This window comes from Semicossyphus pulcher, unplaced genomic scaffold (assembly GCF_022749685.1).
Source record: "Semicossyphus pulcher isolate SPU_LCO1_2020_fin unplaced genomic scaffold, fSemPul1.0.p SCAF_15, whole genome shotgun sequence".
NCBI classification, from domain to species: domain Eukaryota; kingdom Metazoa; phylum Chordata; class Actinopteri; order Labriformes; family Labridae; genus Semicossyphus; species Semicossyphus pulcher.
Window position 1 is genome coordinate 27735096 of NW_027211659.1, and position 63001 is coordinate 27798096.

The window sequence follows — 63001 nt, forward strand, 5'->3', positions numbered from 1 at the left end:
CCTCTGGTAGGACGGATAGAAATAGCTCGCCCTGTGGCCGATTTGTTCCACTTCAATGACTGATTGCAGCCAGGGACTTTTTTCTTTGCTGTCAACTTGAAAGTGTAATTAAAACAGGCAATGCATCTTGTTATGGGGCCTGGGGGGGGCACAGGATCACACATTACCCCCCCTAAAGATCCCCAGGCCAAGCTCTCATGTTCATATATCACAATCGCTGTGAACACACTTGTAAAAGATACATAAGATATTTATAACGTTTCATAGCTTCGTTTACATATTGACTGACCGATAACAGAGTATGGCAACGTGCCATCACACATCAGCGTCAATGAAAAAGCAATCCAAGTGATCTTTGCTCGGAATAATATGCTGAATAATATACATTCAATTACATTATATAAGGCTTTTTACTAACGGGCATCAAGAAGCTGGTTATTACCTATCTCTGTGTTAACACTGAGGTTTCCAGCTACGAGAGGAAGAAGCACTTTGTTCATTACTACCTCGAACAATAACGTAAGATCATATACTGCAGAAATAAACAGAAAGCCACGCCACGTAACCACCATGATTTCACACGTTGGACGATACCCTTTTGAAGCCTCAACTCTGACATTTATTTGGCCTTACTCATGTTGTTTTTTTGGAGGCAGAAGAGGCCAGATTTGGATGAGAGATGGAGCTGGAGAGGAGTGAGAGGACGGCAAATGTTATCAATATTACAGTTTTTTTCCCCCAATAATCAAATATGTTTCCAAAATATCAAAACTGTCTTTTGTAGGCTGTAAACATGTTTACTTGTACTACTTTGTAGCTATATCACTTGTGGAATTGATTTTAAAACATGCTTTAGACATTTATTTAAAAGACTTATTTAGTAAATTCAACAACACAACAAAGCAAAAAGAAAAGGTCAGAGGACTCTGTGAGATCAACAGAGCCACAGAAATACAGGAACACATTGGAGGTTTAGCCCACTGCGAGATCATTTTAAGAATTTGATGCAGTGGTTGGTGCTGTCGCCTAAAAGCTAGAAGGTTCCTGGTTCAAATCCCAGTTCAGATGTAGGCGGCCTTTCTGTGTGGAGTTTGCATGTTCTCCCGTGGGTACCCTTCTGGTACTCCGGCTTCCTCCCACAGTCCAAAGACATGCTCGTTAGGTTCATTGTTGACTCTAAAATTGCCCGTAGGTGTGAATACGGCCTTTGAAGGCCGCAGCCCCTGGATTGGGACACAGCTTCTGTGGCACCCTGTCCAGGTGTAACCCCGCCTCTTGCCCAATGACAGCGGGGATAGGCTCCAGCCTCCCTCCAGGATTTAAAAAAAAAGATGCCAAAAAAAGAACTCATTGGGTGTGAACTCATAAGCTCTTGTTGAGTGTTGAATTGTCTGGGCCCCGTTAATATGTGCACCTTATTTAGGATGAAAATGAAATGTGTTGGTGGTCGTACAGGTAAGTGAAGGGTCAGAGTCAGTCCTCCTTTGGGTGACGGACATTTCTTAACAAATTGTTCAAATCCGATCCATCCAATAGCTGTTAAGATACTTCAATGTGGTGGTAAACCAAACAGCTGACCTTGATATCCGACAAATAAACACGTCGTTAGCACGGCTAAAAAGCACCAACCTGTCTTTGTCCTTTGCCCTCCTTCTGTAGGAGGAACCAGAACCATCCTCCCCTCCCAGCCCGGCCCCGGCCCCCAGTGTACGGAAGTGGCTCCTGGCTCTTGTTAGCGGGTCTGGAGCCACTTTGTTTCGCTCGGTTTGGGACACGGCAGGCTTTTCATGCTCCGGGGGGCTGCGGCAGATCGTCTTGCAGTGGCTGAGAGTGGTCCCGGCTCACAAAGGGCGCCTTTGTCTGAAGAGACCCTTATCTGTCCACCAGCATCAACTTACTCCTACGGCACAGAACCACTCATATAAACCCCCCACTTTACACTTCAACCGCACACACACACAAACACAGACCATGTACACAGAGGGTGCGCATACTCAGACAGTAAGAGTCAAGTACCAGGGCAACAACACACACACCTTTGCCTTCATACCTGCACCTTCAGGTCATTCTCTATATGAGCCTGAACACTCTGATGACAGTCTGTTGTTGTTATCCAGGAGGGTAAAGGTCACTACAGCTGCATTTGGCAACGTCCGTACCCTCCTTCTCTGGTTTCGAACTCTGCTGCACTTTGTGGCACAGATCCATTTTAGCTTCCCTTTAAATATGACATCGGTTCTTGATGTAAACAACACTGACAACAGAAATTTGACTTTAAAGTGGAGCCTCAAACAATGAGGCTTACGTCTAATATAGCCTCAGTAGCAAGAGCAGCTGAGACGACGAGAAAACCACAATGAAAACAACCACAAACCTGAGGGGAAGACATCCTTGTTATGCACGTACAGGTGACAAGTTGTCCTGTAGCAGGGCTGCTGGGAGAGCATCCTTTAGGTCTCTGAATTCGGCTGTCAGTCCGCTGAGCCAGATCAGGAGCAGAGTCCAGTGTGGCAGCACAGAGGACAGAAATATAATGTCTGCATTAATTGGAGGAAATGCATCCCTGCTCTGTGCGGAGGAGGCCTCCCTGACTCCAGCTTCACTCTGAGAGGAGAAGAAGTCCATCCTCTGTAATATTCCTACAAACAGGAGGCTTTAGGAGGAGAAAATTGTCGGGCGATGCTCCGTGACCTCGTTCAGCCGAACGTGTAAAGAGAAGAACGGAGTCTGTTTACAGGCTTCCTCGGGAGCAACAAGGTCATCAGGGTGTGTTGGTACTGCTGCAGCGTGTGTTGTAGGTGAGTCAGAAGTAATACTGTCAGGATGGGATGGAGTTTAAAAGAGCGCTGAACACAAATCCACCACAGTACGGATGCTTCGTGGTAAAATGCCTTTTGTTTAGGAACAAAGAGAGCAGAGCCAGGTAAAGACATAAAAACAAAGCAACCTCAATGTTTCTAAACTTCTCCTGATTGGTTCACACGACCTGAGTTCCTCCTCACTGTTTTACATTCTCTGACTCCTTGTTAACTGTGCTCTAACGTCGGGCTCTGTGCCGTGGTTTTGCTTGATTTACAGTGGTAATTGTGAGTTAAACATGAAACCATGTTTGTTCAAATTGAGTAACTGTTTTTACAATATTTTGGCAGCATGGTTTTTAAGTTAACTACAGGATAATGGGGCTGATTTATCAGACAAAAGAACGCAAAGTCCTGATTGCTCGATGGTTCTAAAGATGATCTCTCCGGATGTTCCTGCGGTGTGAGGGATGTTAGGAGTGATTTGCTTCCTCCGATTTGCTCGGAAGAACATCGGGCCACACAGTATTTACGATCTGATATCCTGTTGTGTGGGGGGAACCCCGAGGACAGCCGAGCACTCTCTCTGGATCGTCACGTGGAACCAAACAATAGCCAGTTGGGAAGCAAGCTGACTGAAGGTCACGTACAGCCCACGTTCACGCCGTCTCCACCACGTCACCCACAGTTTGTTATTTTTTCTTCCTGAATCGTCCGCCCTGTTTGTTGATGAATTAATCTGTTAGTGTGTGGTGTGCTGTCCGGGTCATATCGCTGCTCTCCAAAATAAAGCTTTGTAGCTTATGGAAAATCCTACTGTGATGCCGGGACACTGAACACAACTTTAACTACACACGGTGCGATATTCAACCACGATGGCGTCTCACTGCTAGAACAAGACACACTTTTTTTCTGTAACAATTAACCCTTTCTGTAATAGAAGACGCTTATTAATGCATTACAATAAACAATGTGCAGCTCTTATGTACAGAGTCTGAATCCTCATGTACCTGCAGCATAACTTTGCATAGGGGAGAAACATGCATCATTTAAAGGCCTTTAAGTGCTTGTTGCAAATTATATTGTTTTATTTGCTGCAACACATTAAATGAGGGTTTAAAGTCACTCTTTGTAGTGGAGTAAAAGTCAAACATGCACAGTTATGCATTCATGAATCTCTGTATGTTTTGTGCAGGTGTGTATACTGCATATCTCTCTGTGGGTGTGTCTGTGCACTGACATAAGGTGCATCTGATTAGTAGAGATGTATAAATAAGCCGCTGCAGCTACACAGAAAAAGCCATTAACCGTGGGGAAGCATATGGTCATACTGTGCAAACAATAAATCGTCTCTGAGGTTCATCTGCCGGCACACATTTACATACTCCCACACAGCCGTACCTCTTCAGATGCATGCAGATCATCTCCCAGCAATTAACATCTATACTGATGGCTGCTTATTGTTATTCCTCGGCTTTATTTGTTTGTTGAAGACGGCGTTTCACCGACAGAGCGTGAAGGAAGTCGTCTATTCATTTACAGCGAGTTCGTACCGACCTGATCTGTTTTCATACAAATAAATGTCATCTTGATTATCTTTATTGCTTATGGACATGGCACGGTGGAGACTAAGATTTTACTTAATAAAGGCTTCTACCTCTGCAAAGTTTAGTGTCTGCTTTAATTCTCTAAATCCTCTCTTGCAGTAAACGATGTGTTTTCTGTCTCTGATAGCAGCAACCAGCGGAACGTTTGAAACAAGGAGAGGCTCATTATTTTCTCCTCACAAAAAAATCAATAAAAGCAAAACTAGTATTTCAAAAATATAACTTGCAGCAGCTTTTTATTGTATGTAAAGCTCTTATTTAAATATGTACAGCAGCTGCTTTAACTTTGGGGACATTTTAAAGAATGCAAAACGCTGTTTTTTGGGTCTTTTCAGATTTCTTGGAAAACAAATTCCTGTCGAATTTAAATGTGATTTTCTCCTCACAAAAAGATAAAATATAAAGAAGTGGTTCGTCAGCATGAGCGCAAACACTTACTACAGCTGAACAGACAGAGGAAGATAGACATCTACAGAAGCTCCCCGCACACACACACACAAAGTAACAGGGTGGGGTTTGTGATATCTGGCGGTAATCCTTGGTATATGTGAGCACACATGCGTGAGACCCAGCTTTGCACGCCACTGATGAGGGTACACGCACACTTTTTTCTCTGCTCACAAAACTGTGTGTGACTGTTTGATGGAATGACACAGAGACATGGGGACCTCTTTACTGGAGTTCCACTCAGCTTAAAGTTAATTACAAGAATTATTCTTCACCTTTTTGTCCCTCAGAGCCCCGTGGAGCCAGGTCAGAGTACAGACGGTATATCAGGGCTAACACTGTGGCTAAAAGGGATCAGGCCGTGTCCTGTTGGAAGGAAATGTGCCAATAACTGCATCATGAACAGAAACTGGGCTTCTTTATCAACCAGGACTTTAGTTCTTAAATCATATCCTGTTTTACCAAAAGGCAGCCCCTTCCTTTCTGCAGAGTCTTCATGAACCGCAGCTCGGTCAGTGGACCAATACATGAGAATTTAACACTGTATCCCTCTTGTGTCATTTCCAAACTCCGTCCTCTTATTTTCATGGTGTGTTGAATTCAGGTTAAGAAGTAAAAACAGTGTGAATGTCCTCTTGTGCTCGTGGCCAGGGACGATGGACGGGTCAAACATACACAGGACTTTCAGCCAGGAGAAGTTGGCGTCCTTTGTCCTTAAGTTTCATAACACGTTAGTTATGTACCTGAATAACTTCCAAACCCTGATACATTTTCTTTTTTAAGTTAATGGCAACCTTTCACACATGCACAAGTTTTTTACTTCAACTTTGTGCAGACTTTTTTCCTGCAGCCTCCAAGTGAAATATCTGCAAGAAGTCTGGGTGATGATGTTTACGTCATGTGACCGGTGAGAAACCAGACGAGCGGCACATAACAGGATGAAAGCATCCGAGGTTGAAGAAGACGACAAGAGCAAAGATGTCTGCAGACTGGAGAGATGAAGAGATTTAGGGGCTTCTGTCTGTGAGGGCCGACGCTGAATAGTTGGGTCATTGTGTCATGTTAATTTTCTGTTGATTTTCAGGAGTGCATGTGTTAAAATGGCTTACGTCCATTAGAAGTTAAGCATTTTTGCACAATAAAACTCATAAAATGTTTCTTAGTGTAACAACTGGTGCTCAGAAGAAGACTCAAATGCAGAGATCACACAGAGGAGCAGGCGTACAATCAAACGTTTACTTAAGTCCAGGCAATCGGTCATACACAGCAGATCAGTCAGAACAGCTACAGTACAGATCAGGGTCAGGCTTTCATTCAGTATCCATGAACAATCCAAGGTCAGAACAGTAAACAGACTTGTGGAGGGGCATAGGCAGAGTCCAAAAGGCAAAGCGGAGGTCAAAAACACACGAAGGCAAAACAGGAGAAAAAGGCTGGAAAGCTTGTTGCAAAAGAACAAAGACGATCTGTCAGAGTACAAGTGAAACGGTGGTGGTATATATACTGAATGACTGATTGGAAACAGGTGTGGCTGATTGCAAGGTGGGAAACTTACAGGAAATGACATCAGAAAATGAGGATGAAACTGGACTTAGCAAAATAGGACAGGAAGTACAAGATCAAAACAGAGCCGAGAATCATGACAGTAAGCTTTGGAAAATCTAACTGGATGATGCTGATTTATTATCACTAGCTGGTGCTTATTTTTGAGCGTCTAACAGGACGTAGCATATTCATCATGGCAAGCTTCACCATGGAGCCCTGCACGTGCCAAACTGGAGCTAGAGTACCGAGATCATCGTATTTGGGCCCTTAGGGCCACTGACCGAGCTTTAGTATTTGTTATTTACTAGTACACAAGTATTTGTTGAGTTGTGCTAATTGTTTGGTAAATTATTGGGTATTTTCTTGCGACGTATGTGAGACTTAATATTTCAAATTTTGACAGTTTCTTACCAAGTTTGGTGGCAGTAAAGGATTGAACTCGGGCGCTTGAGAGAGGATTGGAGCAGATGGTGTGGTGTAGTTTGGGATTCCCCTCGTAAACAGGAATTAATAAACGCTTCCCCAATGTGACTGTGGACAGGAAATGGCCATCATCTGCTTAAGAGAATTAAAGCAAATTGTCTGGAGTGTGTGCGTGCATTATGTGTGGATGTACATTGTTGTAGCAATTGACTAAATGGGCATTTAATTGGTTTTGCAGAGCGCACACATTTTGCGAGGGATAAACAGATTTCTTTGTCTGCGGACGTAAAAGATGACAGCGCAGAGATAGTCAAATGGAGCTGCATTTGTTCGGCAGCACAGTGACTCAAGCTGAAGCAAAACAATTAAGATACCAACGGCTAATTCCTACATCAAAAAGGATTGGTTTGTCTGCAGTTGGAGGGAAAATGCTCACAGTAATTTCTTGGCAGCTCGGTGTGGAGATCTCAGAGAACGCCAGGCCTGAGTCTTACACCAGCAGGGGAGCGGTTTGTAATCGCCCGCCCCATTTCATCCCAAAAACCCTTCACCAAGACAAAGTGTTCAGTGAAAGGCGTCTGTGGTTAACAGAGTTCTCAACTCAGACATCTATGACAACAAAAAATGAACAATGGAAACAAATAAACAAAATCAATACGTAAACAGTCAGCAGTTATTCTCCCTTTTCTTCTTCTGCTTCTTCTAAACAAAACAATTCTGTCAAACAAAAGGAGAGAGTGCTCACAGATCAATATGCAGCTGAATTGCAATTTTATTTTGCTTCAGTAAAGAATCAATTGTGTAAATCCGAACAATCTCTATTGTTTCACCAAAAGCTGATTTTGTTTTCCAATTTTATAAAACCTCCAGTGAACCAAACACGTGTAGATGATAACGGCAGAATACCATTCAGACCGTCCTAGACAAGATTCTGTTTAATTGGTCATGAATAGACGTCCGTTATGAATCAAATCAATTGCTTACAAGAGTACAATTAGTTTTAGAATTGCTCCGCCAGATTGCTTCAGCCGGCAGCAGCAAAACTGACTGTAATGGTTGTAACACGAAAATGTTCCCAGTTAAAGTAGCCACACTAAAAAGTGGTTTGTTGTTTCCGCTGACAGGCTCAGAGTGTTATTCTTAGAGTCTGACAGCGTTACAGAACGGATCCCTACAGGGATAGACCCTTGGTCGCCTTCGAAGCACCGCTCTCACCAGACTCCACTGATAAAAACAGTGATTTTACAGACGGGAGCTGCTGGCCTCGACTGGTTAGTTTTTTTATGGTTATTGTGTTTAATACAAATATTGAGTTGGATTCTGACTTATTATTTAAAACACAAAAGTCACACAACAACAAACATTGGACTAACATTCATTCTAAGGCAGACCACAACTGCTGCTATAAGCTTAACATGTATCCTGTGTAAAAAGATGGCCGACATGACAGCTCCCTAAAAGTGAAGCCAAACCCTCTCTATCGCCCCCTGCTGACTGGCTGCAGTACAGCTCATAAAGCCCGCCTCCTCCATGTTAACAGATGGGACATGAGTCAAACTATAAAATCAAAATACACGTCAAATAAATTTTTCTCCAACATGGTTTCTGTTATTATAGTTAGTTCTTATCATGCTGATTTACGTCCAAGTGTTCATTTTTCTGACAAGTTTATTTTTAATTAGTTATTTGATGCTGTAAAAAGGGGGCGTGGCCTCATGATTGACAGCTCTGGGGCTCCTGCAGCGTTCTGTTCCCGAGTAGCAGAGTAGAGGAGGAACGGCGAGAGGAGACGTAACTAACACTAACACTACAGTCATTGAACTTTACATCAGCGTGAATATCTGCTTCAGACCGACACAAGAAGCTGTTCTGACGTTAAACACGTGAAGGGTCGCTGCCTTTGTTTCCGGTAAGTGTGTTTTGGTTAGCGGAAGGGGCTGGACATCGTTACCATGGCTACTCCTGCCGATCTCAGAAAACAAAACAGCACCTGCCCTGGGGGTATTTTGGCTTCACTTTTGTACAACAAGAGTAGATGGAGACACAAACCCCGGCTTATGGAAGACATTTAGTGTGATAGCCAGTTAGGACATCAGCGTCAGCACCACAGAGTCGATGCCAACAGAAATCAATGAGGACCTTTTCTCGTGATGGAGTCGAGGAATCTTCTGGAAATGTAGCTAATGATAAAGTCCTCCTAGGTGGGCATTTGGGGGGATAGATGGGTACCGCAAACATAAGACTTTCACCTGGTAGACCAGAGTTTAAGTCCTGTATCCTGTAACATCCAGACCTGGGTACTTGTTTTAAATCTGACTTTGTCTCAACCTAATCAGGTAATTTCGATGCACAAACCAAACTGGGTTTGTTTCACAGCATTAGTACTGTTAGTCTCTTTTGTGCCGACACAAACTGAACATATTACATGCCACCATCATGAATGCAGTGTTGAGAGGTCGTGGTCATTCCACGTGTTTTTCTCAGAGGTCGTGTTGACCAGTTTCTAAGGTTTCGTGGCTTACAGTATCTCCTGAGAAAAGTTGCAGCTGTATTCTTCAGAGCAAAGTTGACGACAGCTTGTCAGCTTGGGAGCCAAACAGCTGAGATCACATTCGAATAAAATGATAATTAATGAGGTCCACATTTCATCACCAGCATGTCAGAGGGCAGGATCTGGATTCACTCCGTCTCATCTCTCTGTGCTCTGTTTATTTTCGTCCGTCTCTCTCTCTCTCTGTCTCTCTTCCTCTTCTCTCTCTCTCTCTCCCTCTCTGGCCGGGCTTCTGAGAGTCGAGGGAGACAGACGGGGTCTTTGACTTTGGGCGGTGATGCTATCATTGCGAGCAATACAGGCCTGGCTTTGTTTTCTTCCTCCTCCTCCTCCTCTCTTCTGCTTTCGCTGCGCTCACTCACCAGGTTTCCCCTTGCACATGGAATTTCTGAAACATGAAATAATGAGAGGTGTAAATCAAGACCGAGAAAATCAGCAGTTTGAAAAAACTCTCAGGGGAAGTCGGGGGATATAAAAGACATTATAAAGACGCAAAGAGCAAAATGCATTCTTACCTCACTTACTAAGCACTTGTGGTTAGTTAGGAAAAGTTACAGAGAAGTCAAAGAAATGTATGTCAGGGGCCCTGTGGGAACCCTCACATGAACTCCTGCCCTCTGTTGATGCTGTCACAGCTTACTAACCGAACCAAATCCTCCTCACATGACACGTTTTCACTTATTTCACTCATCTGAAGCCATTTTGGTTCAAATGTCTCCATGGACCAAAAAGCGGCACCAAAAGAGTAAACACACCAGAGTCCAAGTAAACTGTCCCAAAAATAGCTGATGAGCAGACGTATTAAGTGGATGGAAAAATAAGTTTTATATAGACCAATGGGAGATTTATAAGAGAGACTGACCAGTGACAGAGTCCTCGTTGTAACAAGGAGGCAATTCGTACAAAACGTACAAATGTGAAGTCATTTACAATTTAGTGTTACATTTAAATTAATCTGGAAGACTTGCAAGACTCCAACTCCAGCTCCGACAGTGGTCGGGCGTCATCATATCTCAAAGAGCTCATATTACCCCTCTAGAACACTGCGCTCCCAGAATGCAGGCCTGCTCGTGGTACCTGAAGTCTCTAAGTGTGCATTCACACCTGACAGCTTTGGGTCCGGTTCGTTTGGACAGGTGAGAACAGGCATTCGAACTCTGCTGCGGACCAAACGACGGGGCTCGGTCCGTTTCCAAGTGAACCACGAAGGACCTAATACAGGAAGCAAACCAAAACACTGAGCATGCAGAGACAGCCACGCAGCCAGGCAGCAAGATGAGGAGAGGACAGACGTGGGGGAGCGATGAGGTGAGGGAATAGAAATATGGGCTCACCAAACAACTTCACAATTGCTCATGGAAATTCATAAGAACACAGAGGTGTTCAAAGTGTTCGGTGAAAAACTTGAGGAGAATGGAACTGATCGAACTGTGGAACAATGTCGGTTAAAAGTAAAAAAAAAACATTAAAGTCTGTGATCGTGCTGAGTGTGATGGAGGAGTGCGCTCTCTCTCTTGTTTACTTCAGGGAGTTATCCCTTGTGGAAATTCTGACCAATCAGAGAGCAGTGTTCCCTGTGCATTAAAACTCTTGGTCCGCTGGTAAAAGCTGCTGTGTGAACACAAACCAAACTCGAGGCAAAATGTATTATAGTAAGAAATTGGTCTTTGATTTGGATCCAACAAAGGGACTTCAGGTGTGAATGTGCCCTCAGGCAGCTTTGGTCCGGTTTGTTTGGGTTAATAGTCTTCATATTTGTGATAAAGCTCACAGTTAGGCCTGACTCAGGCTTGGACCTGCCACTAGTTATGCTTCTACAGGCTTAAACTGCAGTATAAAGCTCCATCTGTGTTCATTTATTTCCCATTGATGTGCGTTTCAAAACACCCCTTTCCCACCAAAATTAGGTTTTTCAGACCCGGGACGAACCGCTTATAGATGCCGATTGTCTCTTTTCCCATTACCAGTGAAGTATCCTCCTGTCGCTCTCTTTTCTGCTGCGTCACCGTCTGACGTCACAAACTCGCCGCAGACAGGGTTAGTAACCAGTGAAGATGTGACGGTGGTTAGGTCTTTATTGTATATATTACTCATTCAGTCTGTGTATCAAACTCGGCGCGACAAATCCGGAACGATGTTCGAGCGCTGCTCGGACGGAGATGGGAGGAATTTGTAGCTGAGATGACGAGGAGTCGCAGAAGTTACTGACGGAGCGTAGCATCGTGTCGGAAAGGGGGCGGAGATTAGCAGGTTTTCTGTTCCCAACAATGCCGATCAGAGCCGAGGCGATAATTACCCAGGTCTACTGCAGAGTCATCTGACCCGGGTCTGAGTTCAATTTGGATCGTTGTTGTGGACCACCTGCCGCTGGAGGGCCTGCTTGACTCCAACAGCTACTTTTACTACATCTATCAGTCATACTTCTATTTCTATCTTCATGGTTGTTATTGCTAATAAGTTTAATGTCTACTTTTATCCAAGGTGTTTGGTATTATTGTTGCTGTGTGTTTTTCCTTGCAGCTGTCGCCGAGTGTTTCCTTATGGTGCGTCAGGTTGGGCCTTGGGTCTCTGAAGAGATGGGTCTCGCCCTGTTCTGTATGTCAGACGTCATCAGATAACTTCTGTTGTGACTGCATGACCCAAGCTTTAATGAAGGCATTCTGTTATTATGCTATGTTATCAGGCATAAAGAAAACAATGATTTCCTTTAAAGTTAGCAGTAGCATCCTCATGATACCTGTCTGCTCTGACATGTAAAATTGGTGGATTGTTCCTTTAATTGTCGCGTTGCAGGGAGAGAGCTTCACACATAAATCAGCCGCTGATTCGTCTTTATTCCTCCTCTCACAGCTTGCATACATTACAATGAAACAGACAGTTTTGGCCCATAAGCAGCTGTTATAATATGAGTTATGAGCCTCGCAACATTACGTTCCCCCTCTTTCCCTCTGCCTCAGCGTCTCTCCTGCCTCCTCTTTGATGCATATTATCTATATGTATGAGTGTACACAACCAGGGCACGTTGCACCTCCCAGAGAGCCTGTTTAAATCCATCTTTAAACTGGGTTATACCAGCTAATATCTGTGAAAACTGTCACTGTGAGAGATGATCTTACTCATTAGCCCTTACATGCATCTATTAAAGGAAAAAACACAGGAACTCTGGGAGCTGCGTGTCTCTGTTTCCCCCAGCTTGTTACACTTATGTGTATATCAAAATTAGTCCAGGAATGTTCTCGTTCTACTTTCAAGCTTTAACATAATGCAGATGTTGATGCTGGACTGCATTCAGGCTCATGAAATGATCAATATCCTCTCTACTGGAATAAGATCTGTGGGAATGGGAATTAAAACTCTGTGTTTAATGCCAAGATCAGCAAAAGATATAACTGTAATCTTTAAAATCACTTCTTAAGACACATTTTCACAGACTCACTCTAATAAAATAAATAGTTAAAGTGCTCCAGTCTCATTCCATGTGCCTGATTTATTTCATCTATAACTCTGGCTTTAATTCATCTCTGCTTTAAGATGGACATAATCCAGGTTATGGGAGTGAAGGAGGCACATTTTGTTACCAGCGACCTCTGCGTGTCCTTGTCGGAGCACGTTTACATTCATAAAGATGTTAATGCAGACCACATAGCCCCAAAAGCAGAAAAAAGGGATCATGTTAGAATAAAATAATAACCTTTGGCTGAACCGTCGCCAGCGTTAGGAACAATGAAACACCTCACTTTAATCACACAGCAGAATTAAACAGACACACAAACGTTGTGTTTTGTCCACACATCTTGTCCTCATCACTGTCAGATCATCATATGGGTGACATATTAAGGTCCCACCCTAAGGAAATGTCAGTGATCCAAAACCAAAGTCTGAGCATCAGCAGATCTGTGCAGGAACAATTCCAGTCGGTAATCAGTTCAGGAGACGTTTTTCACAACTTTTCCAGGAAGACAGAAACATTTTCAAGTAAGTCAGGACTTCATCCTGTTTCCAGACGACTCCAGGTTTTAATTTATGTTGTATTTGACATCACACAATAGCTCCCTCGTTTATTAGTTGCTGCACAATAAATGTTTTCATATCTGTTTCTGAGCAGATGTTAGTGGACAGTAAGGAGCACTACTCTTTCTTTGAATTATATTGATTCTTTAGGACTCTTAGTGCATAAACATCAGAATGATGCTTCAGACATCCTCCCATTTATCCGGGGTTGTTGTGGCAGCAGGGAGTAAGCCCAAACGTCCCTCTTCCTTGCAACATTTTCCAGCTCCTCCTGGAGGATCCCGAGGCGCCCCCAGGCCAGGTGGGATATATAATCCCTCCAGCGAGCTCTGGGTCTACTCCAGGGTCTTCTTTCAGTTTGACGTGCCTAGAAAACCTCCAAAGGGAGGCGTCCTAATCAGATGCACAACCACCTCAACTGGCTCCTTTTGATGTGAAGGAGCAGTGGCTCTACTCCGAGCTCCCTCCAGATGCCTGAGCTCCTTTCCCTCTCTCGAAGGCTGAGTCCAGACGCCCTTCAGAGGAAACTCATTTCGGCAGCTTGTTCATGATCTCATTCTTTCGGTCACTACCCAAAGCTCGTGACCACAGGTGAGGGTGGGAACGTAGATTCACCTTACGGGTTAGTTCCTTCTTCACCACGACGGTCTGGCACCTGCAGTCCTGCCGGCGCTGCCCCAACCCATCTGTCAATCTCACGATAAATTTTACCCTCCGATGCTTCCTGGGTAAAAGTCATGTGTATGTTTGACCCATCCATCAACCCCACTGCCAACCAAAATGAACACTATCCCTCTTAAGACCACATTATGACTTCCACTTTTTCTACTACGGCCACAAGATATCTATGACGAACTAAACATGGAAATAAAGGTCATAATAAGCTGTCACACAGATTTGGAATGAAACAGCACACAGGCGGGGTGGTGGCGTTTTTATCATGCAACCGTTGCGAAACCAGAAGAGCGACACATAACAGGATATTTAAAAACAGCCGATGTTGAAGAAGAAGGATCAACAACAGCAAAAATGTCTGCAGACTGGAGACATGAAGAGGGCTTCCAGCCGCCCAAATTGTTTGCCAGTTTTTCCGTCATGTCCTGCCTCATGAGAAAGACGTGACGCTCAAACTTGCTTGCCCTTTCCTCAGGGTGTGGCATTGACCAAGCTGAATAACAGCCTGTGTGGGAGGGATGGACAGTGGGCTTCTGCTCCTGCAGGATGATTGGCAGGGGTCTGATGTGATTCCACGAGAAGAAAGTCAAAGTGAAGTCATTAGAGGTGAGGAGGTCCTGTAATCACGCTGGGCTGTCTGTGAGCCCAGACAGACAGATCGCTCTGCAGCACTCCGTCTCACACACACGCACAGAAGATACACTTACACACACCATGAGCATGTCTGTCCCTGTACGTGGTCTCGGTTGGAGAGTGTGTGTCTGTCTAGCACAGATTAAAATATGCCAGAGCTGGTCAAGAGTACAGAGAGGATCAATGGTGCAGCGCAGTCAGCCATGGCCGCAGACTGTCAGACACTCGACTGATAGACTGCTGTTACAGTAGGTGGGGGGGGACTCCTCTGCGCGCACACACAGCGTTTCAGCCTTTTTCAGAGCCCGCCGCGGCCCGAGTGTTGGAGCACCGACTTGAGAACTTGAAATAAGAAGCGTTTCTGTGTTAAACAACCGGTCGTCTCGTGTCTACATTTGTCATCTTAATTTGGATGTTTGTTCTTGTTTAGTTGTGCAGTTTGTTTTCATGTCTTCATTATCCCCTGGGAAAATCTCACCTGAGACGATTTGTTATTTCTTCGCTCCGTCTGCGCGGTGTATTTTTATCCTTATTTGGTTGTCATTTCACTGAAGAAGAAGACTCACTGTGCAAACAAACTCAGAACTGGGCTAAATTAGAATTGACAGTGAACTGCTGTAAAATACAGATTACAGCTTTTCCTTGTTACACAAAAAGAACATAAGAACAGTTAACAGCAGCGCCTCAGGTGGATGCAGAAATGTGCTAAGTGCACATCATATAAAGCATTACACTCGGCACGGTCCACATGGTGGATGCTTTGTAATCCAGTTTTTATGGATATGTGGCCCCAGTATCCACACGAAGGCAGACAGATAAAAGGTACATTCAGATCATTTACACTGTGAGAGACTAAGATACATTTTAAAAACCATTACACTGAGATTAACTAGTAGCTCTCCAAAAGTAGTACAGGAGGCGGAGCATTTAATTATAAGGCTCAATTATCATCCACCTTCTATCACCTGACACAACCAAAGGATGGGTATATACACAGGTAATCAAGGTGAAACAAGACACAGGTGAGTAATTAGGGCGGGGTTGACACATGAGGCAGGTGACGCAGGCAGCAGGGATCTGAAAGACAAAGACAAGGGTGAGTTTCAAAGTAAACAGGAAATAACAACATGAATGAAATGAACACAAAACAAGACGACCCAAGGAGCCAGTCAACGTATTTCTGGACGTGTAACAGTAACAGTAATTACAGCCGTGTTAATGTTGTGAAGCAGCAGGACTTTGTTACGTTACGGCACCAAAACTACTCGGGTTTAAGTAAGAGCCTCACATGTGCAACTTTTCATTTCACTCGAACTGACATGACTACACAAAAACATTAGTACCTCACCACTGAGTCAGATAACTGTGCTCTTCATACCACATCACCTGACGTCAGACTTATCTATCTATGTAAGGCTGTAGCTTAATTTTAGTGTCATATTTTGAAGCCTAGCCGCTGACCAAGCTGCCGATGATGACGAAGTAGGACTGACAACCAGCTGGATAACACAAAGAACCCAGCTGACTGTATAAACCCACATTTTGACAAACAATAGTTTCCCTGAAGGTGTTTCTGTCAGCTTCCATCACAGAGTAAATCCTCGTACTGCTCCACTCCCGGGCAGCAGGACTGCATTGTTTGCGGTTACAGTGAAGTCATCACATTTTTATGACAGAATCTTTACGGTCTAATTTTAGGTAAACAAGTTTGTTTTCATCGGTTTGATCGTCAGTTTCACAGTTTAGATTTAAGAGTCAGCGTTCATACACACAACTCAGACTCTGAGTCACAGTTTGTTTGTGAGAGCGAGTTATAACCTGTCATCCTGCCATCATCTGTCTCTTTCTACCCAGCAGCCACATTCGTCAGCCGTTGTTCCCTCATTAGCTTGGATAAAACTCTCACAGTTTTCCTGGAAGACGACTGGAACCAACATTTGGGTGCGGTTATTTGGAGGCGCTTTGGAGTTTGAATAAATCCCCTGCGTCCTCGGTGTGAACGCGCCATAACTCTGCAGCCTGCCTCTAAATTATCCTCAGTGGAGCAGCTCCGCGTTTCATCTCGTGGGTCACGTCACAAATGAACTTTGGGTCCTGTGGACGGCAGCCTGAGTGAGGACGAGTTGTTTATGTCCTTAATAAAGCAGAGCTAACAGAGTAATGTATGCAGACCCACTTTATTTCCACTTTAATGTAGAGCAGTCGGGGGGAGTGATTCTCGTTGCGTGGGCTCTGGGGATTCTGACATATTAGACATATTACTCTATAGGATTACATTCACTAACAACACTGAGCTACGTGTTATTCCACAGCTTTACCTTTGCTCAGCACACATTGGAGCAGCTGCATGTGAAGTTATTCACACATAATGAAAGCATGAACCCCTGTCCCCTCCTTCATCACCCTCCCCGTCTGCTCCTTTGTGCTCTGCTGAGTTTTATTTCTGTTGTCGTAGCAATCTGTTGTCTCCTTTGTTTCTTACATGTGTCGGATGTTTTTTATTTCTGAAATAAATGAAAAGCTGAAATACAAACCATAAAAAGGGACCGCACAAGCTTCGCTCAGAGGAAACTGGTTGTACGTAATTGGAATAATTGCCAATTTGTTTGGGAATTAAAACTATTGCTGTGAGTTGAGGCTTTATTTTATACTCACAGGTACACCTGCCCGTGAAATGATTTATTTAATACAAAATGATTGAGAGAGCAGGGATAGGCTCTGGCCCTCCCTGTGAGCCTAGGATAAGCAGTATAGATGATGGATGGAAAATCATCAGAACAAAAAGGTCAGCAAGGTCAGACAGCACCAACAATAACACCTTTGATAATAGTAGAGATAAACCATATTATAATGTAAGTATTAATATTAGTAATGGTAGCAGTGAGAGTCAAGGGGCTCAACTGCAACCGACAAGAAAGCACAAAGACTGAAACCCCCTCCAGAACAACACCAGTACACAAGTGCAATCATCGTCGCCCATTGGTTTCCCGACTGCGTAAATAAAGCCTCGAGTTCGGGATTTGGCTGCCGCCATTTTGGTTTTCAGGAGCCAGAAGTGACCATATTTGGACGAGAGGGTGGAGCTGGAGAGGAGCGAAGAGTTGGCTGATCCATTAACTGGTGAATGAGCTAGTTTAACTTCCCACAGAGGAGATTCCTCCTGTGGTGCTGACTGACTGCAGGTGTTCATTTATCAGACTGAAGAAGTAACTGACTCGCCGCTCGCTCGCAGGTACTGGGAATCATAAAATAACCAATCTTCTCATCTCTATGATCCGCTGTAATCTCTGGGGGGGGAAGCCAACAACTCCTGACTTCTATACACAGCCCGACAAATAAATAACATTGCTGTACAGCTGAACAGGGTAACAAGCCAGGTTTGGCGAGCTAAAATACAGGGGCAGGGGTTTGGCTCCATTGGTAGAGTAGGTGTTCCATATACAGAGGCTACAGGTTTGACTCTCGGTCTGCCAATCATTTGGTGCATATCTCTACTCCCAACATTTCCTGTCTATCTTCAGCTGTCCTTTAAAATAAAGGTAAAAAGCCAAATAAAATCATCTTTAAAAAAGAAATATATATATATATATATCAGTACAATAATAGTAGAATTTAAGTCACCGAAAAACTGGAGCTCAGACTTCTTGCACGGCCAGAAAGTTCCATTAATCATGTAATCAAGTAATAATGAAGTTTTATTGAAGTGAGTTCTATAACAGTTCAGTACAGTTGTCTTGAGTAGTAAAAGTAGCTATTTATAACCAAACCGTGTTTTTGTACCAGGCTGTAAACATTTTCTTTCTGCTGTAAAAATGGGCATTTTCCCATCTGCCATAATGTTATGATTCCTGGAGCCTTAAGTGGACACTCGAGGAACTGCAGGTTTTTGCATGTCCGCACTGGCTTCATGGTTGCCGCTTGAGTGCAACATTGACTTTTCTTCAGCTAACTGTTTAATACTTCTTTTGATCTATTTATTCACTGTTAATTTATTCATTCACTTAGTCTGCTACAGTGGACTGCTTCTTTTTAGCTAACACTGTTTAGAATAAATGCGTTCCGCTCAGAGTTTCAGATTTAAATCAGTTGTTCTGTCGTTATGAAACGACGCTGATCCAGTTATGCTGTCGTCATTTTTTAACCTAACAAGATCTCCATCCTCCATGTCATTGCTCTGATTTCTTTTCTCTCCTGCACACTGTCCAACTTACATAATAAATACATTAATCGGCTTGCAACGTTTCGGTGCTCTACCTTCATCAGACAAACAGTTGCAGCAGTGTTCAGGAGTTTACATGCATCTTTTGATGGATGTTTTTCACTCCTACGTATCTGTCCTATGAAATAGACGTGTGAGATTTCTCTACTTTTCCATCACATCTCCCCTCTCTATGGTCCGCCATGAGTCCTCTCATTCATACACCATAATATCCGTCTGTCACCCTGCATGTGATTAAAGCAGCATCCAGGCTTGTCGTGTATGTGTGTACGCGCGAGACACCTCATCATCAGCCAATCATACGGATCAGTGCTGATGATCCGGCTGGAGCGAGAGGAAAGAGAAGCAGGCTATTGTTTTTGGACCCCTCTCCTCCTCTTCCTGTCTCCATCACAATGGACCGAACCTGAAAGTGACGCTCTCACTCTTTCAGCTAATTCATCCATTTATATTTATGTATGCAAAACCTCTTCCACTCCGCCATTAAAACAATGCAAATGAAATTGAGTTGCTTTGTTAATTTGTCTCTTTTTCTACGTCCCTAATACCCTCAGATAGATGTGGATCTAAGCCTTTGTGCTGTAGTTATGCACCAGCGAACATTATGAAATAACAAACCACAGCGAGCTGATAACGCTGACAAAAGAGACCTGTGATCTCAGCATCAGGGACGGAGGAGTCGCAGCTGTAGCCACAGAAAGGTGGGCTCAAAGAAATCACTCACCTTCATTTAACAGCAAATTTGTTTTGGACTGATAGAAAGACTTGTGATCTACAGATGATGCTCCTGAGACTTTCACCCACATGTTTTACTGACATGCTCTTTATATGCCTTCAAGAGTTTGTCATCGCCATCACGATGTTGTTTTCTGTGCGCCAGAAGTGACCAAATTTGTTGTTTATTTATTAGACTAAACAGACGTAGAGAACGAAAGGTACGCACCACTCGCCTGCAAACATACCGGGTGGATGAATGTGTGGCAGGCGAACGAAACAAACCAGGTTGAGTCACAAGGTTACATCAAAGAACTGCTGTCATTTCTATGGGAAACAGACAACAGCAGCAACCCTGACTCCCATGCACGGGTCGCCACAAATCAATGTATGACAAACACGTGAGGTATGGCAACACAGACACAGATAGCTGCTAATTAGAGCTGACATATTAATAAAATAAGACCATATTATCACTCCCCGAACAAACTCGGGCAGACTTCTTGGACCGTCCTTTTGGTGCAGTGGTCAGCGCTGTCGCCTCACAGCTAGAAGGTTCCTAGTTCGAACGTAGTGGGCCTTCCTGTGTGGAGCATGTTCTCCCCGTGCTTGCGTGGGTTCCCTCCAGGTACTCCGGCTTCCTCCCACAGTCCAATGACATGCTCGTTAGGTTCATTGGTAAAAACTGCCCGTAGGTGTGAGTGTGAGCGTGAAAGGTTGTCTGTCTCTGTGTGTCAGACCTGTGATTGACTGGCGACGTGTCCAGGTGTGACCCCGCCTCTCACCCAATGAAAGCTAGGATAGGCTCCAGCCCCCCTGCGACCCTGAACAGGATAAGCGGTCAGTGACTTGTAACCCGTAGTTACGCATCACTTTAAGCCTTAATATAATGTAAACAGGTGAGCTGTATAAAGATTCTCCCCGTACAGTTGTCATGAAGAGAGAAATGAGCTATAGAGACCCAAACTGTTTTTTGTACCAGGCTGTAAACATGTTTATTTCTGCTGTAAAGTTTAACATGGGGCTCTATGGGGACTGACTCACTGCTGGAGGCAGCCTCAAGTGGACACCAGAGGAACTGCAGCTTTTGTCACTTTCCCATTTGCTTTATTTTTCACCCCTGGAGGTTGCAGCTTAGTTTCATTTCTTTGCACCATCAATAAGCTACTCTGCTCATGGTCTCTTTCACTTTATCGTACAGAGAACTTATTGTTATCATGGGTACGTATTCAACAGGACTCAGGCTTTCTACGTGATTGTATATTGTTACTTTAAACTGATGATTACAGAGACAGGTGATGAGGCAAGAATTGGAAAAAGTGGGTGGTAAGCAGGAAAGAAGTGCAGAACAGGTGGGAGGATTCTGTCTTTTGTCACAGGTGGATGATGTAGGTGAGGATGTGATTATGTGTGGAGAGGATAGCATGAGGTACTTTCTGTCGAGATGAGCCTGGGATGAAAGAACGAGCGGCGACTCTGTGAGGCCGACTGCAGTAAGAAGGTCAATCCACGTTTTGAATGAGGGGAAGAAGAGGCCGGGAGGAGCAGGGAGTGAAGGCAGGGCCGCGGCTCCAATAGCATTTCTTACTTCTTTATGCTGCGGCAGATCCTCTCTGAGGTGATGGAGATTAGTTTTGGAATGGTGATGGAGTGAGGAGGTATTTCAGACACTCTACCCTGCAATCCAATTTTTTTCCCCCCACAAAACCGCATTGCAGTGGTCACATTCAATTTCAAATACACGCTCACATTCAATTTCTGTCACATTCAATTTCTCTAAGCTGCTTTCCAAGCAACAGCTTATAGAGCCTCTAAATCATGCCATCACACATACGCCGCCCTCACTCTCCAGATTCTACTCGCCTCCCTGTAGTATGAAGATGTCACATGGATGTTATGGTGCTTCAATGAAAGCCTTTCCCCTTAGACTCAGGTACCTGACAGGTGCTTGAAGAATTAAACTAGCACTGTTAACACACCTTTGTTGTCTAAAGTACATATAATCCGTGCAGGCGGCCCAAACGCCACAGGTTCCAATTCAAGTACATTTATTTTTAAAATCTAAATCTAAATCTAAAGTAAAATATCAACAAAGACTGGTTTTGTGTTAGGACCTAATCTTATGGCCAAATGTAAATATAAAGGTCCAACACTGTGGGAAGTAAGCTTATTTTCTTTCTTGTCGAGAGCTAGTTTACAAGATTGATACAGCTCACAAATATATAATCAATAAAAGGCTTGAAAATGAACTGTCCTACTAAACGTGTTTAAAGCAGATGTTTTCTATGAAGTAATTTCGTCCACAGAGAATGCAAAGACAAAGTTGTCCTTTCACATTCCTGCAAGTTCAAAGTTTTAAACTCAAGTCCATAGAAGTGGAAAAAGAGTCCGCACACTGGATCATGCTCCCAAGTACTTTAGTAGTTAAATAAAAGAACTACTTGGAGCGTGATCCAGAGTGCGGACTCTATTCTGTGCTTCTATGTGCCTTTCCTGCCCAGCACCTGGACTTAATGTCTGGATGTGCGCACCTTGGCAAACTTTTCATTAAACTTCAGTCCAAATTTTGATCAAAAGACTATCGGTGTTGAGATTCTCTTGACACCCTGGCGTTGCATCGGACATTGAGCTGACCTCCATTAAAAATGAAGCATTTTAACAGTTATCAGACCGTCGGACAAATCATGAATTCAGACTTTTTACAAAACTGCATCATGATATAATTATTTCAGCAAAAGCAAAGAACGTTTGACCTTGCATCAATCGTTATTTGTGTTTAATCATGTAGCTTAATCACAACCTGCAGAAATGTCCTTCAGATTCATCGGATAACCAAAGACCGTTGATAATAATATAATATCAACTTCGACCCGTTCATTGCAATTTAAACACAATCTCTGTATTTTGGGTTCAGAGCGCTGCAGTGATCCAGGTCTCAGCCCACATGTTACTTGCTAGATGCAGCTTTAACAGAACGCCGGTAGTTGGCGTCCATCAGAGAAATCCTGGTACTGATCCGAGCTAACAGCTCATCACACTGGGCACTGGTCCGCCTCAAGGAGCTGGAAAGAGCAGTTGAATTATTCCAGACACAGTTCCTCGGGAAGGCGGTCAACAGAGCTGCGTGCACCTCAGCTGATATTATCTTATGAACCCGGATCAATGGCCTTTGGTTTTCCGTCAAATCAGGTTGTTATTAAGCTACACGATTAAACACAAATAACGATTTATCCAGCAAATCCACCGGTTAGTCCTGGTTAAGGTTAATCAAACTTTTGATCAAAGCAGTAACCTCGTCGTGGCAAGAAATGTGCTTACTAGAAAACAATGAAAAAAGGAGCCGCTTTGAAAGTAGATAACTGGTTATATTAAAAAACTGAAAATCTGTTATTACCTCGTCGTCATGGTCCGCCATCCGTGTGAGATGAAACAAAAGTCTTATATTGGTGACGAGTCACCTTTCAAGGACATCTGTGTGGTTTTCAGTTTGGTGACGCTGAGTTCGAAGCTCATCGGTATTCAAAAGGGGTTCAAAATCCTTAAAATGTTCAAGAGGTTTCTCAAATTTGCATAAATCTCACCCCCGCAAAAATATATCCCAAACAGCAACAGCACTGCGAGTGTGTGTTTGTGCTGTTTGTGTGTGTTTCACCTCTGGGACGGCAGCAGCAGAGCGCACTGAACTTCAAACAGTGCAGAGGCTCCTCGGGGGTCCATAATGGTGGGACAGATACGGTTCTAATGATGCTGGTGTGACTCTGGAAACAAAGGTAGCTGTGCAGTTCAAGGCAAGGAGAGTCCCATGACAGCAGGTTGATTGACAGCTCCTGTGTAGTCATGGACAGCAGGAGGGAGGGATTCCTGCACCGATGCACCCCTTGATTTGTTGTCCGTGAGCTTGATTGACATGTGATGGTGACATGGCTTCAGAGCTGCTCACTTCATCGTCCCACACTCAGCTGGGAGAACCGAGAGATCAGAGCGGCTGAACTCATCAAAACCTGAGGGGCTGATTTAAACTGGCTGCTTTTCAATAAAGGGTCAGTTCACCCACATTTAGGAAGAAACACCTTTTCTCTCTCACTGAAGTGATTACCTGGTGTGCATGCAGGTAGTTTTATTTCTAAACCAGTAGTTTGACATTGGGCTTCAATTGGGCATGTGCTCAGTAATGGACCTACCTTTTAACAGCAAACAATGGTTCTGGGTTGGTCCCAAATGGATAACATTCTACCCATTGTGCTCTTTAGGAACCAATCAAGGGCACTGACCAACTCATCTCCAAGGCCTCATCTACACTGTGGAAAAAAAGAAAGACACATAAACAGACACCATTTTAGAGTCACCAGTGAAGCATGTCTTTGGACTGTGGGAGGAAGCCGGAGTACCCAGAGGGAACCCACGCATGCACAGGGAGAACATGCAGACTCGAGCCCACTTCGTCTGTACTAGGACTCCAACTAGGAACCTTCTAGTTGTGAGGCGACAGCACTAACACTGCACCATTAATCCAACTCTGACCTGCAGCCCAGAACAAACGTCTGTGCATGCACACTTTGTAGTACAGGCCTGATATCTTTGGGTAGATTTTATTACATTATTTTGGGTTGCAATTGTTACTGTTGAAAATTAGGTAATGCAGGTTAACTTTACTCATTTCAATAGATTTCACTTGCTAACTTATACTTTTAGTATAATTTACACAATTTGCATGCATTTTATTTCCTACCCTCAAAAATCCTCCAAAGTGTGCAGACGGCACACAGAAAGGCCCACCACGTCTGAACCGGGGTTCACACCAGAAACCTTCTAGCTGTGAGGTGACAGCACTAACGACTGCACGGTGCTGTATTGATGAGGATTATTATTATTATTATAAATATGAAAGTACAGTGAGCAGCCTGACCTGAGCTCAGAGTAGAAGCACAGGGAAACAACTATGATCGCTCTGTCCAAAGGTCCCAAGATCTGTCTAATTAATATATCAATGCTTTATGGTAAATGGACTGTACTTGTATAACACTTTTCTAGTCTTCCAACCACTCAAAGCACTTAATATGTCACATTCACTCTTTCACACTGATGGCAGAGGCTACTGTGCCAGTCTCCAATCAGGATCTCTGCCCATTCATATTCTGAAGTGTCCAGTCTCCAACCCAAGGACACTTCGACATGTGACTCTAGACACACGGTGCCACTGAGCCACAGTTGCTCCAATTATCTAAATTATTAAATTATTATTTATCTTGTTGGTCTTCTTCGCTGGTTTTTGCATCACTTACAAGCTGTTTGACTGTTTTTAGTCGACGTGCTGGCTGAACTTTTGTGATATTAGAGGTATTTAGAGCTTCTCATTAAACTCTCAGCGAGACAGCAGAAAAAGTGCCTTTCCCGAAAGGTCTAAGTATTCCTGTAAGCCTTACGTGGTCTCCTCAACACCTGCATTGCATTGTGGGTCTTCCTGTTATTTTGGCGACTGTAGTTGAGTCCATGACTGTAAAAAGCTGCCTTGTTAGTCCTGGGAGAAGCATTCTGGCTAAAACCTGCAGTTAAAAATATTTAATGGAGCACAAAACCTCCGAGTCGAAAAGCACTCACCATCTTTTTCCTCCTTTTTTCATCATTATCTAACGCAGCGTTCCATTCTTTGGCACATCCGCTGCGAGTATTAAAGATATTAAAGCCACTGGCTATATATTCATCATTTCTAACCACATTGTCTTCACAGGCCTCTGTTTATGAGGCTGCAGCTGAAAATGAAAATGTCTTCATGGCACTGCGGCTCAGCTCTCGACTGTTTATCAGGAAAAAAAAGGAAAAAAAACAGTCTGAGAAGCGGAGATGAAAACGGAAAAGCAGGAAACAAAAAGAGAAAACAAATTGTGAACCTCCCATCGCTCGCGCTCTCACGGTGGTCCGTCATCTCCTCGCATCTCGCTCACACACTTTGATGAAGACGAGGAGAAGGAGGTAGAAGGGGGAGAGAACTTTCTGATGTTTTTCCTATTTAACGTTTCCGTGTTATCTCCCTGGCTTTCATGGCTCGGAAAGCGGAGTGCTGTTGAGAGGCGATGAGGCGTTGCGGGTGTTTAATGGGTTTTTCGTTTTGAGGAGGCTGAAGAGTTTATCATCGGGGAGTAGTCACGTTTTGGGGCCTTTAACCTCCATGCACATGTCTGTAATTTAACATCACATAGAGCACAACAGCCAGTGTCTTAAATGCCCAGGAGGTCCCTGTGTCAGCGCTGATTGTGTGTTTAGCAGGAAGACGATCGCTGAGACTCTGGTTTGAGTCGTTTGAGTAGGATGAGAACTCTCCTGGGGCTGCCTTTAATGCAGACCTGTGCTTGTTGGCGTTCTGCACACATCTTAGTGCAACGGGGGTGTGAATGAAATAAAGAACAACTCTTTTTTTAAAACCGACATAACAACTTCAAAGAACTACAACTGAATAAAACGCGTGTGTGATCTGAGCAGTTCCTCTGCAGAATCTGTGGGCTGAAATCTTTGACGCGTCTGCCGGGATAAGCTCCACTAAGTAAGTTAATTACTCAGTGATGCATACGGTTGTGTCATGTGAATGGGGAACTCCATCCTAGTATCTGATATGTGGAGGGAGTGCGCATATAAGGCGGCACCCAGAGCTCACATTAAGACAATGATCCACATAGAAACTCTTGATTCCTGCTCTCTGACTCATCCAGGAATAACAGATTCCAATCCGCTTGCTCACATGGGAGATATTCATCATATCAATGAAGGTTTTACATAAAGAAATGGAGTGCAGACCTCAGGCTGCTCCTGTTACAGTCTTTCATGTCTCTGCACATGTTTGTTAGTGTACGTCAATGTCAGGTCAATTTATTCATCCACGATCAAATCGGAACAGAAGTTATCTTGGGGCACTTTTCATATAAACCAGCCTGTATTCTTTATAGTCGTGCTACAGTGTTTAGTTAATAATCACGAGTAGCTGTTAGAAGGACCGAGACTGTGGGGGATATCACACAGGTCACACATATATACTTCCAAGACAGCTGAGCTCGATAAAACTGGAAGATATAATGAATCTGCTCGGGGCTATTTTCAGGTGCTGATTGATACACAATTAGTGCTCTTGTGAGTGTTGCAAAGAAGAGACTAAATAAACTACAGTATGTGTGTTTATGGGTATGAGCAGTGTTGGAGGTAACATGTTACAAAGTTATCCGTTAGAGTACACTGATGACTTTTTCGTTGTAACGAGTAACGTCCTACATCTTGGCAGGTACCGTAAAAGTCGGTGTTGGCTGCGCCGCAGTGCTGTTTTGTTGATTAACTTTATTGTTGCTAACGCTTCGTCCAGACATGCACCGTCATGATTGCCACTGCAGCCGCCACCCTCACCATAATCAACGTTACCATAGGCTGCCAGCTACCGCTAGCTATAGCAGCGGTATCTAGCAGGACTGCAAACTCGACATGGCAAAAACAGATGGTGTAATTTGTGTGTGTTTTTAAGGTGTTTTAAATGAAAATAAATTGAAATGGAGTTGAAATAACTTGTATACATGTTTTGATTAATAAATAGGTATAGAAACCTTTTCTTCCTCTGGGATACCGACAAAAACAGACTGCGTCTTATATTCCAGATTTTACCGTAGCTGCGTACCAGCAGAAGGTAAACACAGCTGTGTCAGTGCGCATGTGTAGCTAGCTAATTTAGCTAGCGGGCTGTCAGAGAGGACAGCGTTTACTTTGTGGACACATTATTCTGAATGTTTGGGTGAAAGGGACGAGAACAACATGACGGTGAAATGTAAGCTGTGTCTCGTCAGCTGTGAAGAGCTCGACTTCAAACGTGAAGAAGCATCTGCAGCTAAACACATCAGCTCCACAATACTGGTGGGACTAAGAGCCCTTGTTGTATTGTTGTCATGGAAACAGCTGCACCTAATACTGTATGCCTCTGCCCAGGTCACTGTCAGACTGTTAGCATCATAAAGAGCTGTAAAGGTTATACTGCGTCTGTCAGTCCTGTTATCAGGCTGCAGAGTTACAGATTATGAGCCGTAAGCGAGGATGACGGTGGAGTCGATACATTCAAAGGTAGACGTACAGCAGGCTACACACCGTCCTGACAATGTAACACACGTGTAACGAGTCGCAAAGAGAGTTTAATTTTTGGTAACGCAACAGTAATCTAACACGTTACTTTTCTCAGGAGGTAACGCCGTAACGTAACGAGTTACTTTTAAAAGTAACGTTACCCAGCACTGAATGTGAAGGAACATGTTTTTAGTTCAGCGCCACAGAGGAACAAGAGATTTCAGGCTTTGGAAACATGTAATACTTTATAATTCTTAGAAATAAATTCATCATTTTTTCAGCTCTTTTTATGGATTTGTTAAAAATAACTAAAATATTACATTCTTAATAACAGGTGAGAGAGGAAGTTGGCTCTGTGTTTAGTCGCAATAGATGGAACTCTTTAATCCCTACATACCATCAGAGCGTTTCAGTTTCTGGATACGGAGCTGGACCATCACAAACTCTACTATGCCCACTCCTGAACGCTTGGTTGGCGACTTTGTTGACATGCCACACAGGTATGTAAACACAGCCAACACCTTCAATTAATCAGAGAGCTGCCCTGCCGCACGCACACACAGGTACACACACCTCTCAAAAATGTGTCTCCATTCCCTGCACACAGAGCGCCTCCCTCACCTGCTGCCCCGCTCCGCTATTGTGTGTACAGACAGCCGGCTCCACCCCTCTCCTTTGTGTGGATGAATGGAAGGTGTTAGTATCTGCGGCTCACACTGTTACATGTAGAAAAAGAGACAGAAATAGAACGCTGAAATCACTTAATCCCTTCGCCATGCCTCTTCAACAGGCTGCGCCTCTTCCCAGACTGTGTTTTGATTTTCCCACGATTCTGTAGTGTTGATCACAAGTTACCGGCATCACCTCTCCTCCAGCCACTCTCAGGTTTAGTCACATGTGTCTAACAACTGAAACTCCACAGGTATGTGGTTGGAGCACTCCATTACCTGAATGATTAGACTGTGTCTCCATTTTCTACTGCGACTATTCTACTGCCTTCTCGAATATTGGCAAAGCTCTAACAGACGTTTCATTTCTGCGTTTTGTTTGTTTCTGTCAGATTGTTTTGCTAATTCAGATGTTTGTAACTTCATTCTTTGGAGCGCTATGACAACAGAAAATCTGCATAAGGATGCAAATGATCCACGAGTTTATGGTACAATGGAGGTGAATGTATTAGTTGGTCCTTTGGTTTGTCCTTCCTTTGGAAAACAAGCCATACGATCTTTGTTTGTCAGTGCCTGTTACAATTAACAAATGTTTGCTTATGATATTCCCGTACAGTTAAAGTTCTGCTGGATTGAGCCGCTACTTTAAGCTAAAGTTAGGAAAATATCTTACAATACGAGACGTGTATTCTTATTTGTTGCCATATATGGTTTCTGTATTATTTAGAGCCCACTCCAAATGTTCCTTAAATCAGCGTCTCTCTCTTCGTGTCATGGCCGCCCAATCCAGATCTGAGCCCCATTAAAACCTCCTGAATGTGATCAAGAGGAAGATGGACGGTCACAAGCCATCGAACAAAGCCGAGCTGCACAAAGAGCGGCCTAACGTCACCCAGCAGCTCTGTGACAGACTGGAGGAGAGCATGCAGAGATGCATGAGAGCTGTGATTGAAAACCAGGTTATTCACCAAACACTGATCTGTGAACTCTTCCAGAGTTAAAACATTCTGTTGTTTCAACAACACTTTGCTTTATTCGAGCTCTGAAAAACCAGACGCCATTTTCTGCAAATAAAAGACTCGGTGAGAAGATTTGATTTGGACGTAGGAGAAAAGTTGTTTACAGTAAAACTAAAGTTCATTTTACACAAACACAAACCTTTTAATAGAAGAACCAGAGAAAATGTTTTTGCAGTGGTCTCGTATTTTTTTCCGGAGCTGTACATGTTTCTAAAAAAAACAACGGTTGGTTGAGATTTGAGAAACATCGTGGTCACAGTTTAAAGTAATAAACTCACATGACATCTCCGCCACATGCTTTGTTGACCCAACCACCCACCTCACCCTCCTTCTGTAATGATGTGTTCACAATCTGACAGGAAAACAAGGCTCCTGCAGCTCTGATTACCAGGCTAAATGACTCTTTCAAACACCTACAGGGAAAAGAACAGAGCATGGGACTCTGCAGGACTATAACAAGATAACGCTATCATTCCTTTGCTTCTGCTCACGGCCACAACAGGTCAGACACATGTAGAACACGGGTCATGTCTGGCTTTTGAACAAATGAACCAATGTAGTTCTGTGGGGGGTCGGAGGCGGACCGAGATGTTGTTGTTGGAGCGTATACGGCAGTTTATTTTTGGGCTCTTTGAGCAGCACAGACTGAAATATATTTTAAGGCCGGGGGTCGGGGGGTTGGCTGCAGTTGAGCAAGCCAAAAAAGCATTGTGACCACTGTGACCACTTTACATATCAGATGTGTTTGTGGATGTTTCGGGGGGTTTGGATGGCACATTCTTGGAAGGTCATTAAATTACATTTCTGGTTCATCCGTGACTGATCAGGCCCAATCGGTCGAGTTGTCCAAAGGGCTGAGTTACAAACCACAGATAAAACCAGAACAAGTTCTCACATTCAAAGCACCTCTAGTGATATCCCGATACCTCTAATCTTACTGCAAGGTTTGCATCTCAAATCCAACCTTTTCCAAAAAGCAATTACAGACCGAGTGACCGAGTGTTTATGCAAAAATAAAGCCAAGACTCTGACCGCCCTAATCCAGACTTGGAGGAGAGCGCTGGCTATCTGGATGCTTGGCTGTCACGGCTATAATCTTGCCTGTTGCTTGATACCCTGGCTTACAATGTCTTTGGCTGAACAGAGAGTTAATGGTGGCAAGATGATGGGTTATATGAGCTGATTTGGTGGCTGACTGACTGGCACTATCTAGCTTTAGTAGAAGGAGTATCTGGCTTGTTATGGCTGAGCCTTTGCCTGGCTGTATTTGGCAGGTACTCCTCCTGACGAGCTGGCAGCCGGGCTGGTTTTACAGGCTAGTTGCCTGGAAATGTTGGCCGACAAAACAACAAGACTGACTCACCAGCTTAGTGATAATTTGGCCCTGTGCTGGTTGTGTTTCAGAGAGCAACCTTCATCCCACTGATAGGAAACAGGATCTCTTAATCACTGCCTCCATATTACACCAACAAAGAGAGGGCCACGCCACACACAGCACACACCTTCACCGCCTCCCTGTGCTGCAGGACGACATTCATTTCTACGTAGTCAAACTCTGTGGATACCATCGTCCACTCTCGATGGTCTGAGGCTGCTTAATGGTTTTCAACTGGCCCCTGTGATTCAATTAAGACCAGTATTCAAGGGGAGCAGCATTTTTCCATATCAAGTCAATGTCCTCATTATGCGGTGAATTACACGGCCTGTGAAAACATGTGGTTTTCAAGATGATGTCATACCAAGGGTTATGTTGGAGACTACACATTAATAAAGGAAGCCTTTGTTAGAAACATGTGCTCTGCCTCCACCTCAGACTGAAGTCCAAACCTGAACTTTTATTCTTTCTATCACAGACTTGACGGGCAACAGGAACAGCAAACAAGGCCTCCAGGTGCACTGTAAAACTTTAAAAGGTTGATTATTTACCATATTCACACAGCGCCCATTTTCCTCTGACGCCAGGCTCAGAGTGCTGTTATTGAAAAGATCAATTTTACTGCTGCGTCCGAGCTTTGTAAAAAATGTAAGGAACCTGATCAGCAGCTGAGAAGACAATGGAGAGGGAAACTCTGGCACGTCATTTAGAGTCAGAGCCATATGTTTGATAAGTCATGAGCTACCAGGAGACGACAGCTGACGCTAGCATTCAACGATATCATCAACATTACACAATACAAATGGAAATGTTAGCTAGGAACAAAAACTAAAATCTCTCTGTTTCTGTCGGGATCCTTTCTGTAATGTTGTCGGACACTTTGATCAGTAGCATTAGCTCACCTTAGGCTGCAGGCATTACAGCCTGTTTGGCAGCTGCTGGCTGATGCAACCAGAGCAGTTCCAAAACCTGTTGTTGCTATTCGTCATTTTGACCCCAGAATATGTTACAAAAAAAAAAGGTATACAGGAATTCCTGTAGACCACAAGTTATTACATATAGATGTTATGTTTGGGTTTCTATATTTTTCTGAGCAACAGAAAATTTAACTTCTAGGTTTGTAGTCTCTTATTTCACTTCCTACAAAAGCAAATCAAGTCAGTAATTCCCAGTTGGCATCGACGGGGATTTCAACGTTGAAATTTGGACAGGATGAAATCCGGTCTGGACGTCTGAGACGATTTCAACCTTTTTTCAACCGGCTAAAATACGGTTACGACATCAACGTGTCGGAAACACATTTTTGTTTTATAACTTTGATCATTTTTTCTATTTTAGCTTGAAAGGGTGTCAAAAGTGATGATTGTAGCTGCACTTCTCCAAATTCATTTTGCAGCAGTGGGTTCAATCCGGTCTGCACAAAGACATAATTTTAACATGTTTTATTTTTCATACAAAAAGCTCGTTATTGTCTGTGTGATGTTAACGAGAAGGTTCAGAGACATCGTAAAGGGAGTTTGAAACATTCCCCACAGAGGAAGAAACGAGAAGACTGAGCATGTGCAGCTCTGACGACGGAGGCTGGATGCTGATGTAGGTGATTAATACGGACAGACAGACGTATCTCAGGAGACCTTGGTGGCTGATGGTGATGAGTGCTGGACTTAAATGTGACTGTTGTGAGATCAAATCCCATTCAATCATTTTTTCGTTGGTGACTGTGATGCTTTGCTCACTTGTACGATCATAGCCGCTCTGCGACGTGAAGATTGCCGTGAACGTGTGATGAATCTTGTGACAGAAGCAGATTTCCTGGTGAAATAAATGTTTAATCAACGTCTTCAAACAGTGGGAGAAAAAACGTTCACTTCTGAACGTCTTTGCTAAATTGAAACGCTCACTGGGTTTTATGATGTGATTTCATGTGATCGGAGCCACATTGACCTAAAGCAGTGGACTGCATGAAGAGTGACCTATTAATAATGTGTAAAACAAGTAATCATGTGTTCATGTGAAGTGATGAAACACGTACGTTCCTGAAAGCAGCACAGGCAGACAGCGCGTCCATAGGAAAAACATTTTATTGAAAAACATTTTCAGTTTGTAACAGACTGGTGGAATGTGTGTCATTTATCCTCACTTTGAACTTGTTTTAAATTGTTGAATGTTAAAACCATTTTTCACAGCCTGGCCATCTCATACTGCGAGGGAGGGGAGAAAAGGGCTACAGCCACCCAGTAACCATGACATGACTAAAGAAAACCAGGGGAGACAAACAAACAATGCAAAGATAATACTGTGTTACTTAAAACTGGACTGAAATTAAATCATAAACAGAACAAAAAAAGAAAAAAGAAACTAATTCAATAAATATTTATGGTACACACTTATGGCACAAATATGCAGCAGTCGGTTTGGCAACTTTTCTCTCTTTTTTTTTTTAAACCAAATTACCATGGAAACAGTGCAAAAGGGGAGGGAGTGGGGAGGACACGGACTTTCCATCGAGCGCTAGCTAAAATACATAGCAAAAAATTCAAATTTTATACAAAACATCTTACTTTAAGAGTTTATAAAAAATGTTTTTATTGGGTTCTGGTCGATATTTACATAAGCTATTTACCAAAAAAGTAGTATGCTCTGTTTTTACTGAAGTGTATTCCATTTTTTCTGAACTTTTTTCCATTTACTTTCCTAAAAAGGTGAATAAGGCTATTGTAACAACCCAGGATCCATATACAATACAAACATTAATGTATTTACAGTTTCTTACCTACAGAAGTACGGTGCAAAATTACTGAGTCAAGTGACCAAGGGCTGACCATACGAGCAAGGCATTTTACAGTAGCCTGAGGTGCTTCTCCGAGCGCCTGCGCTAAGACTCTGGCAGCATCGCCGCCACATTTCAAAGAGCTTTGAACGAGCCGGGTCGATGATGGGAGAGCGTTAGTGGAGCGGCGGCTAAGAAAAGGACGTCAGATTAAAAGAAACTAATAAGATTGTCATATTCTGCCGCAGACAGACAGCAACTAAACAGCCATTTCTTTGTCGTATGTGTGTGTGTTTTCCTCTTCTCTTAAATACCTGTTCAGGTGTGATATATATGCTTTGAATGGTTTCATTTTTCACAGTTTACCTTTGTACTACGGCACATCGTTCAAACAGAAAAGGTTCAAATAATACTAGAAATAATGCAGGAAAGAAAGACTGAACAGCAGGCTTGTGTGACGTACTTTGCTAGTTTGTGTCATTAGTTTGTCGTTACATCTTTCAGTGGTTAAGAACACTTTCCATAGGTGTTTTTTTTTTCTCAGAATTGATTAAAAAAATAAATAAGAATTGCATATTTGCAGATTTTGTAGCCTCTTGGAGGCACAAACCTCAGATCATACAAGGCTTGGCTTTTCGGTGAAATTTGATGTTCTTTAAAAACAAATGACAAATGATGCTGACGATGGGCTGAAACATGCTCGGGGACAGCTTAAGTCACCTTTATGACCCGAAGCTTACGATAATAATGAATGTGAAGTCACTGAAACTTGCTCAACACACGCACACACACATGTACACACATGCACAGAGAACATGAAGGGTGTGTATGAGGAGAATCGGGGGCACTGGGTGTTCATGGGAGTTATCCTTTGGGAGATGCTACACTGAGTGAGTGTGGTAGACACAGCTACTCTGCCCTTTTATACACCAATGTGAGCTATTTGGGGTCCGATAACTGGACCCCCCCGGGGGCCGGGGCCCAGGCTACCCTAACCGAGCCCGAGTCTGTGGACGAGAGCTCGTGAAAATACAGGACTCAGCGGGTCGAGAGATATCAAATAATCAAAAACCTAGATTGCATAATGTGCACTTATACCATAATATATTAACATTACTTCTTCTTCCTCTCCGCCCCGCCTGACAACACCTGTGCTCTATGTGTCTATCATAAATAAATTCTGCTTTTTATTTGTATTTTTTCTTCTTGTAATGTCCTTTCTTTAAATGTACATCTATTTAGTAAAAAAAAAAGGAGTAAAATCAAAAACTCACAATATGGAAATGCTAATGGGAAACAGTGACAATGTAAGATGTCCCTGTGCTTTTTTTAAAACTAAGAATAGTCAACACGTTCTCACACACAGCTTGTCTCATATAGCGGCTTGGTCAGCGGCCCTACGCTTCAGCACATGAAGCTGTCGGTGCCTCATGAGCATCAGGTTTACAGGCTGCACGCTCATGCTAGCATTTATAAATGTGCAACGTCCTGTTTCAGACGGAGGTCAGGTCAGGGATAATAAATAAGCAACCTTCAGAATAAAGCTCGCTTAGAAATATTTAAAGTTTAGACTTTCAGACATGCAGCAATAATCACACACGGGTTAACGTGTGAAAGAGTTGCAGACTGGTTAGTTAAGGTGCCAAAACTCCGGTTAGTTGTGTAATTTATGGATTTGATGTAACTAACTTGACTGCCTTATTTTGATAGTCTAACTTTGGCTTATTTATTATTGCTTAATGAACCTCAGAGCTCTGCACATGCAAAGCCAATGCTAGCAGGGAGCCTATAGCTTCATATTTTGAAGCGTTAGGCCACAGACCAAGCTGCTGTGTTTGACAAGTTGGGAGTGGGAACAGGCTGAAACAGGAGAGCACCGATCACGCTGATTCTGGGCCCTCGGGGCACCCTTAATCATCATTGGACCCCTCGGGGTAAACATTACAGTACCTAGAGCTGTTTCAGCCAGCTACGCTAACCTCAACTAGATCTCGGGCCTCGTCTTCACCTGATGCGGCAGTAAGGCGAAAGGGATTTCATATTGCCCCTAAGACTTCCCCGTGTGGAAAGCTCCGGGTTCTAAAGAAGTTGAGGCGAGCCCTCGTGCTGCTAAACGTGACCGCATGCAGCCGCTGTCCCGTCGCTAGCTCTCACTGCGTCTCTCTCTGACCGCTGCAAAGAGTGGAGGTACCAGAATGGGGTTAAAAGTGCTGCTCTATGTATATGAAAGTCCTCCACTCTTCCCAGGAGCCACCTGGGCACACCTGACACGCACTCTGGTCCTTAGCATGAGGGCGCAAAATATAAAAAAATCCCCACTCCTTCCTTCACACTCTCTCGCCATTCCTGTCGAGTCACTCGACATGATGAAACATGTCACTAAAGGAAAAGAAAATCTGCGTTTGAACGACACCGAGATATGAAAATCAGATACGAGAAACAGAGACAAAAGAAAACCTTCAAGTAAAGTCTGAATGAAGTGATTTTCTGAGGATGAGGAGAAATGGTGCAATCCACATTGAAACCCAAACAGTTCACATTGAGACAGTGTGTCTGTGCGCGTGGGTGAATGTGTGTATATGTGATGGTGGGCATGTGGGTGGCAGGGTGAATGGGTGATCTCCGTGAGTCAGTCAGGAAAGTCCCAGAGAGGATCGCTGCGATAATCTCTCTCCTTTTTCCTCCTCCGCCTGCTAAATCCACGGAGTCTCTCAACAGTGGGCAGCCATTTTGTGAGTTCATGGTCAGCCGATATTCTCCTTTACCTGTCCTCCTCTCTCTTTTGTGTCTCTTTTGCTCTCTTTTTTCCAAGCGGTAGTCTCTCTTTCTTCCCCTCCTCTCATGCCAGGAAACCCTCACGTCCATACATCCATCTGTCCGATCCGAGTAAAAGCAAAACCACACTGTGCATCTGTCTAACTTTCCGATCCCACAATCCTTCGCTGGCTGCAGTGCACAAAACAAAACGGGGAGCAACATTTGGGAAAGAAGATCCTCCTCTGTATTCCCCAGAGAGCCCCAGAGCGCAGCGGCAGCAGCAGCAGCATACTCTCCGCCCTCCACCCATCCTATCCGCACCGACTGTAACCGAACCAGAGCGACAAGGTATCAGCAAACTTTGATAAAGAAAAATAGTGACAAACATCAGAGGAGAGGAGGAGGAGGAGTCGACAGAGTGAGAGAGAGAAAGAGCGAGAGTTTGCGGGCGTGCCGGCGGTGCCAGGCCAAATCAAAAACCCGCTCTGCCCGAGGATTGTTCCAGTAAAAGTTCCACGTCAGACTTTGTAGTAGATGTTGGCCGGGCTCTGAGGCGGCATCTCCTGCACTATGTAGACCGGGTGGCCGTAGTCGCCGCTGACCTTCTCGTAGTGCGGGCAGAAGACGCTGTCAGCAGTCCTGAGCGGGATGATGATGTCGCTGGGCTCCGAGCCGTTATTGTTCCCGCCACCGCTCCGTTTGGGCGTGGCCAGGGTGCTTAGAGACAGCGTGGCGGCGTGCTGCGGCGAGTGCTTGCGGTGCCGCCGCCGGTACTTGAGCAGCAGCAGGACCAGCATGATGATGATGATGATGAAGATGACGCTGCCCGAGGCGATGCCGACGAAGATGGCCACCTCCGAGCCGATGACGCTGGACGACTTCCCCCCGTTGTCGTTCTGGTTGCTTTCTCTGTGCGCTTCACCTGAGAGACGGAGGGAAACGCAGGTGAGTCACATGTCACAATGAGCTCTGCTTCACTTACATCTACGAGTCGAGCTCTAATTATACAAGAGGAACCAGTAATTACATCATCAAACGCAGATTTAGCTCCCAACAAACTAATTTGTGTGACATACCATCCAATTACATCTGAAGGCAAATCACTTTATAGCTTTCCCGAAAGGCTACGCTGACAGGTGAAGAACGGGGACGTTGTTTCAGCAAAGTTCTACTATAGTGATGAGCTGTGTGTCTTCAAAACAATATGTGATGTTTGCATGTATCTGCTGCTCAGAGAGCAGAGAGAACAGCTCATTATTTCTTTAATTATGTTTATTTTTTATTCTAAAAACCTGATTCGAAGGTACGATGTGTGCAGACGTCGCCAAACCCAATTGACGCCTACCTCACAGACGGGTGGGACACGATATTCGTCCCAATGGGGACAACATCAACAGTTTTTGGACAATCTTTCTTTGAAGAAATTCATGCCGTTGTACTACTCACTCCTCTGTGTCAGGAATAAAAACGAGTTTGAGAAAATCTCCGATCGCTGCCAATCGTTGTGTGAAGTTGGCGTGAATTTGGTGAATTTTTTTTCAAAGCTGCAGAATGTGATTCTGATGCAGCCCCCGCAAGTCTGACATCAGGAAGGTGTGGGGTCTCAAATCCCAAAAAACACTTTGGTTGAAGCTTTCTGACGCCTTCAAAGAAAGGGAAGGAATGGAAGCAGAAGCAGGGTGTGCTTTTTTTTATTATAGCTTTGTGTCTTTTCCTGCCTTCCACCTTTTTATTCTGCACAATCTTTTCATCATGTCAGCGTGCAGGGAGGAGGCCGGCAGCACAGCAGCTGAGGGTGAAGCCTGCCTATAGAAAGCTTTTGTGTAAAGGTCACATTCGATCGGTTGGCTATTCAAATTCAGCCGGTGAAGACTGCAACCTTGAAAGTAGGGCGAGAGCAGCCTGATAGGAGGTACAATGGCTGGGGCAGATACAGGCGAGCGGCACTTAGATAAATTGCAATTTGAAAGACAAAAAAGTAACTTCATTTTCTGACTAACAGCCCCGCAGGGAGGGGAAACACGAAAGAAATATTTGATGTCATGTGAGACATGAATTATGAAAGGCAAGCTGTGCTATGACTCCCAGCGATAGACGTTCTGGTTCGCGTCCAACACTCAGGGGCCGCTGTGCTGTGTTCTCCCCGGGACAGGATTGCGGGATTATTGTGTCTCCCTGTCTGCCGCTGCTCTCCTGAGGGCCTGAGAGTGCTTTTCTGTGGTCGGGGGAGTGGATGGAGGATGGCAGGCGGCGAAAAGGGAGGACCCTTCCCATGTTCTACACGGGGATTACAGAGCCTCAGACGCTCTGCCCGTAGCTCTCGGCCCATATGCTCCTGCTAGCGGCCGGGATGGAGGGATGAGTGGAGGAAAAGATGCAGATGTCTGCAGAGTATGGATTTAACCCTTTGAAGCTCCCAGAGGAGGTCGTCGCCGTTTTTTTTTAAAAGATCCTGTTTAATTTAATCTACAAAAGTTTCACGATGAGCCAGTGAAGGCAGTCTGGTTTGTTTTGCAGCGTTCAGAGTGGGCGGGGCGGCAGGTTTGCAAACTGAAAGTGTGAGGTGAGGCCACACCTTTAATAAACCATCGGGGTAAGGACGGCGAGGTCGGCTTGTTTTTGTTCCTGGGCTCTTCCTGTTTCTTTTCTTGCTGCGGAAATTGCCGGTCTGACTTTCTTCTGGGGAGTTTTTTTTTAACGGCAATATAATATGAGAGATAAGAGCGGGCTGCGTGTCTGTCTGAGTTGTGATTCTGTGCAGAAACAAGTGTGCGTCTGTGCCGAGAACAGGTCGTTAAAAAAAGATGGCAGACAGCGATCAGATCATTTTCCTGAAAATGTCACTTAAGCGGCGGGTTGAGGCTGGAAGGGGGCCAGCGTGGAGTTACCTTATAAGTCCTTAAGAGGCCGGAGATGCCTATCAGCTTTATGGGCAACATTCAATTACTGGCTGATGAATCACTGACCTTTCTTTCCTTCACTTTCACACACACACCTCGGTGACTCTCCCAAACACACACGCTTTGCTATCAGCTCTTAGCTGGACGAACAATCGTCCCCCAAAATGCCAGATTGTTTCTATAAATCCTCCAGTCAATGACCGCTTTCTCTGGGTTTAAACCAGGCAAAGGTGATCTCACCTGGCTTCTCCAGCACGTCATTGGGGTTGTAGGTGTCCTTGTCTTCTGGGTGCTTGGGAGGGTAGGGTACTCTGGTGGGGTTGTCTTTGGGTGAAATAGGATCAGAGGGATCTGAAAAGAAGCAGAGATGATGCACGAGGATTAATGTGAGTTCGTGCTGGTGCTTCATGTCTTTTACATCGTCTGGGGTCTGAATGATTGATAGGTACAAACGTTTTGGAACAGCTCTTGTTTCTGGTTGGTTTGAAATGTTCTGTTGTTTCTTCTAGGCCGAGCCGTCACACTAAATGGTGGAGTAATTCAGCGAGCAGCTGCTGTCATAATCACAGCTATTCTCAGGATGAACGTCAGGCTCACACGTAATAAAAGCACGCTTTATAAATCCCCTGGTCTGTTAAACAGTCCTCTCAACACTACAGCTGATTTTCACTGCTTTTAACTCACATCCAGACTCCTCCAGCACATGTTTGTTTTCTCCTCAGAGTGCAGCAGCTCCCAATAATTCCCCCTGACCTTCAGCGATACGAAACCGAGCTGGAGACGGTGCTGACGAGAGGGCAAACTGCAGGAAATTACCTCTCTGGGTGGTGGCAGGGCAGCTGATTTATGACTAATTATTGCTGTAATTAAGAACCGGTCTGATCTGTCTGCTGTGACTCATGACAAATATGTGTTTGTGTGCATCTGAACCAGCTATCTATGTGTAGAAAGCCGGCTAGTTAAAGTGTACAACAGCAGATGCTTGTGGTGCATGTGTGCGTGCAAGCATACTCGATGTGTGTGTGTGAGTGTGTGTGTTTCAGCGCATTAGGACTTCCGCTAGATTACATCTCCTGCCCCCTCGCAGCCCCAGGTGTCATGGAGACGATGGAGCCGTTTGCTGCACAGCCTCCTATGACCTTATTAGGGCATTTTCAGACGCTCACACAGCGTTCCGCTCGTGCCTGCAGGCGCCCGGTGCCACAATAATATACTTACTTTGTCCCACTTTCATGATTATCTTCATGGACTTGGTCTTGCACACGCCTCCCTCCTGGTTGTCGATGCCCTCCATGGTGCCGTTAGATGTAGCTGCAGCAGAAACACACAGAGCAGCACGGTTAGGGTTTGATGTCACTGTTTAAGAGGCCTTTGTATCTTTATCTAATATCTGTTCTTAGATTGTAAATTGATGAATGAAATTCAATGCACATAATGTCGGAGCCAGAAAGAAAGACATGGCCGTTCCAGATGTCTCTGAATTCCAGTAGTTTCAGTGTGAAGCTTATCTCGGAAAACAGCCAGTTCCCAAAGACAACAGAGGCAGCGAACGCCTCCCGCTGAGGAGCAATATGAGTCATCCCCCCTTTAATAAAATCACAATTCACCTGCTCATCACCTCAGACTCTGCTCTCAGGCGGAATATTTCACATCCCCAAAGTCAATTAGGCTGAGTAATTGTGACTGTAATATCTCTAACTGTGCTGATGGGCCTCGTCAAGGAGGCAGTTAAGGGCGGTGAGGAGAGTGGGGGGGGGAGAAAATGAAGGAGGGAGACAGGACTGCAAAGACAGCGGCCATCTTGGCAAGAAATTTGGTGGCTTATCCTGCATTAGCAGAAACAACACTCGAGAGAGGGGGAGCCAGTTATTTAAGAAAACACTTTTAAAAAAGCCAAACTGAAGAAGAAAGAGAGATCTGCTGCGTGAAACATCAAAAACATCCAGCATGTAAACATGAAAGAGGAGAAATTGTAAAAAGAAATATGGGGCACTTCTCCAGGAGAGGCAGTGAAATGAAGTGAACAGAGGGAGGTGATAAATACCTGGATGGCCCTCAGATAAAACAAGCTGAAAGGATCTAAAAACCTCGTTTAACCACCGCAGAAACAGAAGCGAAATGCTAAACGCTGTGTTTAAGGGACAGCTGCAGATGTTGCAGGAATCTGGAGGGGCGGTGCAGGACGGCCCGCGCGTGAGGGGGAACAAAACGCGCATGTGAGCAGGTACAGGGAGGGGCGGTTAAAAATGTAAGCTGCATGTTGGAGGAGGGAAGTTTCAGGAACATGAAGGCCATGTTCCTGAAACTAACATCTTAATGCAATAATATAAAACCTTTACATCGTTTCTATTATAATAGGCTGGAGTATAACCATGCACATATAGCAGCATATTTATCTGTGCTGCCCCCGGAGGCTCCTGTGCAGAACTGCAGCTAGCTTAGATCATGAGTTGTGACAGGGAACAGGCAGGAGGCGAGGGAGGGGAGAACAGGGGGAGGGGGGGTGGTAGGGCTTGTGGTTTATCAGGTCAGTAACACAGAGGCTAACGAGCTGCCGGGGCTTAGCGGCTTGGCTTCCCGCCAGTGCGCAGTGGCCCGCATTCACAGTGACTGCCCCCACCGCTCTGACCCCCCTCTCATCCACCTCCCCTCTGCTTCCTCTCTCTCCTCCTCCCTTCAACAACACCCCATCCTCCCCAGTTTCCTCCTCTTCCCACCTTGCAGCCACCACCTTCTCCTTCTATATCCCCCCTCGTCGTCCCCCGTCGCCCATCCCCGCTGCACCCAAACGTGTTCCCATCATCTGCGGGGGGATTGAAAGGCAGGTGCTTCTCTGAGGAGGAAATAGGTTTGAGAAATGAAGCTGTTCCACTTCCTCCTCCTCCTCCTCCTTGTTGTCCCTTCTCTCTTTTTTCTTCCCTTTCCGCCCTCCCAGCCACCAATCATTTTGATCCGAATCCCCTCGCTGCAATAAGACGGTGATGGGAGCGGACACAAAGAGCATGTTAACAAGGCCTCCTTCCCTCCCTCCCTCCTCGCCTCCTCTCTCCCCCGTCTCCCTCTCTCGCTGACCTATGGCTCTTCAGCGGAGCCCGAAAAGCACATTACAGACAAAGCTCCTTAAAGGCTTGTGCTCCTGTGTGTGTGTGCGTGCATGTTTGTGTGTTCATTTCATAAACCTGTTAGCACAACACTCATGAATTTTACAATCCTGCACCACGTCGCTAACCACCTTAGCATTGTTTACTTTGAAGCGATTAGCTCGACGGTGTGTGTGTTTGTGCAGTTGTGTTTGGGTGCATGCCCGCTCCAAACCGCTTGTGCCTGCGGGGTCAGAGGTCACAGCGTCTCAAGGGTAGTGAGCTGCACAGAAGGTGTATTTAGGCCACTTGTGTCCCCTCCTCTCTTTGTTCTCTCCTCCTTCTCTTTGCTCTATTAAATCATTTAACACATCAACGCAGAAGTTAGAAAAACACAAACGTCGCCAAGACTGCCAAAAATTGGCTGCAACTTTTAATAGAAAAAAAAATATCCTTCAATCTGGAGCCATCTTAAACTTTAAATCTTCCCCTTTAAATGCAGAGTAAAGCGCTCTCTATGCCAGAGCTGCAGTCCAGAGAAGCCTGACTTGGATTTAAACAGAATGTGATTGTTGAGTCGGCTGAATGACTTGGCCCTCCTCAGACGAGGCCCAGGCCGGACCGGCTGACAGACGAGCTGGCTAGAGTTAACCAGCTAATCCCTAATGCTGGAGGGGGGGACATGTTGGAAGGTAGGGGGGAGAGGGATGGACCTGCTTCATACAAGATCCTCAGAAATATCGCTGGTATTACAACGGCCAGACAAGACTTAAGACAAGGAGGGAGGAGGGAAAACGGGGAGAGGCACGGGGGGAGGACGAGAAGGAAAAAGGAGAAAAAGAAGTGGACCCGCTGCTTCAGCGTGTGTGACCGAATTCTGCAGGGGAACAAAACGTGAAGAGAAAAAGGGACGATCCCGACTACACTTCAAAAACAAAGGAAGAAGGAAAAGTGGGAAATGTTACTTAAAATAAGAGAAATGATCCGCCGACAGAGCAGGAAAAATGTCTTTTTAAAAACAAGTACAAATATCTTTATATATGTTTTAAAACTAATGCAAAGAAAAGATTTAAGATGAAAAAGTGCGTCCAACACTGCGGTCGTTAGAAAGAGAAAAACGAGGCACTCTTCTAGCAAAAAGCTTTTCTTCATTTGGCTGTTAAAAACAAGCTGAGTAACAGCCCACGCGTCGCTGCAGAAACAGCCTTCTTTAGAGTGTTTATTGTTCTGAATAAGGCTCTGTGCGCTGCAGGATAAAACTATAGAGTGATTAAAATATGCAATCCTGATTTAATGTGAGAAATGAAGCTCACACACACTTAAATCTTGCATTCAAGGCAGATATCATCTTAGCGATCGAACAGAAATGCACGAGACTTTAAATGACTTCACTTTGCACTGCATTTCATCGTTGCTTTCAAACACACACACACACACACACACACACACACACACACACGCAATAACACATGAATGCAAAAACAGGCTCGGCAACAGGAGAAAAAAGGTCATCAGGAGAAATCACTCACTGCCTGTGACAAAGTACCGCTCGAGACCAAACTGACAGCTTGAGTGGCTCTGAAACAATCCTGCACACACACACACGCACACACGTAGTCTCAAACAAATGGTAAGAGTGTGTGAAAGAAGGGTCCTTTACTTTGAAAATGTGTGTGTGTGTGTGTGTGTGTGTGTGTGTGTGCTCCTGCTTTACTTAATTTAGTTTATCGAATCAAGAGAAGAAAAACATCACATAATAAGAGAGTCAGTCGTGAGCCTGTGCTAACATTTAGAGCTAGCATGTGTAACTTAACCGTCAGCAACATTCAAAGCAGTTCATAGCATTATCGTTTTGTCATTTTGATAAGATGTGAGCTTTAGTTTCATGAGCAGGAACACTTTACGTCCAGTCTTTGTGATTTCATATCTGATCACTTTCACCAGCTCACATAACTCTGAAAGCTGCTCCGCTCAAATTGCCAAATTCTGTGGGTATAATTAATACACAATGCACCGCCGAAAGACAAAGCTGGGCCGCTCATAAATAGTGGAAGCGAGCAGCATGGCAGCGAGGAGCCGAAGAGGCATCTCAGAAAGACAGAGAGAGATTTACAGGAAGCGCTGACGGAGGGAACGAGGACAGAAAGAGAGAAAGAGGAGGCAGCTATGATCTAAACGCAGAGCGTAATTACCGTCCATCAGGTTGCTGTGGAGCGTGAAGCCATCATCACAGCGCCGGGTTATGAGCTAGTTAAGACCCGTCAGCAGCGAGTGCACTAATCGGCCGTGGCAGGAGGCGCCTTCGTGCTCGGGGACCCAGGTGACCCTCGGAACGAGGCCGGGGCAGAGCCGGGTCACCCTGAATACGCAAACCCGACAAATGGCGACCGCAACAACCGACCAATCACTGCTGCTGTCTCAATGCAGAAGCAGAAATAATTCAACAATCGATTGATGTGTAGTTTAGGTTGCTAGTTTGACTGAGATTTGGGGTAAAAATCAGCTTGTTTTTCCACGAGTGACTAACATGATGATAGTGACAGCAACAATCTAACACAAAGAACATGGATGTTACTGGGGTGAATATTTTGCAACTTCCTGTAAACGTCTCCCTACAAAGTCTCTCCTTTGCCTCCAGATCTTACAAAATGCTGCAGCTCAGCTCCAGAAATACGATCACCTATTTTAGTTCTCTACATTTACCACTTGTGTCCTTTAGAATTCATTTTAAATCAAGCATAACGTGTAAATATGAAGGCGATATATCTCTTTAATGTACTGACAGAGCTGAAACGTTTGTGCAGAAATAAAGCTGCTTTACGTTCTTTCATTTCAAGTATTCCTTCAGACTTTTGTCTTGCATTACTTTGCTTTTACATATTTGCTCTTTGTTTATTTGTGTTAACATTCACATTTACAGTAATTGGCCTTGCAGCTGTTGCATTGCTAACTGACACTCCCATTGCTTTGCCTTCTTTTATGCATGCTGCGCTTTGTAATGTTTCTGCAAAGTGCTTTATAAATAAAGTTTTTCTGATTATAAAGCAGACAAAAATCTGAAAGTGCATTTTAAATTGATGTCACATCACTCAGAGGAATTTCCCCCTGGCAGCTCACGTTGGATTCACACGTCCGTCAGAGAGGAGCGACGGGACTGTTTTCTGTTGTGACGGGGTAGAAAGGTGATTAAAGTCTTGATGAAATGTCTCTCTTCACGTCTGCGCTGACTGTAAATTCAGACTCGTCCTTCTTCTGCCCTCTTTAGCTCATCTCCCTGCCCCCGTTCCGTTTAGCTCGATTTCCCCCCCCTCTCTGTATTTAGCTCTCTTTCCTTTGCCCTCCCTCGCTCTCTTTCTCTGACGTCACTCTTTCTGCCCCCTTTCCCTCCTCATTCATCTCTCTCTCTCTCCCTCTTTAGATCATGTAATCATCTAGCTCGCTAGTTTCTCGGCTGCAGGCCATGCTGCCGCAAACAATCACATCAAACTCATCTGCTCTCAACTGGAGCAGCATTGTGCGCCGCCACTTTAAAAAGGGCACAGGAACACAAACACACACACACACACACACACACACACACACACACACATGTTCACGCACATGTTCACGCACAAATACACAAACACGCCCACTTATGAGTGCAGGGAAATCTACAGATGTAACGCACGCAAGCAAACACACTCACGCACACATGTAAGAGTATATGGAACATACAGGAAACAGATCCGGCCGCCTGTCAGCCTTCAAAATAAGAGCGCAGGATGAGACAGTCAAAGCGGAGGCCTGATGATGCTACAGTTGTTTGAAGGAGGGGCTTCTGAGTTAAGGGGGGTCAAGCCTTCCCATCTAATCTAGGTCTACGGCTGGCACAATACCCAACACAAGGCAGCACTAATCCAATCGGTGGAGACTCTGATGGGCAGCATTGATGTGCAGGCCTCGGCAATTGTGAGAAGAAATGGAGGATTAAACGGCGGTTAATTAATTACGTATCGAGTGCTCACTCCAAAAGACTAATGAAACCCTCGCGGTGAGTTCTCTGAGGCCGTGTCACACTCCGATGGAGCTTTGCCGCTCGAGGGAAGGCGGGGTCAAACACACACGCACGCTAACAGAGAACAACAGGATGTTTTCATGCAGAGGTACAAAGGCAAATCAAGCTTTCTCCTTCTTACATTTTCAAAGCAGGCTCCCTGTTTCAGCTTTAATGCATTCGAGGGGATTTATTTGGCATCATTGCACGCTGCCTTCTTAACATGACTGATTTCGGCCTAAATGGATGGGACACTTAAGTAACAGACTTAACAAAAATGACGTGTAAGGATGAAGAAGACAGGTGAGGGAGAGTTCAAAGCAGAGAAGAGGCGTCTAGTGAATGTGCTGTCTGTGAGCGACGGGGAGTAGCCACGTGGATGAAAGTGAAGCAGCCAACATGGCCGACGACGTCAGAGCAGCAAGATATTCCACATCCAACTGATTTACAAATATATTATACCTTTCATTCTGTTGTTTTCATGATTTTAAGTTGGAATGTTTAAGTTTAAATATGAGGTTAGCTTCAGTTAGCTTAGCACAGAAACAGCCTGTAGAAATGGGACACGTCTTACTTTATATTTTGTGAGCATCTATACTTTTACTTGAACAAAGAATCCGTGTACTTCTGCCACCTCTGAGTATTTCTGTATTAATTCTCATACTTTTTACGCCCACAAGCAAAGATTGACACTCTCTCCACCACTGCACATAAAAACATGAACGTGACTCCACCCACGTACACCTCTGTGTGTTTCTCTCATTCTGTCACTGATGTTTGTGTTTGTGCTTTCCTTCCTGTGTTTACCCATGCAAACCTGGAGCTTCTCCAAGCGGGCCGCTTCAAAATAAAACAGGGCAACAGCACTAAGTACACAACGCAGTGCCACAATGCAGCTGCAGTGGGCTGTTAAAGCTGCAGAACTGGGGGCCAGAGCTAGCCAAGGAGAGGCAATTAACAGCAAAAACGTGACACGCTCCAGTGGAGGAACAGCTCCCTCTCTCCCCTCTTTAGGCTACGCATTAGCATTTTGGGGAGCAGTGGAGGGAGGCGGGATAGCGGCGGCGGCGGCACGGGGAGTGGGGGATGTCGGTGGATAGAGGGAATTTGCAGAAAGTGCAAAATTGGATTTTCCAACCCCTCTTTTTAAAGTTCTGAATTGAACTTTCCCACAGCTCGCTCTGTTCCAACTTGTCGACTCGGCAGGCTGATGAAGAGGAGGGCTTTTAGCGCACGGTGGTGGGAAATTGAATATTCTCGTCTGCTCAGGCTTTGATAGAGAGCCACGAGGAGAAATACATTTTACAGACAGATAGATGGATGCAGCCCCGGCCTCCTGAGGGACAATGTGTGTGAGAGTGTGTGTGTGTGTGTGTGTGCGCGTGTTTGTCCTCACATGACTATAGCTGCCTCTCTCTCTTCATACCGCCTCTACTCGTACGTACCTGTGAGTGTCTACGCTGCCCTCTCTCATCGATACAAGCCTTTTAAATACATTTTAATTATAATGACATCACTATAAGCAAAGACACCAATGTGTGCTCAGACGGAGTTCAAAGGGTTAATCGGATTGTTCTCCTCGGGTTCTGATGCAGCACCTAGTGATCACATTGAGCGGCAGGACTCGGGCAGAGCGCTGGGAGACGGCGATAAGTAAACACCAGCATCGGCTCATCAATAATTAACTGCAGCGTTTGGGTGGAGGGAGCCGAGGAGGAGGCGAGGCGGGGGTGCTGGTGTCTGCGTCTCCTCAGTCAGAAGCCTTTGTAGTCCTTGAACACACACTCACAGAGACCACATCTGATGCTGTGCTCCGCTGCTGTGGGCGTGGAGGCTCATGCGGGCTGCACAGGTGGATTCATGAGCATCCAGCCCCGTCAGGTGTTTATGTTTACTTTATTTGCTATGGATACAAACGAAGCCAATTTTTTAAGAGCCTACCAGCGCATACATTGGTGTTTCTGCCTCTCGTGATGGGTCGAGTAAAAAACTGCCCCCCTGTGGTCTACCTTCAAAGGGTTAATAAAGTTACCTGTGTAAGAAAGCAGCCTGCCGGGCACTTTGGTAACATTGGTGCTCAATTCAAATAAAAAGGGACGATTTTCATTCCAGGACATATTATTATCAGTCCTAAAAATAAGATCAGTGGAGTTCAGAGCCACTGTCTCATATTTTACCTGCTGTATTTGCTGTGATGTACTCTATTTGCCTAAATACATGTCTCACCTGCACGACCACTTAAGCACCTGTTAGACTTTCACACAGCGGGACATGCCCTGCCATGCAAATATCCTGCAGCTACGACACATTAGTGACAGTGAAGCCACTGTTACTGTTTGGTTTTAAAGTACCTGAAGCCGAGCTCAATGAGCATATTGTGTCAGTGAACCTGTTTTCCTGAAACAGCTGCTTGACAGATCTCTCTGCAGGACCTCTGAGCTCCACAGAGCTCAGAATAATATTTAAATCTGTCTGCAGGAGGACGTTTAAAGCGTACTGTGCAGCAAGGTGCACATTTGTTTTGCAAAATTCTACTTCCTCTACCTCAGTGGAGTGTTTGGTTTAGAATCAGTATGTCCTGCTCCTCTCTCCTCCTCTCCTTTCTCTCCTTTCTTCCCTGTCCTCTCCTCAGTCAGAAATATGGCCCTCCACTCTGTGTGACAGCTCACAGATGGCTGTGGCAGAGCCTCACAGATGGTCCTATCTGCAGCGCACCCCCCATCAGCGCCACACAGATGGTTCAGTCCACCTCCCGTGTTTTCAAACCAGGGGGCCGTCGCTAAACCCCATCACAACTTCCTCCCAGGACGCCGCATGTACATCACAGGGAATCAGTAAAGCGGAGAGGCCACACCTTCACCGTGAGACAGGATGCTGAGTCATTGCTCGCCAAAACAATGAAAAGTGACTGTGAGCAGCTGAGAGTCTCAGAGCCAGAGACCCTGAACGTTTGCTGTGCTTCAATCAAAGAAGTGTGTTTGTGATGGATGATGAGGTTTCAGAGGCTGCTTTACGATTCCATCTCGCACTTTGCTGTAAGCAGACGGGGTCTTTAAACTTCACAAAGTTATCCCACAACTTTGACTCGATTTGAGCTTCTCCTCTCCTCATTTGGATCTTGCTAGATGCTTAATTTATACATGAAGCAAATCCCATATGCAGAATCTCTGAGAACACTCCAGATTCCTGTGAATGGACTCGTAGCAAAACCTCAAATGAATCTGAATTATTTACTCATATATCTGTAGAATCTGGAGGAGAACTCATCCTCTGCTTAACCTCAGTTTGTGCTTTTCAAGGGAAAGTTTTCTACCAAAGACGCGATGTTAAAGGTTTAAAAGTTTTAGAACTGCTTCACCCAGCAGCCGTTTAACAGGCTGATCAAACACGCCTGATCAAAGTGCGTCCACTCAAAGTTCTGGTTTTTGCCGGCTCAGGTTGTTGATCTAAAAACATGCACTTAGGTGCTCGTACTTTGATCTGCACATTTGCCCCCAGGATGACATTTGCAGCCATTATAGCCGTCATGTGGCTGCAGGCTGAAGCTAACTTTTGTTCCTATTATTCATTTAGAGCCCTAAATATGTCACAAACATGGCCGCAGTTGAAAAATACCAGAATTAGCCTTCAAGGAAAAAGCACAACAAATCTGACCCTGAAATTTGACGCATGTCAGCAACAGCTGCTTCTTAAACCTGCCTGACTGTTTAAAAGGCTGCTTTTCCCCTTAAATTATGCAAGGCCTAATTTATTATCCCTTCAGGGAGAGACGTGTACTTACAGATGATGTAGTAGTCTTTCCCTCTGAAGAACTCCAGGCCCCACAGATTGGGGCTGAACTCCTGAAACTTGAGGGTGAATTTGACGTCCTGGTCGGGCTTCACGCAGTTGAGGAGCGGCGTGTCGGCCTTGGTGATGGTGCAGCTCTCCAGCTGCTCCCTGGGCACCATGTACACCTTGTAATACTCCACACCATCAACCACCCCGCCGTCCACGCGGGGGCACACAATGTCCAACTTATCCCCGATCTGGGGGTACAATACCACGCCTTGGCCTGGCACGAATCTGAAAGGAGACGCAGGGAGAGACAGATATGAGTTAGCTGCAGAAAACTGATGAGCAGTCATTCATTATGCATCTCGGATTGGAGTGTTTGCCATCGAGCTCTCCATATCTTGCAAAAAAATAGAAGTCGGCTTAATTATTGATGTGGTAATTACTGATTGTGTTCATTAATTTTAGATGATAGCGGGTAATGGCGGAATGTGTGATGTGTGTGATGAACGCGTGCGTGTGGTGCAAAGTGACCCCCGTATCTGAGGATGAAATCACAGAGCTTCTCTCCAGCTTTGTGGCAGCGACGCAAAGGGAGAATAATTAACGGGATAAATGAGGAGAAGGCGGCGTGCTTCCCGGGTGCGAGAGAAATGGCAGAACAACGCTGGCATACAAAACAGAAAATTAAAAAACAATAATAAAAGCATGAGCGACGACAGGAAGAGCCGCAGAAACACGGGGAGCTGGAGGGGATTTGTCAGCCAGTAGAATTTCCCTAAATTCTTCCCAAAAGTAAAATAATGTTGCCGTTTAGTCTCCAAGTGGTGCGAGCCCCTGCAGCGCTCCTGTGATTGCACATGCTGGCTCGCACACATTCACAGCTGAAGCATGAGTTGGAGGTGTAACCTCGTATTTATCAGATAAATGAATTTGCCTCACGCTTGCATACTATTTGAAATGTTAACCGTGGAAGCCCAGCAGGCGCCGGAGCAAACAGCACGTTTTGTCTTCCCTATGCACGCCTGCATCCGTCTATATAAGCATGTAAACAGTATTCACAAGTAGTTACTGTAATGTCTGATCAGGTGCGGTGACCTTTGACCCTTTTTTCCTGGAAGAAAGCACAGGAGCGTCTCAGATCAGCTCTCCACAGAAGCACTGAGACAGAAACGGCTCTCTCGTCCCGCTCACAGTGACGACTGAACGCAGCGTAAAGCTTTCACTGTGTTTTTTCCTCCTGACTACAAAGACAGCCACCGCAGGGCAGCAGGGGAGCCTGCACACAGGGGACCGGTGGCAAGGCACAGTCGATTCATAATTAACAAAGAGCTCTAAATGAAATAGCGGGGGGAAAAATTCAACGCATAATCAGTTTTATATATATAAACACAGCGGCTGCTCGCTCTCACAGAAACAGTATTTCTCCTCCTTCCTCTCCTCGTCTCTGTCACACACTCTCTGTCTCTCAAACGTACAGAAACAGACACATACATTATTTCTCCTTCCTCCTCTAACAGCATGCATCATCTTCGCCGCTTCCGGCATGAGCACGTGCACAAGAGAGCACACACATCCACACACACATAGACACAAACACACACACACACATGCACACGTAGCAGCTAACTAGGCCGAGCGAATATTTCTTCCTCCCCCTGAGGACACACTCAGCGGCCGTACAGTGTGTCCAGTGACACAGGCGGAGAGAGACGGAGAGAGAGAGAGAGGGAGAGAGAGAGAGAGGGAGGGAGGGGAAGGGGATGTATGTCTATGCATTGCAGCGTATCACATCTGTGTGTTTGTGTGTAGGAAGGGGGGTGACTGTGGTGCTGTATGTGTATGCATTGACCTTGTGTGTATGTCAGAGCGTGGTTGGAAGGATCCACTCATGCGTGGATGTGGTGGGCATGTGTGTTTACACAGGGGTGAAAGCAGGCAGGCATGCATGTGCTTATTCTACACATCTGTGTGTGTTGGTGTCGCGGAGGTCATCGTGGACATTGTTATCTAAAGAGGTAAATGTAGAGATGCTTTAGTAGATGTAGAAGCGCCTCCAAGGTCCCAGTGTACGGCTTTGTGCCGTCCCATCATGCTCAACGATGTCGATCAAAGTTAACGACTGTGTGGTCTTTTGTTCTTCCTTCTGTCCTCTTAAAACTGACACCAGTTCTATGTTTGTGCGACAGGTTTGAAGCTAAAGTCAGGAGAGGTTTAGCATGAGTTAGCATTACGGCTAAGACAATAGAGGAAGCGTTAGCCTCTGTCTAAATATAGAAAATGCTGTAGGTACCTGTGCTGTAGGTATGCAAAAGTAGGCTTCTTTACATGCACACAAATTATAGTCGTTACAACCTTTAGCTTTAGAAGTGCTGACCTGTGCATGTTTGTAGCCTGTCTGTTGCCCTTTTATAGGCCTACCTGTCTGTCCACTGAGCTAAGCTAATTACACCTGTTTCTAGCTGTGCACTTAATAAAGACGACACCTGTCTGACAGTTTGATCAATTAGCGTGTCAGAGCTCTGTTAGCATGAATGCTATCGCTAAAGGAAGTAGGCAAATAGCAGGAGATCCAACACGACAACACGAAGCTTACACACATAGACACACACACACACACACACGCTCGCACGTACACACAGATATGCCAGAGCTCAATGATATTGTCTCCTAACATTTCCTCCTCTCTTTCTGTGTGAGGGTGTGTGCGCCTGTTCCGTGTGTCTCTCCTCACAGTAGATGAGATTTGGTATCATAATGGCTGCATTCTGCTCTTTCTCCGTCTTTACAATTCAAAAAATGAGATCTGCCTCAGCCAGGGGCAGAAGAAAACCAGACACACACACACTCTCCATTTCACTCTTGTATTGGAGCCAGCTGATTTACAGCAAAGTGGTGTATAATGAAAGCATTCAATAAATAGTGACAGAGGAGATAAAACTGTGGTTTCAATGTGGGTTTAACGACGAGCTGCCAAGAGGCTGATTGAGGGTAAATATGAGTTATTCTGGATCGTCTCTTGGAAAAATCACAAAAGGCGGGAGAAGGGCGAGGAGGACGAGACCAGAAAGTCAAGTTGGAGACTAATTCATTTGTTGTGCGCTGGACCTCCTGCGAGCTGCGTTACGAGACGAGTAAATGTGTGTGTCGGACACCACACACCTGGAACAGTGCTTACACACAGGCGGAGGATGCAGCTCCTACACAGACAGAGAGGATGAATAAAGGGACACATGGAGGGAGGGGCGGACAACAAATAAAAGCTCGCCCCGCCGTCTCATGATTGTAAATGCGTTTGACCTCCATCCTCCTCCACCGGGCCCCCCACCCTGCTTTAAGGCACACTTGGCCCTTCACCCCTCCTCTACTCTTCTTCAAAATAAAAGCCCCCTTCTTTAGGAAGACTCCCCGCACCATAAATATTCCTGCAGCACAGAGCGGAGAGCAGTTTATCACCGCGGCCTGCTGCTCGTCTGGACATTAAAAGCATCAAAGTGTCTTTAATCAGGATGAACGAGTGATGTCAGGACACAGACAGAGAAAGATATGAGTTACATTAAGTCTTTTTAAAGCTTCGGTATCGATTCATTAAATATGTTTAACCTTTTAACGCCCTCTGTTCAGCTGATGGGACGAGAGCAGAGCGGAGAACATGCACAGATCACTGTTGGTGATATTAAAGGTTGCATGCACATGAAACAGGACTGTATATTGAAGCTATTGTGTTTGAAAAAGTCAAATATCTGCTGTAAAGACCAACAAACCCTGACAAATATATAACCTGATTCTCTTTGTGAATATGTGTAACCGTAAAGTGTAAATATTTAGCGTGTAACTGTCGACAAAACACACATCTGTCACAGACAGCTGATTTATGAACATGCACGACATTAAAAGAATCATATGTGACTTTGTGAGCCTTTAACAAAATTAGTTTATGTAATATTTAGGAGAAAAAAAGATGTCAAACTCTTTGTAATGAAGCGTAGAGATAAGCTAGAGTCGATTGATCCATAAATTTAATCTATTTTATTGATTGTAAATTGAATCTTTGTTGTCTGAAAGAAGATATTTACAGAGTTTCTGACGTGTCACGCACAGTTGTCTTTCCCCACTCGAGGCCGACGCCACAGGAGGAAAGACAGCGGCACAGATAAGGTAGCTCTCCTCCTCTTCCTCCTCTCATCACTGTTTATCCCTCTGCTAAACAAACGCAGCTAAAGTGCCGACGACAGCCGGAGAAGGGTTTCAAACAGGACGGAGCTGTCGGCCCTATCTGCCGGCCGCGTGCCTCTCAGCTCGGAGCACGCTGTCGGGCCATTTGGCGGAGGGTGAGACCAGCCACAGGTGCTGCACTCTCTCCTCACAGTCTCCGTCAGAGTTACACGTAAATAAAAAAAAGGCTTTTATGATACGAAGAAGATGAGACGGCGAAATCAGACAGCTGCAATTTCCAGCTAACAAAAGACCTTCGGAGCTTTTCTCAGAAAAGGATTTAAAGCAGTGACTTCTGTCTGCGACTGCTCTTTAGGGCTGCTCAGTGCTTTCAGGGTGGAACATCACTTTGACTGGTCTTTGTGAAATGTGGACTTGTTAATGTTTGGTTTAATCGAAGCAGCTGCAGGTGAAATTAAGTTCCTCACATGTGACAAAGTGCTGATTCAGGCGCACAGGTGGGTGACACTCGGGTGACTCCTGCAGACCTGAAAGTTTACTGGGTGACATCTGTTTCTCTCGTTTATCTTCTAACCAGCTTTCTTCACCTTTAAGTTTGGTGTCTCTCTTAGTGTGTGTGTGTGTGTGTGTGTGTGTGTTAATGTGTTTGGGGGAGGAGAGAGGAAACGTTTGGGGCAAAAGGAGCCAAAGGAGGAGGAGGAGGAGTGGGGACCTACTTCCTGAGAGGTTACGACCGCTGCATCTGTCGCCAGTAAAAAAACAAAGTATGTTAAATCTCTCCAGCCTTCTACCGTCTATTCCTCCCTGCACATCTCATCCCCTCTTTCTATTAAACCCTCTGGATTGTTGGATTTTTGTGTGACACAACAGAAACCCCCGGTGGCCGCCCGGGTGTAATCCCCCCCTGTCCGAGTCGGCCCTGTTCTCTTCCTGTGGCCCTGAAGTTATAGGAGCACAAAGTGAGACGAGGGGAGGGCGAATATTTACTGCAGATCAAGAGCAACTGTTTGACTCTGAATCCCAGCTGCAATGCAAGGATTCATTAAGGCGGCAGACAAAGAGGCCAAGCCGAGGCATAGTGAGGGTTAATCCACCCGCAATTCTTCGCAGCGCCCCGGCTTTCGCCCTCTGTCGGTCGAGGGGACGGAGGTCTTTACGCCGAGTGTCACCCTATCCCCCCTCTCGTCCTCTCCGGTTCTGTCTGCCTCCAGCCCACCTTTCATCCAGTAATCCAGGCCTGTGGGATCTGAGCTGGCCTAGACATAATTACCCTCCTTGCCCCAAGGGGCCCCGCCGCTTTCTTCTCTCCCTCTCTGATTCATTTCTGTCGCTTTTTTCCCTATTCTTTCGCTCCCACACAATCTTAATCATCAACTTTTCTCTTGGCTGTAATCATTAAAAAGGCACGTCAACCTCCATAACCCCGGCAGGGTGAAGTCGCAGACGAACATGGCAGGATTTCACTTTCTACCTCGCTGTCGGTCGATGTAACTAAATTAAAACAACTGATCTTTCTCTCTCTCTCTCGGCTGAAGAAAAGAAAAGAAAGAAAGGAAAATTAGAGGCTCTGCAGGGGGTTCAGGAAAAGGAGGGATAGCTGGAGGAAGAGGGGAGGGCATCGTTACAGCACAAGGCCTCGTCAGTCATTCATGATGGACCTGCATCTCTATGCCCGCCCCCCACCCTCCTCCACATCCTTCTCTCTCTCTCTAACCCCCCCTACATTCACAAAAGGACCCACAGAGGTGCCCCCGTCACTGCCCGGTCACAAAGGGTCTTTGGGCTTCTATGTAATCTCTTAATGAACTGCAGTGGAAGAGAGGCAGCGCTCCTTTTACATAAACCATGTAAAGCAGGCCTCTCTTTTGTTTCTCCCTCCCAACTACAAAATGGATTACCAGAAGAAGGAGGTGTGTGTGGTGTGATGTGTGTGTGGTGTGATGTGTGTGTGTGTGTGTGTGTGTGTGTGTGTGTGTGTGTGTGTGTGTGTGTGTGTGTGTGTGGGGAGACAGGGGGGAGGAAGGAGAGCGAGGTGGTGGGGTCATTCTCTTGTTTTTTTCTTCCGAGGTTCATGCATAAGGGCAGTAAAGTAGTAAAGCGCAAACAACAATGAGGTTTAATCGACACAGCCGTGGGCCCTGCGCGGGGATTTTTTCTTTTTTAGATGCACACACACTTAGCACGCACACACACACACACACACACTCTGAGTGTTTCTTTATCCTCTCCCCCGGCCTACACACACAAAGGCATTAGACTGGCCCGCAGCCTTCACATTTCTAACATTCATCCTTCCTTGAATAGTCAAAGAAGAGGACGAACACAAACTAACAGAGAGACGCAGACGCAGGGACGACTCGGGCTGTGGAGCATATTGCTGACCTGCTGAATAAAGATATTCACGCTTTGGGGTTCTCTCTTTGCAAGCGAGGAGGAATAACTGGCTGGCACACACACACACACACACACACACACACACACTCACACACAGGCAGGGGGACTGTCAACAAGCTGTGAAAAGGGATAATAAAAGTTTGTGTGTCGCCTTTTCTGTCCACGCTCAGAGGAAAGTTATTTATCAGACAGGAGGAACATTTTCCATCCGGGTCTCACCGCTCGTCATCAACATCTCAGCTTGGAAAATTAACAAAGACGGCTCCAAGTTAGAGGACTTCATGTGAGAAAGTATTTTCAAGTTTGTATGAAAGATTTATTTCAGACACAACTTCAACTACAAACTGAAGTTATTGTTCTTGCTCGGCTTGTATAAAAAGAGGCGAGCGAGGGGCACAAAGGGGGTTTTTACCTGCAAAGAAAGAGGCGTCTGGTCACACAATGATATCACTCTCTAACCTTTTACCTCTGAACTTCTCACCCAGACTGAACGCAAAGAATGCACACATGCACAATGCTAATTCCGCCGGAATGCCCGCTGCATTTGTGGCAGCCTGAGGCCTATATTTGCTCCGAGGGGACGCACTTCTTTCTCCTTTCTTTGTTTCTTCCCCCAAAATCCAAACTGACACGCCAGGCGAAATGACATACTAATTTGCGAGGGCTGCAGCTCCAAAATGGAGGAGGTTTCATGCTCTGGCTCTGTGAGAAAGGTATTTTAAAAGGCACAAAATGACTTGTTGGGCTGATCCTTATATAGAAGGAAAGCTCTGCCTGGAAGCAAACTGAACTATGTCTATACATAGATTACATTTCGAAAAAATATTCCCAGCAGTGTTTATGTTTGCTGTGATCTGCCACTTTGCATTTGCTCAGGGCTAAAAAATCTCTCTGCACATCAGACTCAAGCAAAGGTTTCCTGCTCAAAACATTTTGGCCTTGTTTTGTCTTCACGCTCTCCTCTGAGGCCAAATGCTCATCAAATGGCTCTGAATACGCTGCGGCATTAACATATCAACTCACAACATAGCGGCTATATGTGACACGGTGGCATTTGGGCAGAAATATAGGCGTTCTAAGTTCCACCTCAGCCTAAATGAACATTTAAAGTGCCTTTTTGCAGCATTAGTGAGGTAAAATCAGAACTGAGGGCGTCATTAGGCGCACACTCGGCACACAGATGGCCGTGGCAGTCAAGAGGCTAGAAGGCCGAGCGTGCTGCGTAAAGAAACTGGGCTCTGTCCTGCACTCAAGGCAGCAAATCCTCCTTCCACATCTACTGAATTACATGGCACAACAGACAAACAATGCCGGAGCGCGCACGGTTACGCACACCACAAGTTAACGTTCATTTCCAGCAGCTATAACCTACAACAATAGACACCTGTTAGACCATCATAACGTCTCCATTGTGTGTATTTCACGGAGGAAAACCCGGAGACAGAGAGGGGCTTTCTGCCTGTACAAGAGCCAAAAGCGGAATTATTGAGCGAGTTGGAGTTTGGCCGTGACGAAACGGCCACAAAGAGGGGCGCCCCCCGCCGGGCTGAGACCAGGGGTGTAGAGGAGGAGAAAGACACCTTTTTATCTGCAGAAAAGGAGTTTAACCGCCTTTCTTGGCCTGTAGGAATACTCAAAGGGCAAATGGAGGGTGTGGATGATTTTGAAAGGGATGCAGAGATACCACAACAGGCAGGAAAGAGAGAAAAACATCTTCGAGGGGCCTGTTTGAGCGCCTGGTTTCCTCATAATCACCCACCGGCGATCAGAGCTAACGCACTGTTCTGAAAGAACAAACACACTGATATCTACATCCGAATGATCCGAACGTATCGTGCTCCTCTGCTGTTACGCTGCTACATTCAGGAGCAAGGCACGACTGGAGAGAAGCGGTTTAATTCAAAGTTTTCATCTCGTCAACCATAATTGCAGCATAATCCGCCCTAAAATGCGCTCATTGTTTACTCAATTATTTAATTATTTGCACACAGAGTGCTGGAGAGCACAGCAGAGCATCAGAGGCCCGGTGCAGGAGCGTCCCAGCAGCAGCTCCGTGAAGCCTCCGCCTCGTCATGTTTCCATTTTCTCTTCAATTCCTCTCATTAATATTACCGTCAGAACGGAGGATAAAAATAACATCCAATAATATTTGATCTTGCGCAAACACAACAGTGAGGGAATAAAGAGGAATGTTAATGAGCTCAAAGCGGCTTCAAAGGTCTGCTATTTTTACCGGACCTGTTACAGCCCGGTGCGATTTATTTGACGCCCGGTCCAACTTATTATTGAGCGGGGAGGCGAAGCGTGGAGTTACCTTCGGCGCATCACAACAATCAGCCACATATCTGAAAACTACAAAAAAATATACCATAAATAACATATAAGAAAAAAATATCCCAAACTACTGTTCTGTCTCCTCGTGAGGCGGGCTGAGTGGCACCATAACGCACGGCCGAGCGGGCCCTCGCCGTCCACTGCGCGGACATATTCCCCAACGGCGACACACACAAACACTACATCTGTCTTTTTCAGCAGTAAAACAGAGAGTGGAGATAACGTTTAATTTATCTTGACAGACGTGTGGATGATGGCTTTATCATGTTAGGTCATTATTATCCTATGTGGTCACTTCTCAGGATAAAAACTCAGTCCACGTATTGTGTGTGTGCGAAGCTGCAGAGCGGGCAGAAACTGATGAAGGATTTTAAAAATGTTCTCTTGGAAATTCGGCCTATAGATGACCAACAAAGCTGTGTTAATTTTGACCAGAAGAGAAGCGAAGATAATTTTAAATCCTAAAACACGCCACTCTAACAACTCTTTGTTCCACTATATGTATGCTGAATTCAAGAGTTGTTGCTAAAAAAGCGCAATAATGTTAGCTCTTGTTATTATACGCATTTCAGCTAAAGGTGGCGAGCAAGCCAACATAAAAGTGCCCGATTTTTCAACGGAGTCTGGCATGAAATCGCCTCCACACGGGAGAGCGTATACGGCGCTACGGGGGCCAGTAATCAGCGCGGCTTGTGCTCCACTTACTTGGTATTTGTTGTGTTCCAGTAGATGGACTCCAGGATGAGCGCCCGGCACAGGTCCACTTTGAAGGCAATAAACAAAACTCCAAAATAATATCTCCACATCGAGTCCCCCATGGTTTAGCCTGCGCGCCTCCGGGTCGGTGCACAATCCTTCTCCAAAAAACAAAAACAAAATATGTCCACCAAAAATAGAGGACAAACGCTCCGCGGAATCTCTTCACCTTATATCCTGATCCAGAGGGGATGCGCACGGACCACAAACCCCGATCAGACGCACACGAGCGTCTCCAGAAGAGAAACCTGCTCCAAAAACCAAGGGCGCACGGCAGCAGTTCATTCAGCAGACAGTGCGTTAATATTCTCCCGTGTTCAGAGCGCAGGATTCACCCGCTGTTATACATCCCTCAGAGAGAAAAAAGTGGCGGTGTCCGCTGCGGAGCGGGCGGCAGATGGAAATCAATACAAATATAAATCCCCCTGCGTGATAGTCCAGCAGTGCAGCCAAAATCCAGAGCAGCAGCAGCAGCAGCAGCAGCAGAGACAAGGACAGAGATGGCTGGTGGTGGGATGGTGAGATATTCCCCTTTCAGCTGGTGGAGAGCAACAAACTGTGGGTGACAGCAGCAGCAAAATGAGAAGGGCGAAACAATGAGGTCGGATGGTCAAAATCAAGAAAATGACAAAATATGAGAATGAAAGAAATCAAAGGAGCTGGAATGGAAGTTCTCATACTAGTAGAGATCCCCAAAACAATGCACGCGCTGCGGCTGGCTCCTGCAGATCCGTCCCGCACACAGCGTGTAGGGATGATGCCTCAACGCTGCTCCGAAACCTGGATGGAAAGTAACTGCAAGGGACCGCGACTGGGAATCCTATTTGGTGGAGCTGGTTTTGCCCAGGCCCCGCCCCCGGCCGCAGCTCATTGGTCCCTCGGCGGGGAAGTCAGTAGGAGATCTGCTGTCACTCAAGGAGGGCAACTGGTTCAACGGTGACTCGTGTTGAGCGAAATGGGAGGAATTACACATGAATCCTGCTTTTGTCAATAGACAGGTGGAGGAATAAGACTTAAAAAAAACTTAATAACATCATAAAAATATTATACTTTATAATAAATAAATATAATCGATCTATAATACAAAAAAATCAATAAAAAGAAGAATTCCACTCCAATTAAAGCAGACGTTTTCACCTGAACCAACCAGACTTCATATAATAAAATCACGTTTTTACTCCTCACAAACAATTAATAACCTGCACTTCTCGCGAGTCTATGCTTTCTGTGGAGAGCCCCATAATGAAAACAACGGGCAAACATTTGCTCACACACACGGCTGCACTGAGCCACAGTGCTGCATGTGTCTCCATTGAGTGCATTCAATGCAGTTCAAGTTTTTTCGAAAGACACGAGCGCCCACTAGCGGAAAAGCTGTCAGGGAGAGCTGAGGAGAAGGCAGAGGAACAATCGAATAGATTTGATTTTACATCTAAATTAAACGTAAAAAACTGTTTTTTTAAATCATATTTATTAAAAACAAATTCAACACAACATTATAGTATTACAGGTAGATATTATTTCCTATCATGGAGGGAAATTCGCGTGTTTTATATACTTTTAAGAAGTTGAAACAGATTCTGTATTTTAACTTATATAAAGGATGATTGTTTACATTATTAGACGCTGCATTGTGCTGTATTGTTACTAATTAAACATTATTCTAACGTGCACTAAAGCTCCTTTAAAGTCCTAATTGAAATGGAACTCATTCACACTTTGAGCAAACACTCAACTTTTAGTGAATGGCCTCTAATTTGAGGCGCACACCTCTGACAGCTGCAGGTTACAGCTCCGCGAAGGTAACGTGTCAACTTTTCACACTTTCCAACGACTTAATTCGATCAGGTCGTTTCTTGAAAGGCCGCCGCTGTGGATTGGGGCTGTTTGCTTAGCTGATAAACACGATGATATAACACCGGGCAGATAATTGAGGAGTCCGATCCTCACTTTTCTCTCCCTTCCCTGCCGCTGGAATAAACACAGAGGCGCAGCGGCTTTCACCACAGCCGGGATGTTTATTGCAGCAGCGTGAACTTTAGATTAATTTCATTCAGAGGCGGCTGAAAGGAAAATGTATTTAACAGCACTGACATGTGCAGAAGCCCCTGCGGAACTTTCTCTAAATATTTAAGTGTTTGGGTTTCTTCACTGGCTGGAGACCAAGGAGAAATCCCTCAAATATATGGCCCTATAATATCTAGTGTTTCTGTGGGGACCCGGTTTGTGTGAAATAACTTTTCAGAGACATTTTATTGTAGTGTATTGCTGTGGTTTTGTTTTCTGTCCTTCAAGTGTTAAAATAAAGAGTATTAAAGTGGGTACAAAAATGCCGTAAAAGGTTTTTTTTCTTTCCGTAAAATCTGCCTAAAATGTTCCTAATCCCATTTGAAGCGCGTCTCCGGCGCCATTTTAAACTTTTCAACTAACTCAAAAGCACTTTTGAATTTAATGTTTTGTGCCCTTCATTTTCTCTTAGTGTGGATGACACCTCAGATGAAGTGTTAAGTTTCTTTATTTGAATCTCTTCCTTCCTGCCTCTCTTGGTTAGAAACAGCCCGTCGTGCCGTCGGGCAGAGATCTCTGCAGAGCGTCTTTTTCCTGCACATCAGCCCGGCTCACACACACAGACAGAGAGATCACACTCACACATGCACACACACTTAACTGTGAATCTTTGAGATTGACACTTGCAAACAGGAAAGACGTTTAGACGGCACTTAAACTATTGTTGTCCCTGTTAGACTTAATGATAAGTAAACGGACGTTCTCCTGAGACAGACAGACTTCTAATTTAATTTAAATAAACATAAAAAGTGTCAGAAAAGTTTGATAAAGTCGCGGATTTCACTGAAAACAGATCAAAAATATCTTCAGTTATATTAAAAAATAAAAAGCACCAGCTGCCCGGGCTGTAAACTAATTATCTGACGCGTCTTTTATCAAGCAGAGTAAAAAGTACATTTATTTTAACGTTCTCCGCTTAATTACATTTCTCTGTAAAATTGTTCTTTTTATGGGAAACATGTTGCATTTTTTACCAACCACATTCCTCCTTGTTGTAACTCTAGACTTGACGTAGCCGGGCTGTTCCGGGGCAGAGAGCGGGGGCACAGAGAGCAAAGGGCCGCGGCGCAGAGTGTTTATCCAGCAGCGCGTGCAGGACCGGGCCGGCCGGGCACCGGAGTCCGTGGGCGTCGCTGATTGACGCGGGACTTCCAACTTGTCTTCCCGGGAAATCTGAGGGGTGATGG

The 63001-nt window shown here is 45.0% G+C and overlaps 1 protein-coding gene across 1 annotated transcript; it reads right to left on the reverse strand.

Moving 5' to 3' along the window:
• Positions 1–32836: 32836 nt before the first annotated feature.
• Positions 32837–60483, reverse strand: efnb2a (ephrin-B2a). Its single transcript, XM_069662985.1, has 6 exons — positions 60428–60483; positions 59697–60303; positions 50095–50378; positions 40419–40511; positions 39441–39551; positions 32837–37222 (listed from the first exon to the last, which is right to left on the reverse strand). The coding sequence occupies exons 2-6, from the start codon at positions 59807–59809 to the stop codon at positions 36819–36821; spliced, it is 1005 nt and encodes a 334-aa protein (XP_069519086.1). The 5' UTR covers positions 59810–60303; positions 60428–60483; the 3' UTR covers positions 32837–36818.
• Positions 60484–63001: the final 2518 nt, after the last annotated feature.

What these genes read in the sequence shown, in the direction of transcription:
- efnb2a (XM_069662985.1), bottom strand. Translation starts at nt 59,809, where the DNA reads ATGGGGGACTCGATGTGGAGATATTATTTTGGAGTTTTGTTTATTGCC. An exon ending in GAAAGACTACTACATCATCT is followed by an intron (nt 40,512 to 50,094) that starts GTAAGTACACGT and finishes TTTCTGCTGCAG; the next exon opens with CTACATCTAACGGCACCATG. An exon ending in TGACGTGCTGGAGAAGCCAG is followed by an intron (nt 37,223 to 39,440) that starts GTGAGATCACCT and finishes TCCGTCTCTCAG; the next exon opens with GTGAAGCGCACAGAGAAAGC.